Consider the following 72,089-nt stretch of genomic DNA (forward strand, 5'->3'; position numbering starts at 1 on the left):
TGAAGGTTGGGACCCAAAATGCATATGAGGTGAAGTTCACCGAACTCAACAATTACTATTTAGATTTGAATAAGGTGTAGTCGGCAATGGTAATACACTACAATATGTCTATTGAGGAATGTAATGGTAAATTGTAGTTTGTTATAAAAATAGATGAAATTGAGGTTGTCAAAGGAGTAAAGCTTGAAACAGTTAGTGTAACTCTAATGAATAGAGCTTTACAATTCGACAAGAACAACCAAAGGAACTTTAGTGTTCAATCTAAGCGCCATATGTGGTGGCTCGCTGAATTTGAAGTTCCTAAGGAAACATTTGAGGTGCTATAGCAATTCTTTATGCACACAAGCATTCCAAGCATCATCGATCATCAGTACATGGTGAGATGCTCTTGGTTGAAGGGTATGGCCAATACTTGGTTGAATGGTATCTTGTAGGAGACTTGAAAACTTTAAAATGCATGTGTGGAATCTCCAATGGTGCAAATACAAAGAATCCATGCCTATATTGCTTGACAGAGAAGGTGGAAGGAAAGGACAGAAAGAAGAACTGGCGAAAGGTGACAAGTGCTGCACCGACGTGTGTAATAGAGAAGATCCCACTTGGAAGCCCATCTTCAACATTCCCTCGGATCATATTCACATTTTTTCATTGCATGTTTTTGTCAAAATCATGGAGAAACTTGTATATGAATACATTTGCTTTGCTTATAGGATGCAACCAGAAAAAGAAGCCATTGCAACGTGTAGGAATGTGGAGCGAGTGCTATTAGAAATTGGGCTACACAAGCATCAAGTGACTATTGAAAAAGATGAGAAGAGATTAGGAAAATCTGATAACTTGCCAAAAAATCCTTGCTTTGGAGGAGCAAAGGTTAGGAAGTTTCTCTCAATACCCATCAATGAGGAAGGGAATGTCATGGTTCGTAGGCAGCAAGTTACATTTTGTAGTTCATGATCGAAGTAATGGAGGAAAAACAAGATTGGCCAAAGCTAAGGTTTGGATAAGTCTTAACAAATTGGCTCCCTTACCTTGCAAGATGGTGTTTAACAATGAATATAAGCAAGAATTTATCAATGTTGTGCATAGCTTCTATGAAAACATGGTGGAAGCATGGGGCAAAAGCTCTATCACACATTACATGGTGCGTACTAAGTTAATATTTTAAAATTATATGAATTATATAAACTATTGAGCATAGTTTTACTCATGTGTGATATGTGTCTTTGTAGCATATCCTTGAGGCACATGGGCCATCATACTTTGCAGAAAAGGGAAGCATCAAAATTTGGTCCACAAAAGGGATGGAAAATTCACATTGGATAGCGCATGGTGCATACCAAAGAAAAATTGATCATGGTGGAGGGGTGAATGGTAGCAATCCAATGATTCAATTGCTATCTTGGTGGTATCGGATTATAGTAGTGGATGAAGCTAAACTCTCACAAAAGAGAGCAAATGAAAGTACTGACGAATCGCAGACATGATGGAATCACGTCATGTCACTAAAAGAGTGCGCTATGAAGCCTCAAGTGCCAAAGAAAACCATGCCAAGTGGTTAGAAACAAGGCTTCGACAAGGTAGAAAATGGGTTCAAAGAGAGCTAAGATAGTAAGATGAACAATGTGAGTCAATGTGAATGGAATTCATAGTTTAAGAGAGAAAGAGAGAGTATGCATCTATGTGAATGAGTCTCATAGTTTAGGGTTATATAAAAGAGGGTTTCACTTTCTATCTTATTCATTGAGTTCTCACATCTCTTGTGTAGGAAAGATGGCTAGGTCTAAGGTAGTTGCAAATAAGCTTCCACTCAGAGCCCCATATCGTGTTTAGCCCCTTGGAGCATCTACTAGGTCAGATGCACCCCCTTCTCAACCTAATCCACCTTCCTCAAGCTGCCCTCACAAGTGTCTTCCTCACTATCTCCACAAGAAACGCAAGTGGAAGCCAAGTACAGTGGCCTTGAGAGAAATTAGAAGGTATCAATGCTCTTTTGATCTTATCATTCTGAAGGCGAGCTTCTCAAGACTTGTTCGCGAGATTGTGCAAGACCTCTACTGCACAGAAAGCAAGAGGTGGTTTTTGTCACAAGGTCAGGATAGACTTGATTGCTTCACAAAATAATGTCTTCATGCTCTACAGTGTGCTGCAGAGGCCTTTTTAGTTGACTTGATGATTGATGCTCAACGTTGTGCAATACCATGCGAAGCACATCACTGTAACTCCCAAGGACTTCCAACTTGTAAGAAATCTTCAAGCAGTGAAGGATGCATTCGTTCCAATGGAATGAACATAGTTTGTAATGTTATCTTTTTTGGCATAGTGTTATCCTTGTGCATTGGACATATGCTTATGTCCAAGTGTAAAACTATTGTATGCACCCTTAAAATATGAATTAAAATTTTACACTTGTCCTTCACTCTCAACTTTGACTGTGCATCTTCGCTGTATTTTCAATTCTTACTTATAGTTTTTGTTAGCAATGTCAATTTCAATAGGAGTAACATACAAAAATTTGCTATTTCTTTTTGTAGACTTTACTCCTAATGCCTCTGTATAGTCTATGTGGTGCGAAGTTTCTAAGGGCCAGTAGTCACAATGTTGATTTTTCAATTATCAATCCATCCATAATTTTGGTGTGGGATAATTTTTAAAATACTATACTATATCGGAATGCCATGAAACTTCACACGTGCACTCGTTAGGTGGCCAAGAGCCCAATTTTTTCCTTTTTTTAAAAAAGTGCCTGCAGACCCCTTGTCTGAAGTCTAGCGTCTGGGGTGGAAAGTGGCTCTAGACGCCAGACTTCGGACCAGGGGTCTGCAGGCACTTTTTTCTCTTGGCCACCTAACGAATGCGCATGTGAAGTTTCGTCGCATTTCGATAAAAGGTTATGGATTTACGATCACATGATGGACAATGCATATGAAGCTGCCTTAACCCGGTTTTGGGATTTAAATGGGTTAAAAGTTCATTCTTCTTCTTATTTTCACATCTTCATTTCTTTTCTTCCGCCATTTTCACATCCCCAACCTCTGTCTCTTCTCTGTCTTGCCCTCCTTGAGCTTGCATGGCACACACCAAGCAAGCATGTTGTCATTTTGACCCTAGGAAGACATCACACCAAGGCCCGCCACTTGGAGCACAAGGTGGGGCCTCCTCTAGTGCAGCAACAAGTGCTCCCCATAGAGCACAAGGACCACCACAAAAGAAGAGGAGATGGAAACCGGGCACTGTCACCCTTCGAGAGATAAGGAGAATCCAACACGGATACGAGCTTCTCATCCCAAAAAGTTCTTTTCATAAGGTTGTTCGAGAGGTCATGCAAGACTTGGAGCTGAAAGGGATGGGAAGATTTTGGGCACGAGTGCGGGATGGCCCACCAGCAGGAAGGTGGAATGCTATAGCTATGGAGGCCCTACAAACAGTTGTAGAGGGGTTTCTCATCGACTTGTTCGCGATGATACATAGCTTGTGGCCATCCATGCAAAGCGTTTCACAATCATAGATAAAGACATGAACTTTATCATTTGGCTTCGACATGGCAAGGGGACTCCGCCATAGTTTACTAGATTAATGATGCAAGGTTTGTAATGAGTGTTACAGTGCGATAACATCTTGGAAGGCCAAAAAGTTTTGTATACTCTGTCACATTGGAATATTTATTTATATATACATAATATCTCATGCAATGTGTACTAAATTCAAATAATTGAGTAAAGGTGTTTTATTTTGTTTCTTGAAACACATGACTCTTAATTTTTGTTTAACGTATGAACGTATCAAAAGTAATAATACACATGGATACAAATTGCGTTATTGCTTATGCACAATCACAAGTGCAGTACTACGCGTTGAATTATGTTAATATATGCGGATGCATCATTCACGTACCACACATTATCGTCACACTTGCACAATCGCAAGTGCAGTACTATGCGTTGAATTATGTTAACGTATGCGAATGCGTCATTCATGTACCACACATTATCATCACACTTATATGAACCACACATTTATTTATTAAATATTTATTTGTAGGGACAAAGTAAAGTACCTTATATTCATCAAGAAAAATACATGTGATGGCTGTTAGTGATGGTAGATACAAAAAGTCGATAGCCAACAAGAACTCTCAATTGTTCCTTGGCTTTTTCATTGGTGGAGAGGAGGGGCCAGCTTCCGATGAAAATATAAGTTATTTCTTTGCTTCAAAAATGATGCACTCCCCCTTCAGCTCTTTCTCCAAGAGAAGCGGATCTGACACTTTATGTAACATGCCTGTGCCCCCCCCTTAATTTTTTTAAAAAAATTATTGTTAGTTTAAATTGTTTTAACTCCCCCTCTCTCTCCCCACCGACAGCACGTCGGGGAGAGAGAGAGAGGGAGTGATGTGGTGTAAGTGGGGTCATGTAGCCCCCCAGGTGGGAGGGGTGGCCATGCCACCCACCTCCTTCCCCTCCTATAAAAGGAGCACTCTCCCCCTCCTCGTCGATAGAGAGAGTGCCCCCCTCCCTGCTACTTCACCCTCTCCCTTTGTCGGCTGCGCAGCCCTGGGGCTCTCATCAGTGACTCTCCCCCCTCCTCGCTCGTGCAGTAGCTGCGCCCACCTCCTTTGGGCCTTCTGTTTGATTCCTCCCCCCTAGTGACAGCAGGCAGACCCTCCTCTGCCTCGTGAATTGCGCCTTGGACGTGTCAAGGAGAAAAAGAAGGTGAGGAAGTGGAAAGAGAGAGAAGAGGGAGAGAGGGAGAGAAGAAGAGAAGAAGAAGAGAAGAAGAAGAGGAAGAAGGAGGGAGAGAGAGAAGAGTAGTAAGAGGGAGAGAATAGAAGGAGAGAAGAAGGAGAGGGAGAGAGAAGAGAAGAAGAGGGAGAGAAGGAGAAGAGGTAGAAGAGGAAGAGGAGAGGGAGAGAAGGAGAGAGAGAAGGGAGAAGAAAAAGAAGAAGAGAAGAAGGAGAAGAGGAGGAAAAGAGGTAGAAGAGGAAGAGGAGAGGGAGAGAAGAGGAGAAGGAGAGAGAGAGAGAGTAGGAGAAGAAGAGAAGAGAGAAGAAGAGAAGGAGAGTAGGAGAAGAAGAGAAAAGAAGAAGAGGAGGAAGGAGAGAGGAGGAGAAGAAGAAGAGAAGGAGAGGGAGAGAGAGTAGAAAAAGAGGAAGAGAAGAATAAGAAGATAAGCAAGAGAGAGAGTAGGAGAAGGAAAGAAGAAAAGAAGAAGAAGAGGGAGAGAGAGAGAAGGAGAAGAGAAAAAGAAGAGGGGAGAGAGAGAGAGAGAGAGAGAGAGAGAGTTGGTAAGAGGTGAAGGTTCGAGGGACCACACTCAAACCACCCGCTTAGCGAGAAGGACCCCATCTAATGATCTTTCCTACCCAAGCCTATCATCCTAAAAGCCGTTAAGGTCCAGACTGTCCAATCTTCGCATGGCAAATGGCTCCTAAGAAGAAAGCCACGGGAAGTGTAGGCACCAAAGCTACCGTTGGTACTGGCAATGTGGGAGAGGCACGCCGAGTGACCAACGTGATGAATGCCCCTACGATCATGAATCAAACCTAGGTTCTTTAAGCTTTATAATTAATTATGTATTATTTCTCGTGGAAGTAATGAAGGGGTTAGCTACATGCATGGAACAAGGACGAGTCGTAGGATTTTTCATTAACTCTAAGAGCTAGGTTGCATGTGTGAAATGGTAGAGAATGGAGGTCACATAAGTTTATATGCATGAAATGGTAGAGTATGGAGTTCGCATAAGTTTATATGCATGAAATGATAGCTTTTATACACATAAAATGATAATGTTTTTGCATTATTTCACATGAAATAATACATGTTAAACCAGTTCAGTGCATGAATAGTCATTTAGAATTCATGCTTTGCGATCATGACTAAAAGAAACACATGAAATGTTAGTTTCCATTCGTAAGATGCATTTGCACCGTTGGAAGGAAACCTAGACTTTCATATATGCAAGTCACATGTGATCCGGTGCATTAGGAATAAGTATTCGTTGCCAGAGTTAAAGGTCGTTTAGGGTGTACAAATATGCTAAGCGCACCATATGCATGATGGGTAAGGATGTTTAGAAAACTCTACATAGTACCACCCTAAGTGAGATGGAAGGGACGCATGCATCTAGACTGTATCTTGAAGGCCTAGATGAGGAATCTTGCGTTGCCAAGTGTACTAACTAAACATGGTTAGCCCTTGGTTGGGTTGCGAACAAGGCATGTCCGTTGCCTTGATTGACCATCTAATGCCAGAGTTAGGGTTAAGACACCATAAGGTAAAACCCAAGGGGAAGAGCAAGTCAAAATAAGTTAGCTTACCAAGAATATTTGCTTGCATGTTCTTGTTTGAGACTACTGGGATCTCGCCAAGTCGCAAACGATCTAGGATCGGATGTTGGGAGCATCCAGGAAAAAGACCTAGGATCGGATGCTAGGAGCATCCGGGAAAAAGGATTCACACCTTGGCAGTTTGTCGTACAAACGGCCTCCGAGATGTTTGTGATTGTACACTTAGCTACATTATTTGATCTCTTGCTCAAGGAACTAATTCAAGGAAAAACACCTAATGCTTCAGGTTGAAAGGCGGGAGGGAGAGGCAAGAACAGCTACCTCTAACTATCTGCCTAGCCCTATCCAAGGGGGTTGATACTCGTGCCAGGTATATGGACCTAACCTGCCATGAGAGGTCTCTCCGTGGGTGCTACTTGGAGTGGGAGGATGCTTGGGTACCAGGGAAGGCTCTGGCTGTAAATCCCTTGCCTCCGAATCCCACACAAGAGGCCGACGTGACTCGAGATGGGATCTCGAGGCCGGTGTACTAGTCAACGGGCAGAACTTGGAGCAGCAATCCTGTAGATTGCTGGGATAGCCTTCGGCCATGATATTGAATGTACTCGAGGATTATGATAAATAAAGAGCAGATATTGGACAAAAAGGAACTTGCTTGACATTGTTTTTGTGTTAGTGCCTAAGTTACGTGAAGGAACCTGTGATTAATTTGATTAATTAAGGAAGCTGCTTTTGCATGTCAAACGTAATGTGGTAGGTAATTAGATAACTAAAGCAAATTAAGGAAAGTGCGGTGGACGTGACTTAGGTCCGTCCTATGGAAGGGTGGTCCCGATTAGATGGGAACTTTTCTCAAATGATGAGATAACAAGACTATGAAGACCTAGTGTCAGTAGATGTAGAATCCCGATTTATTTTGTTTTAGGGGAAAGGAATGGGACTATGCAGTATGGCAAAGAGGTTGAGCTTCGCATGCCTCTCGTTTCCCATTCTCCGTGAACCAAGTGCAGCATGAATCCACTTCGACTCTGCTGTTCCTACACAAAGTGGTACATCTAGAGCTCGACGCTAGCTTCTTTCCAGAGACTTTGCTGATAGGAAAGAAACCCTGACCTCAGGTCGATCCCAAGTGGGAATGGCTAGACACTTGTGCTCGGGGCAGACTCGGGAAGACCTAGATCGCGAATCCTGTGTCATTCCTTTTGAGTGCCAGGTGGAGCCTTCTAGACCCTCCTCCAGATGGGCTGCTAAGACGTGTCCCACAAGAGAACGAGCGGACATGGTACAGTTGGTATCAAAGCGAACCAATGAGATTCAAAGATTACAAGGGAACTTAATAGAGGAAAATAAAGGGAATAAGGGGACTGCCAGGGGAAGATGAGTGGAATAGAGCAGTGTTTTCTGTTGAAAACATTTCTTTGCTCACTTATGGATGCTTGGTTGCAGAGTCACGAAGCATGGAGCAAGTTCTTGGTGTTCTAGGTCATGTTCATGATTGCAATGCGTGCTTCGGATTATCGTCAGAGGCTAGGCATGATGAATATTCTGAACCGTATCTATAATCCTTCACCCCTGTATGTGGAACGGAGATGGACGGGAGAATCAAGAATATACTACATAGCAGCCCACCAACTCGCGCGTACCTTCAGACCAACTTGAAGAGAATCAAGTGGATGGAGGATTTAAAGATCATGAAGCTGTTCATCTTTGTCAAAGCTCACGCAAACACAACTTTACATGTTGGCGGTCGGCAAGTCAAGCAGAACAAGTATGTCTATGAAGAAGTGACCCGGGTGATCTCTATCGAGGATCAAAGTGTTAGGGCACTATGAGAAGAATGGGTATCAAAGGAAGGGATACCCCAAGCTTCCTATGACTTATCATTTCCTGAAAATCCATGACCCCACTCCATATTATTACTCAGTCCCCCTAGCCGATTGTAACACAATCCTATTTTTTCCAAACTGATGTAGCAATCAGCTCGTCCTACTTACCCAAAATAAATGTACACAAAGGGTTATGCCCTCATGAATAAATAAGACTTTTTACTATTGTCTATCTTGATCGTAAATATTAGCAAAGGTGTTAAGTGATTAAGCCACTTGGCTAAAAGCTGTGCTAGTCATATTAACGTAATATGGGGAAACGTTTGATAAGATGTTAACATAAAGAATCTTATTGTCCAGACGCAACCCCAAGTGTAGGTTCCAAGTCCGACTCCTGCACTAAGTACATCTGTGATTCAAGAGAAGAAGTTCCTCCTCAAACAAATTAAGCCACTCAAGTTTGATGGCAAGGGAAGGACTGTTCAAGCTTATGCCGAGATCTGGATTGAGTCCATGGAGGACTATTTTGAGGTAGCAGGAACTGCACCTACTAACCAAGCCATGCTCACCAAACTTAAGCTTACAGGCGAAGTGAGACTTTGGTGGAAACAATAGTGCAGAGACCAAGCAATCTCGGAGGGGACAATCACTTGGGAGAAGCTTAAGGAAGCTGTGAGAGGGAGGTATTTGCCACTTGCCTACTGCACACAAAAGATGAACGAATTCTATGACTTGAAGCATCCAGGATTATCCCTTGATGCATATTATTCAAAGTTCGTTTCTCTCCTAAAGTAGGTGCCTTCAATGGATATGACACAACAGGTGTCAAAGTTCTATGCTGGGTTGAATCCACCCATAAACACCCGATTGGAATCAATGCGCCCAATGGACCTACAAGATGCACTCATTCGAGTTGCTCCAATAATATAGGAAGTGCAGACCAAACCAAGGAACAACAGGACTTGGCCTTACAAAGATCAGAACAAGGATATGTCTAGGGCTCAGACTAAGAGAGCGCATTGTTAGAATCAAGGCCAAAGGAAGAAAGCTAGGGCCAATGCTATCAAGAACTTTGTTCCTACGCAAGGTAATGACCGCAATCTACGTTGCTTCCATTACAACGAGCCCAGACACTTCAAGAGGCAGTGTCCCAAGCTTAGCAGAGGACATCACGAAGGGCAATTCCAAGGAGCCGCCCATGGCCAAGGAACCACTGTTATGGCCAGAGGAAGAGCCTCCAGTGTTTCCAACAAGGAGCTGGACGATGAAGAAGATCCATCCATGGATGCTGACATTGAGAGGGCAACGGTTCACACCGCTCTTCACAAGAAGGGTCCGAATCGCCAGTTCTCGATGATTCAAGCTCCATCAGATTATGAAGGTAAAAGCTTCAAAACCCTAATTGATTGTGGCGGTACACATTCCTTCATTTCACCGATCTGTGCAAAAAGGTTAGGGATAGCCACAATAGACGCACCTACTTTACTTGTGGAATTGGCAAATGGTCGTGAGGTCTCTTGTACTAGGCAAACTGCTAAGGTGAAATTCCTATTGGGTGGGAAGCCAACTTTGGTGAGATTCAGGGTAATGAACCTAGGTGTCCACGAATGTTTACTCGGAATGGATTGGCTAATACCCAATGATGCCCACATCCACTGTGGGAAGGGCCAAGTCTCCTTCCAAAATTCTGAAGGGGAACTAGTCACAACTCAAGGAGAGGCTAGTAAGCCAAAAATGCAACTGGCAAAAGCAACACGGATAATAAAAGGAGTTAGAAGGGGCCTACTTGTCTATTTGATTAAACTGAACAAGCCAGATCAGAATTAGGAATCTAGGGAAGAACCTTCATGGTTAAGGGAATACACATACGTATTTCCTAAAGATCTAACATAACGTCCTCCTCAAAGGGAAGTCGGCCACAAAATCAAACTAGTGCTAGGAGCTGCATCAGTCACAAAGAGGCCGTATAAGATGTCCATTCTAGAAGCTATTCAACTCAAGCAACTGCTAGACCAAGGCTACATCCGTCTTAGCAGTTCACCTTGGGGAGCTTCAGTGCCGTTCCAAAAGAAGAAAGATGGAATGCTTCATCTATGCATTGACTATAGAGGGCTAAATCAATCAACCATAAAAAATAAATACCCCATTCCAAGAATAGATGAATTACTTGATCGTCTTCAAGGAGCGAAGATCTTCTCTAATATAGATCTCAGATCTGGATATTATCAGATAAGGATCAAGGAAGAAGATATCTCGAAGACTGCATTCAACACAAGGTATGGACACTTTGAATTCCTAGTGATGTCATTCGGGCTGACGAATGCTCCTGCTACCTTCAACAGGTTGATGCAGGATATCTTTAGGCCCTATCTTGATGACTTCGTACTCGTCTTCTTTGATGATACCCTAGTCTACTCTAAACAGGAAAAATATCATGAACCCTAGCTTTGCATTGTTCTTGAAACAATGAGAGCAAACAAGCTTTATTCCAAGAAGAAGAAGTGCGGATTTTTCAAGTGACAGATTGAATATCTGGGATTCATTGTATCAGTCGGAAGGAATTTCAGCAGATCCAGCTAAGGTTAGAGACGTTCTGGAATGGCCAACACCAACTTCTTTCAAAGAAATACATAGCTTTCTTGGATTGAAAGGATGGTATAGGATTTTCATCAAAGATTATGCTTTGATTGTAGTACCTCTGAGACTGATCTACTAAAGAAGCAAGTAGCAATTGTATGGTCACCTCTGCCGAACAGATCAGCTTTGACAAACTAAAGCAAAGCTTAGTATCAACACCCATCCTGAAACTTCTTGATCTTAGTAAGGAGTTTGAAGTGGTAACTGATGCTAGCGCACTTGCTTTAGGATGTGTGCTTATGCAAGAAGGTCATCCTGTAGCATATTCTTCAAGGAAATTGAAGAGCCATGAATGGAATTATGCTACACATGATCTGGAGCTGTTGGTTGTCATCCATGCCCTCAAACTTTGGAGGCATTACTTGCTAGGTAAAAAATTTTCCTTAGTGACAGACCACAAGAGTCTTAAATGGATCTTTACCTAGAATGAGCTCAATATGAGGCAAAGTTGATGGATCGAAGTGCTGGAAGAATATGATTTTGAAATCAAATACAGGTCTGGAAAAGAGAATGTAGTTGCTGATGCACTCAATCGCAAGGTGTTTCTAAACTCTCTTATTTTGCAAGATCCATCAATAACAAGGTCATTAGCCACAAAGGTATCAATGCCAAACAATCCAATTCTTGAGCTAGCTAAAGAAGAGGCATATCATGACTTTGTCTATCAGAAATTGCTAAGGGAGATCCCCATCAAGGATCAAGACCCGAAGCTAAAGACAAAGTATCAAGAATTCTTTGTCAGTAGTGGACTTGTCTACTTTAGGACAAGATTATGTATCCTTGCAAGCCAAACTCTCAAGCAGAAGATACTTTGGGAAGCCCATGACTCCCCTTTCTCAAGACATCCTGGCTATGCCAAGACCCTTAATGCGGTCAGGAAGAGCTATTATTGGGATAGGCTGAAGGGTGACATTCTCAAATATGTCACAGAATGTTTGTCTTGTCAACGCATTAAGGTAAAACATGTCAAAATGCTGGGGAAATTGCAACCACTTGACATTCCCCAAATGAAATGGGAATTCATTAGTATGGACTTCATTATTGGCCTACCCCAAGTTCAGGGAGGATACAACTCTATTATGGTTGTGGTAGATATACTCACCAAGGTTGCACATCTCATCCTTGTCAAGACAAACTATAAAGCTTCAGACATCGCAAGATTATTCATCAAGGAAACATTCAAACTGCATGGGTTACCCAGGAGAATCATTAGTGATCGTGACTCTCTCTTCACATCACACTTCTGGAGGGCTATCTTTGAGGCCATTGGAACTCAACTCTATTTCAATACAACTTACCATCCCCAAACTGATGGTCAAACAGAACGAGTCAATCAAGTCATTGAAGATATGCTTAGGGCATACTTCTATCGCGAACCCAAAAAGTGGATTCAATATTTGCCACTGGTTGAGTTTGCCTACAATGCTTCTTACCAACAGAGTATTCAAATGACCCCTTTTCAAGCATTGTATGGGCATGATTGTCGTACCCCTTTGAGCTTCTCGGATCCAACTTTGAGGGTAGAATCTTCAAGGCAGATGCTAGAACACATGGATGATCAAATCAAGTCAATAAGACAAGACATTCAAGCTGCCAAGGATAGATAGAAGGCTTAACGCGGACTTGAAACGGCAAGACAGATCCTTCGTTGAAGGTGATATGATCTTCATCTGCGTACGCTCTAAAAAGAGCTCACTCTCCTTGGGAGAGTACAAGAAGCTAAGTTTGAGGTATTGTGGACCTTATAGGATCACTAAGTGCCTAGGACCTAATTCTTACTAACTAGAGCTGCCCGCAACCCTAAAGATTCATAATGTATTCCATGTTAGCCTATTGAAAAAGTATCTACCTAATCTGAACCATGTACTTGATGATTAGCAAATTGTAATGCCTAGCCAAGGAGTCCTTGAGCTACGGCTTGATAGATTCCTAGATCTCAGGGAGAGGCATTTGTGGTCAAGGACCTTGAGAGAATACCTCATCCAGTGGAAAGATTATCCCGAAGAGGATGCCACCTAGATGGACGAAGATACTCTCAACCAACAATACCCCTAGGTCCTCTCGAGATGAGGACATCTTGATTCCTCTAAGGGGGAGAGGGTATAACATGCCCGTGCTTTCTCCCCCCCAAAATAGGAACTCCCCCCCTTAATTTCAAAAAAAAAAATTATTGTTAGCTCAAAATTTTTTAACTCCCCCTCTCTCTCCCCGCCGATAGCACATCGGGAAGAGAGAGAAAGGGAGTGATGTGGTGTAATGGGGGGCATGCAGCCCCTAGGTGGGAGAGGTGGCCATGGCACCCACCTCCTCCCCCTCCTATAAAAGGAGCACTCTCCCCCTCCTCGTCGACAGAGAGAGCGCCCCCTCCCTGCTGCTTCACCCTCTACCTCTGTCGGTAGCTAGGCAGCCCTGGGGCTCCTGTCAGTGACTCTCCCCCCTCCTCGCACGTGCGGTAGCTATGCCCCCCTCCTCGCACGTGCGGTAGCTATGCCCCCCTCCCCCCTTGGGCCTTTCATTTGAGTCTTCCTCCCCCTTCGACGTGCTACAACAGTGCCCCCCTGGAGCTTACGACTCAAGCCACCCCCCCTTCTCTGCCCCATGATTTGCACCCTAGACGTGTCAAGGAGAAAAAGAAGGTGAGGAAGTGGGAAGAGATAGAAGAGGGAGAGAAGAGAGAAGGATAAGAAGAGAAGAAGAAGAGGAAGGAGGGAGAGAGAGAAGAGGAGTAAGAGGGAGAGAAGGAGAAGGAGAGAAGAAGAAGGAGAGGGAGAGAGAAGAGAAGAGAGAGAAGAAGAAGAGGTAGAAGAGGAAGAGGAGAGGGAGAGAAGAAGAGAAGGAGAGAGAGAAGGGAGAAGAAGAAGAAGAAGAGAAGAAGGAGAAGAGGAGGAAAAGAGGTAGAAGAGGAAGAGGAGAGGGAGAGAAGAGAAGAAGGAGAGAGAGAGAGAGTAGAAGAAGAAGAGAAGGACAGAGAGAGAGAGTGTAGGAGAAGAAGAGAAAAGAAGAAGAGGAGGAAGAAGAGAGGAGGAGAAGAAGAGAAGGAGAGGAAGAGAGAGTGGGAGAAGAGAAAGAGAAGAAGAAGAAGAATAGGAAGAGAGAGAGTAGGAGAAGGAAAGAAGAAAAAATAAAAAGAGGGAGAGGGAGAGAAGGAGAAGAGAAGAAGAAGAGGATAGAGAGAGAGAGAGAGAGAGAGAGAGAGAGAGAGAGAGAGAGAGAGAGAGAGAGAGAGAGAGAGAGGGGGGAGGGAGAGACTTGATGAGAAGTGAAGGTTCGAGGAGCCACACTCAAACCACCCCCTCGGCGAAGGACCCCCATCTAACGATCTTTCCTACCCGAGCCTATCGTCCTAAAAGTCGTTAAGGTCCAGACTGTCCAATCTTTGTGTGGCAAATGCCTCTGAAGAAGAGAGTCATGGGAAGCGTAGGTGCCAAAGCTATCGTTGGTACTGGCAATGTGGGAGAGGCAGGTGGAGCGACCAATATGACAAACGCCCCTACGATCACAAATCAAACCCAGGTTCTTTAAGATTTATAATTAATTATGTATTATTTCTCGTGGAAGAAATGAAGGGGTTAGCTATGTGCATGGAACAAGGATGAGTCGTAGGATTTTTTTTTAACTCTAAGCGCTAGGTTGCATGCGTGAAATGGTAGTATGGAGTTTGCATAAGTTTATATGCATGAAATGGTAGAGTATGGAGTTTGTATAAGTTTATATGCATGAAATGATAGCTTTTACACACATAAAATGATAAGGTTTTCGCATTATTTCACATAAAATAATACTTGTTAAACCAGTTCAGTACATGAATAGTCATTTAGAATTCATGCTTCACGATCATGACTAAAAGAAACACATGAAATGTTAGTTTCCGTTCCTAAGATGCATTTGCACCATTGGAAGGAAACCTAGACTTTCATATACGCAAGTCACATGTGATCTGGTGCATTAGGAATAAGTATTCGTTGCTAGAGTTAAGGGTCGTTTAGGATGTACAAATATGCTAAGTGCACCATGTGCATGATGGGTAAGGATGTTTAGAAAACTCTGCGTAGTACCACCCTAAGTGAGATGGAAGGGACGCATGCATCTAGACTGTATCTTGAAGGCCTAGATGAGGAATCTTGTGTTGCCAAGTGTATTAATTGAACATGGTTAGAATTGGAAGAATGAAAGACCCTTGGTTGGGTTGCGAACAAGGAATGTCCATTGCCTTGATTGACCAGCTAATGCCTAAGTTAGGGTTAAGATACCATAAGGTAAAACCCAAGGGAAAGAGCAAGTCAAAATAAGTTAGCTTACCAAGAACATTTGTTGCATGTTCTTGTTTGAGACTACTGGGATCTCGCCAAGTTGCGAATGATCCAGGATCGGATGCTGGGAGCATCCGAGAAAAAGACCCAGGATGGGATGCTGGGAGCATCCGGGAAAAAGGAGTCATACCTTGGTAGTTGGTCGTACAAATGACCTCCGAAATGTTTGTGATTATACACTTAGGTACATTATTTGATCTCTTGCTCAAGGAACTAATTCAAGGAAAAACACCTAATGCTTCAGGTTGAAAGCTTGGAGGGAGAGGTAGGAACAGTTACCTCCGACTGTCTACCTGGCCCTATCCAAGGGGGTTGATAGCCGCGCCGGGTATATGGACCTAACCCGCCGCGAGAGGTCTCTTCGTGGGTGCTGCTTGGAGCGGGAGGACATTTGGGTGCTGCTTGGAGCGGGAAGACGTTTGAGTGCCAGGGGAGGCTCTGGATGTAAATCCCTTGCCTCTAGATCCCGCACAAGAGGCCGACATGGCTCGAGATGGGATCTCAAGGCCCATGTACTAGTCAACGGGTGGAACTTGGAGCAACAATCCTGTAGATTGCTAGGATAGCCTTCGAGCATGATATTAGATGTACTCTAGGATTATAATAAATAAAGAGCAGATATTGGACAAAAAGGAACTTGATTGACATTGTTTTTATGTCAGACCTAAGTTACGTGAAGAAACCCGTGATTAATTTGATTAATTAAGGAAGCTACTTTTGCATGTCAAACGTAATGTGGTAGGTAATTAGATAACTAAAGCAAATTGAGGAAAGTGCGGTGGGACGTGACTTAGGTCCGTCCTACGAAAGGGTGGTCCCGATTAGCTGGGAACTTTTCTCAAATGATGAGATAACAAGACTATGAAGACCTAGTGTCAGTAGATGTAGAATCCTGGTTTATTCTGTTTTAGGGGAAAGGAATGGGACTATGCCGTATGGCAGAGAGGTTGAGCTTCACATGCCTCTCGTTTCCCATTCTCCATGAACCAAGTGCAACATGAATCCGCTTTGACTCTGTTGTTCCTACGCAAAGTGGTACATCTGGAGCTCGACGCTAGCTTCTTTCTAGAGACTTTGCTGATAGGAAAGGAACTCTGACCTCAGGTCGATCCCAAGTGTGAACGGCCAGACACTTTCGCTCCGGGCAGACTCGGGAAGACCTAGATCACGAACCCTGTGTCATTCCTTACGAGTGCCAGGCGGAGCCTTCTAGACCCTCCTCCTGATGGGCTGCTAAGATGTGTCCCATAAGCGGACGAGCGAACATGTTACACTTTAGCGAGGTTGCCTAATGTAGCAAGCACACACATTGCTCCACCACGCATTTGGTCAAACAAGTAAAGAATCTTTGACTACTTGATTAGCACCACATTCTCCAAACTAGATGTCACAGGTATCGCTCGAAAAGGTCCAAATTTGGTCAAAGCTCGAATTTTCATGATTTTTTCTTACCCTCCTAGTGAGCACTTCTTATGGAAGACCACCAAATCTGCAACAAGGTTACCAATATAATCCTTCAGAGCTGAATCCTTCCATTGATCCGCATGTCGAGCTCCTCCTTGCCTTGATGCAAACTAACTATATATAGTATGTCTTGAATGATAAAGTCAAATCAAACAATATATTTAGCGACTAACCTAGAGTTATCAGAAAGTGATGATACTTGACGGTAGGGTGCGTCGGGTCCCCTAGAGTCCACCAGTGAAATCTTGGCAAAAAATGATGTCTACAGTTATCATGTCCGAAGTCTGGCGTCTAAGGCCACTTTTTGTGGAGATCTTGGCAAAAAATGATGCCCACAACTGTCTGGCGTCTGAGACCACTTTCTGTAGGGGGCCAAGAATGATGCATGTGGTTGCCCTGTTCGAAGTCTGGCATCTGGGGCCACTTCCCCAGACGCCAATCGTCGGACAGGGCAGCTTTAGGCATCATTTTTTGCCAAGATTTCACTGGTGGACTCCAGAGGACCCAACACACCCTAGAGTCAAGTTTCATTGCATAAAAATATATGGTAGTTAGAAATCTTACCTTCTCCAAATCATCTTGTATCTTCATTTTCTCGTGTGTTAGGGAGGCACCTCTTTGGGTAGAGGGATCTACAAACTCCTTGGTAGGAAGCTAGGGCCTTGGTCCGAACAAATCATGCTGTAGTGCTTCAAATTTAGCATCTGGCACAAGGTAATCTTCTTCAACTAAGGTAATATTCTCCTATGTTGCTATGATCGCACTCATAGTATCTAAGCTTGTGCCATCATATCTTCCAATCTTTGCCATTGTTGGATGCACATCCATGTAATCATAATCAATCAAGTCTTCCATTGAATCCATGACTAGGATAGAAAACAACTCTTCTTCCTTCATTTCCAAGTATTGCAATACATTTGATAGAAGCAAGTATTGTACACCATCTACTTCAATGAGTGTCAAGGAGGCAAGGTTGGGTTTGTCGACTTGTGGGCTGTTCTGAAGAAGATGGCACCATGAGAGCCAACCCTTGCTCTGCCACCACTCGATGTTCCTCTTCAACATTTATGAGCTCTTCAATAGGTTCTTCTCCCATGTATGTGATAGAACCAACCTGTGGAGTTGTATCTTCATTGCTCTCCTCCTCTAGGGGTGTATCCAATGCAAGGAGGTAAATTGCCAATGCGTAATCACACTCCATGAGATCCAAAGGTGATGTACTTGCTGGTGGTGCACTTCCCATGGGAACAGTGCATACTCTATGCGAAGGATCCACATGGGCCAGACACCTATTCACCACTTTTTGGTGATTCTTCCCTGCCTGAAATACCATGAGCTGTTCTAGAGGCACCAAAGTCATGTCGGATCCCTCGATGGAGTATGTGCATGTAGCAATGGTGCTCACAAAGTCTTCCAAAACCTGAAGGGGGGGATCTAGTGATGAGAGCACGCTTTCAAGGTTGAAGTTCTTAGAGAAAACCTGGAATATCTCGTCACCCTAGTTGGCAAAGATAGTCTCGTGGATCCACTCATCAAAGTGTGCGTGAGCATCTAGCATAGCATGTGGTGGATATAAAGAGATGAAGATAGAAAGTGTGAAATGAAACAATGAAACAAGAACTAAACTAGCTCTACCTTAAAAACCTTAAGTTTTAAACCATTAAGAGTTGTTCGCATACGATATTTAGTTATGGCTTTACTTACATCTTTGTAAAGTTTACATGCATATGTAAATGTGTTGATGTGGAAAGTGTATAAAAAGTGTATGATTTTGCATAAATACCATAATTTTTAAATATTGCAAGAATGTAAGCGAAATATTCTATTGGCCAAAAAAATAAAAAAATTGATAGATGTTGGATATTACAACTTGTGGTGTTGGGATTTTTAGGGAGACTTTACAATTTCTAAAATATTTGGAGCCACACACTTTCCGCTGGTAACAATATCCTTAGCTTGACTTCGAATTTTCCTACCATCTAGTTTAAAATAGAAGCTAACAGGTGGATTCTATATCAACATTGTAATTTCCTGGCGCATTATACTCAAGGGCCAATCATCCTCCATTTGCAAGACTTTGGGCTCACGGCCCTCACAAATGACAGTAACATCCACAGTTGCACTTTCACGCATATCTTGATCAAGGCACAACCATTTTCCCTTGAGCATCCTCCATCTACGATACTTGAACACTAGGCATAAAGTTTGTCGTGCGACAAAGTACTTGTAATTGGAAAGGAAAGTTAGTTTATTCATCCCAAAGTAAGATAATAGTCAACTAAGAGAGAAAATTTTTACCTGAAAGCCATGTCCCTTGTTGTGACTCGTCGACCTACTCCAATGTGTCAAGACTGTGAGTTATTTTTTATGTCCAAGTTTTGCCTAAAATCCTTGTTATATAATTCTTTGATGTATTTTTTATGATGTATGTGCTTTTGGTATGTCTCAAACCCTTACATTCCTTGAACATGTGTGCAAAAATTGCAATCGGTATGAACTAGCTTAGATGTACATTCTTTGAGCCGATGCTTGGCTTCATAGAATTCAATATGTCTACTGAAATTTTTGTGCTACACATGTGCAAAATGTTGCTACTACACAATGGCCATTCTATGCTATTGAGATTCGATATGTACATAGACTCAAGGGTTCCATATTCTCGATTCCCCTTGGGCAATATGTACTTGGAGTCATAGAAAAAACCAAGGTCCTCTACGAACTTCTTAGCTGTACGCTCCTCAAAGAGCAATCTACCAATTTCGAGGTGGTAACACTTAAAAGAACTAGTGAAACTCTCAACATTTTGCCACTCATAGCAATCCGAAGGGTATACTTCTGTAAATATGAGACAAGTTGTTACATAGGTATCATGAAATTTCTCATTCTCAATGAGTTGCAAATACTTATCGTTTGCAATGTTTCGTTGAAAGGGCACAGTGGGTGCAATATGTATTTGTTTTTGCATGAATATATGTTGTAAAAACACCTCTCTTACAAGGTGAGAATCAACATTCCTTTGTCTGAGAGCTAAAATTTTACCCTTCCAGTGCTTTGATACATCTGCAATTGCAGGTGCTTTCATCCTGAAAGCTCCCTTCATACTTGGATGCATATGTACCCAAGACGAGCAATGATATGTATCAGTGATCCAATTCCCTTCTTCATCTTTTTTGTTACGTACTTCTATCAAGAGAATGCTTGTTCTTCTCTCAAGCATTATAACCTATGCATTAGATGTAAAGAAGTATGTATTAACCCCTAAATAATAAGCATTTTAAGTCTGTCCAGTAATCACTAATATGCCATACAAATCAACATGGCATTAAGAGATATTTACACTTTTGTAAATAGACATAAACATTGATATCGAAACGCATGTGGATATATACATCAACACAAAGTATAGATTTAATTTCAAGACATCACTTTAATCATACAATTTACATGAAATATAATGAAAAGAATAGCACAAGAATACTCAGAGAATTTTGCCAAAATAAATTTTAATATAATGAAGAGGAGTCTGATTTGACTCAATACATTGTATGAAATGTGGATAAGTAGTTGTTACAAGGATAGCAGCCATATGGCATGCAAATCTTAATAGGCACATTGGATTGACACTTGAGATATTCTAACACTCAACACATTGTGTGTTATATGGATGATATAATACAAGAGTTTCATGGATCACTGCCAATTGGCATGGAGATCCAAATGGACACATAGGACCAATAAAGCAGATGATTTTTGAACCATCGACTTCTAGCAGATCCATATCATCCAACACAAAGGAATCACTCACCACATCAAAATAGTTGATTGAGAATTATATGCTTCACCTAAACCTTGTACAATACCTACATGTACAAAAAAACACCTGCATGAATCCCTTTTAACAAAAATAATTGTATGAATCCCTTTTAGCAAAAAATATATAGATAACTGCATGAATAGAAGCAATATAAAACAAGGCCAATTTACCTATAAGCTGATTTGTTGAAGATAAGATTGAATCATTGCTAATAAAAACCCATTGCAAATGATGGACATAAGAAAACATCAATCCCATCAAACATAAAAGTCACTAATTAAATGAATAAATTTTGGCACCACAAAATATGGCAGATTCACCTGTAAATTGAGCTACAAAATCTCTGCTCTACCTTGTGTTGAGTGCTACAACAAGAATTGATCCTTAAGTTAGAACTAGCATCAAACCCTATTGTAAAGATAGTAGAAAAGGGATAATACAAAGAGGAAGAAAGAGAGAGTGTGTGAGTATGCGGGAGAGAGAAAGAAACGAGCACCTATCCAATCTTGCCCAAATTGATCTATGCAAAAGACAATTTTGCAAGAGTTAGTATTTACATGAAGGTATATTGAAAAAACAATAGAAAAGAGGAAACATAGAGAGAGAAAGAGAGAGGGAGAGAGAGATAAGCACTTATGCAATGTCACCTAAAATGATCTTTGCAATAAAACAACAACAAGGGTTAGAACTAACATTATGTTGTATTGAAAAGATATCAGCAAAAAAAAAAACCAAACAGAGAGAGATTAATACCTTTTCCTCTTGCTCCAAATAAACTTTGCAAGAAAACAATAATTAGAACCAACATCAAATTCTATTGAAAACACAACATAAAAGAGAAACAACACATAGAGAGAGGGGGGAAAGAAAGGAGAGAGAGATGAGCACCTCTGTCTCTTGCCTCAAACAACCTCTGCAATAAAACAACAACAACAATAAGAAACGACATCAAACCCTATTGAAAAAATGGCAAACAAGAGAAAATGCAAAGAGAGATGCGTACCTGTGTTTTGCCCAAAATCTAGAGTTGCGTAGAGAAGAAAGTGCAGAGGTAAGCAGAATGCTCAAAACCCTAATTACTCTTAGCAAGGAGCTTCAATGGAGATGAAAATTCACGAGTATAGAGAAGAGAGGGAACGTGGTCTGTTGCTCAACTTTTGGATCAAACTGATTTCGTAAGAGAGAAAAAAACCGAAATTGAAAATTCTCCAAAAAAGGGGGGGAAATACGAGATGAGAGAAACTCAAATTTTGTGTACTATTCATTCTCCCTTTTTTTAATCCTCCACTACCCCTTTTTTTAATAGAAAACCCAAGATTTGGAGAGAGAAGATTCACCCTTCATGGATGTCAACATGTAGCCTTCCTATTGGACAATCCAAAAGGCCCACATCTTAAACTATATTATTTTTAAGGGCCCATTTGTGAGTTCATTTTTTTCCTAATGCTAAATCCTAACAAATGCAAGATAGCAAGAGGTAAAGTGATATTCTTGGGTCATGAACTATTTGCTAATGGCATTTCACCTAAACCTAGTAAAGTTGAGGCTTTCTTCTTATGGATTCTCCAAAAACTATAAAAGAGTTAAATTATGAGCTTTGTTTAGAAATTGAGGTATATGTCAAGGTCTTTTCATATGCTAGAAAGCTGAATATGTGTATCCTTTACGTAAAGCAACTATAAAAAAAAACTCTAGTTTGGACACAAATTGAAGAGGATGCATTCCTACAGATAAAGGAGAAGTTGAGTACTTTGCCAATTCTTATGCCTCCAAATTAGGATGAACCTTTTTTTATTAGCATCAATATTGGAAATAATGCAATTAGAGCTATTTTGATGGACCTTGAAAAAAACATTCTATTTTTTAAAAAAATCAATGTGACAATTTTTTGAATTTGATTATGTTTTCTTTTTTGTCTTTGATAATTTCGATACTTGAACTTTTATTTTCATACGTTCTTTTTTATTTCTTCATATTCTTTCTCTTCTCACCATTTCTCTTTCTATCTTATTTGTCTATGCCATGGAAGAAACTCAAGGTATCATTTCTCTTTCTCTTGCTCTCATGTGTGTCGCATCTCTTTCTCTTTTTCTTTTCCTCTTCTTGTAAAATTTCTTTCTGTATTTTTATATACAATTGCAAGAAGCTTATTGTATCATTTGGATTATTGCAGGAAGTAATAACTTGGTAAGGTATTGCTTGGAATATCAAAAGTATATTTTTTCTTTATGTTTGCATTTGCAGTAGTTTTAGAAGTTCAAATAAACAAACATTTGATAATGGTTACATGTCTTTCTCTTTGTCTTCATTCTCCTAGACTCACGATTTCTCTTTTTCTTTTGTGTATTTCTATACGCCATTGGAAGAAGCTTGAGATGCCATTTGCAATATAAGAAGCAAGAAATCGATCAAGATTTTGTTTGGAATACTCGTATCAAAGTTTTTTTCTCAATATTTGTATTTGCAATAGTTATTATTATAGGCCTTTCTTTCTCTTCCCTATGAGAAGATTATCGAGCACTTGAATATACCATAACAAGATTCTTAAAGTCATGATTAGATTTGTCAATTGCATTCTTTCTTTTGGCTATTGCCTCAAGGAGTTTCTCACTTATCTTTGGATTTTCTTTTTTATTTTTGTTTGTTTTTATCATATATCTAAGAAGTTTTAAATGTTGCAAGCCTTTCTCTTTCTTCTAAGAGACATGGATTGAGCTCCATAAAAAAAGAAAGTGACATTTGTATAATGGTGGATATTTTTTAAATATACGACCATGGTATTGGAATTCTATTAAATAGGTAAATAAAATTTACAATGCCAAATACTAAACTTTGGTGGCAATTTTACTAGTAACCTTGAAAGCCAAATTAGACCCTTTAAGCACCCTAAACAAAGCCTTAACTTCAAATATACACTTGGCATAAGCATTATCTACATCATTTGCACAAAACTGGGGATCACCATGGACTCATGTATTCCTAACTACCCAAATCTTCTTGATTACTATGGCTATGATGACTGGCCGCATCTTCCATGTAGTATCAAGCAAACCAATGTGGTCCCACAAAGATAAGCATACATTTATTGTTCTGTTCACAACATTCTCTATGTGATTTTTGCAACAAGGTTTATAGTTCCATTGTTTATGGATGGTACAAACCCTCTTATGGATGATACGAGCCCTCTATTCTATATGTACTCAAATGGTATTGAGCAAATGTGATAAACTCAAGGTCAAGCTTGGGCTAGGGCTTGTAAAGGGTCCCATTATCATGGGCATTGATGAGACACATTTGTACAATGCAAAAACCACTTTGTTGTCACCAAGATGGACATTTTAATGGGATAACATGTCCACTTGATAATCAAGGGTTTCGGGCACCCCTTCTCAACAAGTGTGTAGATGTAACTATTGCTGTAGAATTCACACAAATCATTTGCATCTATACTGGAAGAAGAGCTACTTTGAATTTCTTGTTATTACAAGAGATGTTATTGAGAATTTCTTGATTAGGTAAAGTGTCCCAAAAGTTAAGTGTTCTTTAAGTGTGATGTTGCGGGAATTGAACCCAAGATCTCTTAAAACTCATGCATCATCCCTTTCAATTGGCTGCACTTGTGGGTGCAAGTCTCTTTGAGTTCTCATCCTCAGGTGTAGTAGTTTGTGCTTTTTGTGACCTTGGACACTTGTTTGAGGATGTGAGAGGAACAAGGATCATGGAGAGCAATCCTTGGAGCGCATTCAAGAACTTCTAATGGCAAGGACGTGAATGGAGAGGGATTCTCTTCTAAGCTGATCCAAGAACGGTGGCTAATAACAAAACTTTGCTCTTGCTAAGAGCTGACAACAGATGTTAGTGTGTGGCTTTGACAAGCGTGATTGGTTCTTGGGCGAGGAGGAAGTTAACGAATGTGCATAATAAATAATAAATAGAGAGACGTGACACGTGTGTTCAAGGCGGTTTTGGTGGCTCTTTCTCGTTGGCCCATCCGACGGAATTCAACGATGCCCTCACTAAAACGCTTGGTGGAGGTGTTCCTCGTAAGAGCTGCAGCCGCACTCACTATTGTGCAATCGGATTCGGAATATCTCCCAAAGCCACAAACATACATGTAATAGGTCCCCACCGTCCACAACAATCAGCATTATTCCTCTAAAATTCCAAATTTCCCTTTCGTATCTTCGATCGATGCTTTCTCTAATACGATTTCATTTTACGTTTGAGCACTCAAGAAATGCACATGTTTTCCATCCTCAACCTTCGCGTAACAACATCTTGCAAAATTCATGCTTATCTTTCTAGATATTGTGCTTTCCATTCTAGACTTTCTTCAAGTCTTGCATACTAGAGTCATCATCACATCAAACTAGGCCATGGCACTCAAGGCCAACTTTACTTACCACACCATAGGAAAGCCTAACAAATAAGCACATAGGGCAAGTGCTAGTGCACCAAGTGGGTAGAAAGAGGACACAATTGATGCTTCTACTAATGAGAAGGAATAAGGGGGATCTATCTGTGAGTAGTAGGTTGAGAGCCTTACGGTGCCTCAAAAAAGAAGAATGGAGGCTGGAATTTCCATTCCAATTTAGTTCGTTGTGCTATGTAGATATCCTTGTATCTCTTGTTCCTTTGAGAGATTTGACTATGTGATATTGATAAATTGTGGGGAGCCATCTTGTTATAAAGAGGCCATGACTCATGATGATAAGGTAGAGTGGGAGCTAGCTATGCAATCTGAAATGGATTCCATTATGAAGCATCAAACTTAGAAGTACGTTCCTTTGCCAAAGTACAGAAATGCTTTGCCATCCAAGTGTATTTGTAAGTTGAAGATTATAGGTGATGCCAAACCAAAATATAACACATGATTAGTAGCCAAATGCTTTAAGCAAGAATACGGTGTGGACTTTTATGAGATCTTTTCACTTATGGTGAAATTGACCACTCTTCAAACTGCACTTGCCTTGATAGCTAAGGATGACATGGACCTTGTATATTGGATGTCAAAACAACATTTTGGTATGCAGACATTCACAATGAGATCTACCCACTAGAGGGCTACCACTACGGAGTTGCAAGTATCACTATGGAAACAATAGGGTTGCAGATAACAAACTGCTACTTTTAATTCCAGATTTATATCCTAGTGTAAAAATACTTAAATTTCAGTATATTCTTTCCTAATGAAGCAATGCAAAGCTTCAAATTTGTAGAACTTCAAGAGCTATAGAAATTCAAACTATATGAGTATTAAACATGGCCACATGAGAAAGTCTTTTCATTCTCGAAGAAACATGCAATTGTATTGCTCACTACTATAAATTCTTCAAATTCTCTAGTGACGCGAGTAACGTATTCAACCATAAGAACAATACATAGACTTTGCAACACATTAATTGTCAGAGAGAGAACTAGGGAGAGAGAAAGAGGAGAGAGAAGACTGCATAACAGAGAGAAAGACTGCAGGAAGGGAGAGAAGAAGAGTGATGAGGAGAGACAAAGGCTAGATTTAGAGAGAGAAAGACAGGAAAGAGGGAGAAGCCATAGAAGCTGTGAGCAAAATGGGAGAGAAAGACTGTAATTGTATTAATGTGTCAAAAATATCTATAAAATTACATGTCCTCTCCTTTTATACCAATGTCAGTGTGACATGGCATAATATCAATGTTATTTACACTAATTCCTTATTCTCTGCTTCTTACAATCCATCCCCACTCAAAATGAAGTTTTTGTCCTCAAAAACAAAGATCGGACTTATTGATATGGCCAAATAGTGGGCTACAGAGTACTACTTTGTATAGCATTACAAGTGGTAAAAGGAAAGATTACCTAATATTCAAGAGCAATACTGATCTATGCAGAGGGTCAAGGTCAACCTGTAGCCACCCGGATCAAAAGGGAAAGTGGTATCGCTGCCATGCATTGAATCAACTTTCATAAGGTCAAAGTCAAGTATAGCTGGAAGCATGATCATCATGGTGGTATTCACTAGCTCTTCCATAAGCCTCTCAGGCATCACCATGCTCTGTATGACTGAAGCATATGAGGCTGAAGTCACCATTGCATGGACTGCATCAACCCCTAAGTGTTGTATATTCATGGACCCTGCATTCTTAGTGATGTCCAAGCATTTAAACAGCAGGTCTGTGGACTGACGGGGCTCCCGCATGGGGTCATGATCATCCAAATCCACATGCTGCCCATGATCTGCTTTCTTGAACTGAGGTTCTTGTTGTGGACCCATACCAAAATGGTCTTCAACAAGATCTTCTCCATCCGTTGCATCATAATATTCAAATACCAAGAGTATTTTGGCAGTCTTTGCCCTGCATGTGGCTTGATGATTACAAGATATTGGCTTAGCACATCGATAGCATAAGCCCGCAGCATGCAATTCCCGTATCGTATCACTAACGAGGTGTCTAATGCGTTTATCCTTAGATAGCAATTTACACATCTGCTCATCACCATTGGTCAGCTCAGTAATAGTTCTGACAGCTGCTCATAGTCATCTTGCTACTCATCTACAACAGATGGCTGTCCATGCTCATGACCATAATGCTTATGCCATCCATACTACATATGGTGATAATAGCCCTGCTACGCATCAGAGGGACAGTTTGGTTGAGCATATGCATTTGCTTCCACTAATGTTTGCTGCCCATGTACATAAGCATGCTGCCTTTGATCATTGATCCCACAGCATTGGTCATGCTGTCCATAATCTCTATGAGAATGCGTGTCACAAAAATGTTCATGCTGTTGTCCAAATACATCTATTTGTTGTTGCCTACTACCAAAACTTTGGTCATATTGTTTCCCATAAACATGTTGCCCAAGATTGTATGATGACTGTCCAACATGATTACAATGGTGTCCTTGCATCCTAGGCTGTCCATAAGTATGATGATTGGCAAGTCCATGAGCATAGGTATTGGCATGATGTCGGTCATAATCACTTGCTTGTTGCTGCTGATCAAAGCTAGAAGGATACTGATAAGCATAACCATTACTGTCACATCCATAAGAACTGGGCTGCTCAACTAAGAGAGCTTCACAAGTATAATCATAACTATATTGCTGAAGACGTGGATGCTCATAAGCATAAGCATGTTGTCCATAATAGCCATTCTGCTGCCAAGGTTCAATGGAATGATACTTTGCATTATGATATGGTACATCATATTTATAAGCATTAACATGCTGTCCAGATGTGCTTACATATTGCTCATATTCATTTGCATGTTGTTGCTGTTCATATTCATAAGATGCATGTAGATCATAAAGTGTACCATCAGCATATACATGTTGGCCATAAGCATAAGCATTTGATTCAGGTCTTGCTCTTTTTTCCACAACCGCCTTCATAAGAGCAATACACCGATTAGCTAAAACTCCAAGTTTGTCAATATTAGCCTGTGTTTGAAGCCAACCTTGTCCAAGTTCACTAGAGCTGGAGTTATTGTTCTCAGCTGCCATTGTAGTCTCAACTACCATTGTAGTCAAGTTGCTGTGTTTGTGAATTTTAGTACCTCTATCCACTGATTGATTTGCAATTGTATCAAGCTTGCATTTGGTAAGACCTTTTTAAGTCTGAAAGGTTTAGCTACAGATTTCAGGACATAGCTTGCAAGTATGAGAGCATCATCATCAAGTGTGGAAGAACTGTTTTTGTGTCTTCTTTAGTTATGCTGAGTTCCTTTCTTCTTCAGTTATGCTACCACTATGAACATGTGCTCCAAATCTGTAATCCTCGGTCAATTTTGTAGCTCAATTTGGCTGTCAATTTTTCCTCCACTTAACAAGTCTGGAGATTTAAACCCTGCTCACAAAGCTGTGATGAAAGTGGCCAGTTCCAAGTATAAACACCAATCCTAATGTAATGGATGTCAAAACCACTGCTGGTATTGGTGAATGTAACAAAGCTGTAGGCAATAACCCAACTATGCCCTCGCACACAGCTCATAGCCCAAAGAGATCATCTTCATGTTAAGCAGTAGGCTGTCATCTCAGGAGCCATTGTCCCTGCAACAGCTATAGTAACAGCCAAGACTTGATGCATTTAGGGCCATCATTAGAGATGGAAGCTTGGAAACAACTTGCTGCAGAAGTGTGGTGCTTCTTTATGTGGGTGCATGGGGTACTGCATTACTCAAAAGACCTTGTTGTTGTGACTGCTATGTTTGCCATGGGCGAGGAGCAGATCTGTGCTCTGAAATATATTAGGTCCCAAATGAGACTGATATGACAATATTCCCAGAACTGTCTTGTAGTGGCCCCTTGTTTTGGAATGCTTTCAAGTATTCAGTGTGTTATTTTGTAATGTGGCTGATCAGATCAAGCCAAAGCCATGGAGTCGGAAGACCTGCTGTAGGGGAATTATCACAATTGTTACTGTCTCTAGTACTTCTCAGCTAGATGAGACCTTGAGCCTTGCTACTGTTGATGGCAAGTGTTCAAAACCGGATGTCAAGCAACATAATGAGCTGCAATTTTGTCAGAGAGACAGTGAGAGAGAGACCAACAGATATTCTACACCCCATCAAGAGAGAGACCAGTAGATATTCTGCACCCCATTTCATATGGTTGCCAATGGGTCTCTCCCAGACACTCCGCCTGTGTTTGTTCCTCCAGATCTTAAACACAGGTATTATGATGGCTTCTACAACTTCAGAGATTTATCGAACACTTCCTGTCCGCAAAGAGATCCTGCGGGGCTTCTTAATGCAAATTTTGATTGGTTTCCATACCTTCAACTATGCCATACACTTCCTTTCTGAAATCTGAAGCACGAGGAGACGCTTGAGTTGAAGTCACAATTTGCAGACAAGACTCTGATTCTTAGAGCTGATGATCCTGATGTATTTCAAGGCATTAGCCTGAAACTTCTGGCAATGGAACAACTACTCATGTAGCACCCTGAGTGGAAGGGAAAGTTGGTCATGGTACCGATTGCAAATCCAACATTGCAGATTCTTGTGTTGTGACTGCAGTGAGAGATGGATTCAATTTGATCCCTTATGAATACACAGCCAACATGCTCATCGGAAACTTGGGCAATCTCTAGAATCTGAACTCTGCCCTCATAAGAAATAAGTGTCCCACCCCTAACATCTGGTAATGCATTCGTGATGCAGTCCTTGATGAGCTCAAAATGTTTCTTAATCAAGTCAGTAGTTCCCCACTGTCGATACTGTGCTTTCTCCAACTGGTTCTTATCATGGGAAAGATGGCAGATCTATGATGACAAGGAGAAATTTAGTGGATGATGATGAAAATGGAACTGAAGGCATGCTCCTAGGTGTAAGTGAACATTACAATGAAGCTGCTCTAAATGCACGGTGAGCTAGATGAGCACAAAAGGCAACTTGAATCTTTGTTGTTGCTTCCACCCTGTAAACCTTCCGTGAAGCCACTCTGAAGATCATCGAATTGGATTCCTTCTGAAATCAAGCCTATGTCCAAAAGAAAAATGATCATCAACAATCAGATTGTTGATGAGGAAAATGAAGTGCTACTGAATCTGGTTGTGAAGACGTTTAAGATGATATTGATGCAGAAGAATAGACTGTGAGATCTCAAATCCGCAGGAGAGGTTGTCGAAAGTGGAAGTTAAAGCTGCCTTAGTTAATGCTTCTTCTGCTGTTGAGGAAGCTTTAGTGGCAGGGGTGACCTTTCGTTCCTGATTGCTACAAAGTGTGGGAGCCCCTTCCTGTCACCCTCTCCCAAACATTCTAGCAAAAAAGCAAGGAAAATTGCGAGTGGCTATAGCTTCTAGTGTAGGCATATCTGGGACTATGGGGGCCTCATCTGGACACCTTTCATCAAACATTTCAAAAAGGAAGAACGGACACAGCACGCTGAAAGACGACACCTGCCTTGATTTCGATGCCAACTTTCCTGGCAAGTATGAAGCCAAGCGAGCGTAGATCCCTTCTGGAATGGTTGATCAGAGAGGTTAAAGAGGATGACACCATGGATGAGGTGCTCTCTTCATGCCAGAATGCTTCTGATCTGAAGCTTTTGACCAGTAATGGCTCTATACTCTTCTCGTGGTTAGATTACCATGCCCCTTCCAAACTCTTGTAAGTAAGATTGGGCCTCCATCAGGCACAGAAGCCCCTGGAACCGCACATGGCTATTCATTTCCATTCTGCAGAGAAGCTACACAATACTGCAGGGTACATTGGCTTTACTGCATCTACAGGGGTCGTGGTGCATAAGCATCTGATACATTCATGGGATTTCAGTCGTGGGATGCTGAACCAATGTCCACAAAGCCACAATAGAAACAGACGCACACACCATAGCTAATAGAACCACAAATGTGCCTATCGAGGCTGCACTTGCCTGCTCAGAGTGTGGCAAACATAGAGCTTATAAAGCTGGTTGCCAGGGGCCTCGACTGGGACTACTACAGAACAGCTAGCTGGCCCTCCCTCTGCGTGAACTATGCTGTTTTTGCATCTCTCATATTTAGAATTCCCCCTCTCTTGTTCGTTGTACCGGTTCTGGAACGGCTTTTCCTACCTGGAAGCAACACCCTCCTTTCATCCCTTTCTCTCCCAGTGCTACATGCCTGTGATTTCAGAATGTTGAATCCACCCTTAGATCCGTCCTCATCGGAGTACAGGCTAGAAGAGGATGCCTGTGAACTCGCCCTTGAGAGGATACAAGTGAATCTCCTGGCCTTTGAGAAGCTATGGTGTAGGGAGATCAGTATAACATCTGTAGAATCCCAAGCATCAAAAGATACAATGGCAGAAAAGAAGCTTGCGCTTTGTACAGAGCTGGCTCTAAGCGTTGAATGCCTCCTTTGTGATGCAAGAAGCTTCATATGAAGCGGAATTCATGGCTCACAGTTCACCATGACATGATTTTTCCTTAGATTTTGAGGGGGAAAAAGAGAGAGAGAGCTGGAGCTTCATCACGTACAGACATTTTAAAGGCAGCTCAAGCCTGCCAAAGGTTCTTGAGCTTGAGGCTTGATAGAAAGCCTAGGTAGGCTCCTTCAAGCCAACAAACTGATTTTATTTCCTCACCCCGTATCCTGAAGTGGTGCAATAGTGCTGAAGACAGCCCTTGTCTTGAAGTGGTGCAATGGTGCTGAAGACATCCTCCCATCCTCCAAACAGTTACATGGATGATGCAAGGTTAAATGGTGCTCAAGGTGGAGCTCTAAGCATAAGGGATCAAGTCGTGTATGCCTTAAGAGTTATGGGAGTCATGGGAGAAAGGTAGGAGCAAGAGGTCCTCCATGGGAGCTCTCAAAAGAGCTTGAGGGAGGTAGAAGAAGGCTTCTCTTTGAAAAGTAGCAGTGGTTTAACTCTCCCTTAACTTCTGTGGTAGATTTTTTCCCAAAAAAACCCTAAAATTTTACCTCAAAGTTTGAAAATGAGCTCCCATTTTGTCTCCATGCCTTTAAATTTGATCAAACCTCCTCGCATAGCTTGTGTGGAGTCCAAGAAAGCTGCCATGTCTAGTACTTCTTGACTGTTGTGGTTCTTCAATGCTGTACCTGTGCACAGTAGGGTTTCCTGAGACTTACAAGAAACTAAATGTAAAGAAGGAGAGAGAAAGGAAGGATCTAAAAACTAAGCTATGATAGCACTTGTCAGAGAGAGAACTAGGGAGAGAGAAAGAGGAGAGAGAAGACTGTAGAAGAGAGAGAAAGACTGCAGGAAGGGAGAGAAGAAGAGTGACGAGGAGAGAGAAAGACTAGATTTAGAGAGAGAAAGACAGGAAAGAGGGTGAAGCCATAGAAGCTGTGAGCAAGATGGGAGAGAAAGACTGTAATTGTATTAATGTGTCAAAAAGATCTGTAAAATTACATGTCCTCTCCTTTTATACCAATGTCAGTGTGACATGGCATAATATCAATGTTATTTACATTAATTCCTTATTCTCAGCTTCTTACATTAATCCCTCAAACATTGAAATTTTTGTTTCCCCTTTCTTGTCAATGAGAAACCTCTGAAATGTGACATAGAGTATCAACAACATAGAGTGAACTAGTCTTCTTGTTATCACTCTTGTTGATGGTAATATCTCAAACAAAAGATTGTACTCATTGTATCTTCTATAGTAGGAGAAAAGGAAAGAGAAGCTAAAAGCAAAACCTCCTTGTCATAGTTAGAGAACCACCAATTATAACACTACTTACAACATCCATATTTACATGATTTTAAAAATATATTTTTGAGATGGAACCCATTGGTCCTACTTTTATGAACCATCCCATCTAGATCTTATAATAGATAATTACCATTTCTAAACTTTTGCTTGATCATAAAGGGTCCTTTCTGTTTGTCTCAAAACTAGTAGAATCTACTATCATATCTCATGATTAACATTCCCTTACCAAGGTCCTTCCTTCGCAATTGTGTATTGAACCATTCCCTTCTTTTCAAAAGTTGTTTCTCATAACAAATTATTGCTTGTTGCCTATCTAGTTATAGCATATGCAATTTCAGTCCTCTATAAACTTCCAACCCTAATTGGTCCACCTGACAACTTCTTTAAACTCCATCATGTAAAACATGACATTCATGTGAACTATAGCCTCTTGAAAATATACTAAAGAAGTGAAACTAGTACTTGTCTTCTGAATTTTCCTACAAGCCTGTAAAGTTTGATACAGATTGTTCCAATCCTTGGGATGGTCTTCCACCATTTTAAAGAGAATCTTCCACAAAGTCACATTGAATGATTCTACTATCCCATTACATTGAGGGTAGTAAGGGATAGAAAACCTATACATTAGATCTAACTTTCTTGTCAAATCCTAAACTAGCTTATGCTTGAAAATGCAACCACGATCTGCCATTATTTCCATTGGTATCCTAAACTTGCAACATATATCCTCCATAAGAAAATGGAATTTATCCTCTTTCTTACATTTCTGAGTAGCTTTTGCTTCATGCCATTTGGTCATGTAATCAATTGTAGTAAGAACATAGTATTTTGCTATTTTATTACTAGGCAAAGGTCCATTGAAATCCAAATTTCATTTCTCAAATGGCTCATACACAATGATAGATTCAATAGATTCCAAAATCAACACTCTCTTAACATGATTTTCCTTTTGGTTACCTCAAATCCAAAGTGACTTCCACATCCTTCTTCATGACACGAAGATGAAAAAATTGAAATTTCAAAACTATCCAATACTCTTCTCAGTACATCATCATTCCTCTCATCTACAAGTAGTTGTCTATAAGCATGTATGACTTAGCCTTTCTAAAAATTGCATACCCTTTACACTTATTAGCCAAATATTTCAACTTGCCATTTTTTAGGAACTTTTCAATCAAATGAAGGCTTTACTTGCCTTCATACCTAGGATTGTCTACCCTCATGGCACCAAGATAATTTGAAATAGTAGTTTTAGACAACTCATAAGCTCTAGTATTAATTTCCCTAAAAATGTACCAAATTTTAAATTTTTGCTTAACTAGCCCCTTTATCTTGAACAACTAATTCCTTAAAACTTTTTTGTTACCTTTTTAGGCATTTTGAACCTACATGACAACTAACACAACATCCACTTTTGCCACACTACCTTTCTATATCCCAACTTAATACACTGTTTTAAACTAGCATGCATGCTTGCATATTTAATCTCATTATTGATTTATATTTCCTTGCTTTCATGACTTCTTGACCTTCACCATTCAAAATGGAAAATCCCAAACCTCTCTTTTTCAACGTCCTTCTGTAGCTCCATCAAAAAACATGAGTTATAGACATAACTAGGTCTAGGCTTGAATTAATGTTAGTTATAAAGCCACATCACATCTACTTAACTAATCATCCAATCTCTATCCTTTGTTAAGATAAAAGAATTACATTCTTAGAAAATGGTGAGAAACATTAGAGTAATTTTTAGGACTACTAAAGACATTGAATTCACAAGGCATGCTACAAAGAACATCAAATATCTTTGGAAGTGAGAAAATGCATACAAACTAAATGGTCCATAAAATCTAATGAACAAAAGAAATATATAACTTAGCCATGCAAAATTATTAAATGATGAATCTCCAACCTAGAAGCGAGGGGTAAAAAGGTAAGCCTCAACATTCCTAGTAGGAAGAAGAATAATAATATTAGTAAATCTAAAATAAAGGAAATAAGTCCCTATAGTCTCAACTTAGGAGACTCACAAACCTGAAAAATCTATGGAAGGCCACCAATTAAGAACTATGAGCCCTTAAAATGCATGATAAAGAACTCCGTCCATCTTCCTTAGGTGAGCCACTTTGCTGAAACTATAGACCATTCAAAAGGGTAAATTAAGGTGAGCCACTTTGCTGAAACTATAGACCATTCAAAAGGGTAAATTAAGGTTAATGACTAAGTGTATAGATAAGGTTAAAGCCCTAATGTTGTGTTTGGGAATGAATTCTTGCGAGCAAGCATTGTGATGTAACAACTAGGACCATGTGGTTACTTTATTATGATGTGAAATGAATGCTTTTGTATTAGATGGCTACGTGTATAGATGTTAAAGCCCCAATTTTGTTTTTTGGGAATGAATTCTTATGAGCATGCATTGTGATGTAACAATTAGGAGCATGAGGTTACTTTATCATGATGTGAAATGAATGCTTCAAAATGGTAGGTTTTGTATCTTGGATTGGTTGTTCCTGGTTGATACTCATGATGATGAAAGTAACTCCTTAAAGAGAAGGTTTCTCACTCAATCCAAAGAGTGTGAATGGATAGAGAATTGATATCACATAATTGTGGATTTGTCTCAAAGGTCCTTTGTCATATTGGTGATAGCCCATCTCACGAACATCACCATAACCAAGAAACTTGCATTTTTGACAGACTTTGGATCTAGCTTGTTGCGTTTGTCTTTGGGAATATGGTAGAATACCTCATATACAAAGACTCGTAAATGGGCATATGAGGGAGGTTTTCTAGACCATACCTCCTCTACAACTCTATTACCATAAGCATTACATGGAGATCTATTAATCAAATGTCCTATGCTCCTGAGGGAGGGAGGTGTTTTTGGAAAAACTTACCTGCGGGTAGGGGTCCTATGCTCCTGAGGGAGATAGGTGTTTTTGATATTTGATCACTCGAGCACTTGAGAGGGCAAAGGGCCGAGTGATAAGTGCCCTTGTTATGTAGGATGACTCCGGAGGCTCAGGGAAGCTTAGAGGGGCTCTAAGCTAGTAAATTCCCCGTTGACCGCTGATGGAGTGCGATCACATACAGCCCAATCCCAAGGGATTGGAAGGTCTTATCCTAGGCTGGACGGTGTCTTTCTGTGGAAAGACGGTTTTGTACCACTCTGCGGAGTGATGGTAAAGTAAAGTATCTGATTTTTGAATTGTTTGTTATGTGCTAAAGATTGAGTTTAATGAACCTAATTTAACAAAGTAATAAAAGGAAGCTAATTTTATATGTCCAAACAGTGTGGTAGCATGCTTTGCTAATTAGAAAACTAAGCAAACCCATTGAGGAAAGTGGGAGGTTTCGATCTCGACGATTGGACACCTATGGCTAGGTGGACCTGATAAGTCTGGTAACTTTCCAACACTAGATAAAGCTGATTAAATCGTGACCCTCCCAATACCGGTAGGATTAGCTACCAGGTTTAACACCGTTTTAGGGGGTAGGAGCTGAGATTTTACCTTATGGGTAGGGGGATCGAGTCACACTCTCCCTCGTCTCTCACTCTCTTTGAACCAAGTGCGGTGTTAACCTCACTCCTGCCTTTAATTGATTACAAAGTGATCTTTCTTAGGTGGGCATTAGTTTGCTGTTAGGGGTGACTTGTCCACGCTTCCCCTGTGAAGTAGAATTGAGATTCCCATGTTCAACTAAGTCCAAGGTTTCCCATAGGGAGATGGGATGGTGATGTGCGTGGATATGAATTTTAGTCGACTACTAAGAGGACTCCTCCAGGTCTGTTTTGGAGGAGGCACCTCACACTATCATCCCTCAAACTAAAGTGGGCCTTTGTCGCACTTAGTTCAAAGAGAGTGAAAAACAAGGGGGATAGGTTACATGTTGACCTCTCTACCCATAAGGTAAAGTGCCTCTAAAATGGAAAATGGTCAGCATCTAGGACAATACACTAAGATAGATAGCTTTCGATCCTTCCTCACTTGTCCTAATCTAGTATTTTTATTTTTTTTAAAAGCCCCTTAGTTAACTAAGATCACTTTTCCGTAGGAAAGATTTTTCGGGAATCTTACCACCTGGTTACCTCAAGGAGTAGCATTAATGTCTTATTAATCTAACATATTTTATTTTGACATATATAAAACACCTTCATTAATTAACCAATTGGTATTCCTTCATCTAAGTTAAGCACAAATACAAATATAAGAAAAAAAGTCATTTGAAAAATAAAATATTTATTCAAATTTATTTTTAAATTCTTATGACAATAAATTTTCTATTCCATATTAGGACTATGTCCAAAGGCAAAAAAAAATCCTTCAACTCTACCCTAATATTGGGGTCTTCTAGGAGATCCATCTCAAGCTCATAGGGGTAAAGCTAGTCCTAGCATACCCAAGGAATTATAGCCAAAGCCCCTTATCTCCTTGCCACTCCTAGCTAAATGACAAATTTATACGAAGAGACCTCTCACACTCCGTGTTGGTCCTAGCATTTGGAGTAATGATCTAGATCCTTGGTAAAGAGCTAGCATAACTAACATTGGGGAGGTCTAGTGTGCACATCTGAGAGTTAACATATATTGGATAAATTATTTCTTAGGATCCACAACTATTTCAAAAAGTGCTTCTAATGAGATAAGTAGTATGGCAAACACACTTGTGCATAAGTGTTCTTCTAAGTTTTTGAGCCTACAAGGATAAGTTCTGCTTAACTTAAGCCATAATTTTGATATTGGGTCTTAGATTTTGCTAATGAGATGCCTTTTATTGGTTTATATTAATTCTCAACCTAAGTAATAAGAATGAGATGTTCCTTCTATTTCAAGCATAAAAAGGCTTCCTTCTTTCAAAGGTTTAACTAAGTTATATTTTTGTTTCAATTTCAAGGTCTTTAATCAAAAATTTCTATTCAAGAGTGAAAATATCATCAAGATATTTTATTAGCAATTTCCTAGCAAAGATCAATGTTTTTCTAACCCTTGCTAGCTTGAAATATCAATCTCTCCCTATCATATGATTTTATGAGATAATTAGGATATTATCTAACCATCATCTCTAGTTATCTTACTTCCTTTGATTTCAATTCAAAAAAATGAGTTAACAATGATTAGACAAATGATACATTTCATTATTACAATATAAACATTGAGTTATTTAGAAATTTCTAAGCATCCACACTAGGTAGACTATGTATCATCATGGGAGGAGTTATTCCTCTTGGGATTTCCCTCTGAAGCACCTATACTTTTTTCCATCTACTTGCATCTCAAGGTATCCACAAGAATCCTAGTTCTCAAGTATTTGTATTTATGTTATTATCATTATTCAACTAACGTTTCTATTATTGTTGCATTGAAAACACTTTTTAAAAGCAAAAGGAGGACATTTGCACTTGAGTTGGCATGATGGAAATATCCTTTGTACATACCCCAATATTCCTACATTTTGGAGCTATCTTATGGACACCAATTTTCCTAGCATGTTCCTCCTTGTCTCACCTTTTCTTTGGGTCTTTATCAACTTTCTAGGGCTTGTGCATCCTCAAGTGAAGGCTTATCAAAGCAAGAAGATAAGCTCAAAGAAGGTGTACAAATTGGTTGAGTCAGAAGAAAGAGTGAGCTTGATAGTAAATAAAGGAGGAGATATAGTGCTTCTAAATGCTAGATTGGAGATTTTCTTGATGTATTCTTGGGTGGGTTTAGGCTCGAGATTAGGAGATACAGTAAGGGTAAAGGTGATAATTGGGAAAAATAGTGATACCAAATGGAGAGGTGGTTGGTATTGATTTGGACGTAGATGGATGGAGTAAGGAGAGTTGTATGTAGAGGCAAGGACATTCACAAGGAGGAGGACGAGATGAAGCGGCTTGATTCTCTAAGTCTTGGACATGATCATCTTCTCTTTCAATATCTCTCTTTCATGTCTCCCTACTCTCTCTATCTCTCTCACTCTCCCTCTTTATGTCTCTCTTTCCCTTTGATTTCTCTCTCTCTCTCTCTCCCCCTTTTACTCTCCCTTCGCTTTCTTACTTTCTATCTCTCTTCTCTCTCTCTCCCTCTCTATCTTTCTTCTCTCTCTTTATCTTTCCCACTATCTCTCTCTATATCACACACACACACACACACACACACACACACACACACACACACACACACACACACACACACACACACACACACACACACACACACACACACACACACACACACACACACACACACACACACACACACACACACACACACACACACACACACACACACACACACACACACACACACACACACACACACACATGCAATTTCATGTGGCCTCAAGCCTCAGTGTTTAAGGCTTTATACAGCCTTAGTTAGTCTTGCTAACATCTCTCTTTCTTCCTCCTTCATTGACATGCTCTAAATTGCCATATCCTTGCTTTCCTTAGTCTTGATTGATCATGATCCTCAACTCCTTCCTTTTTGCTATGAGGATAATGATTCTGATGATGATGAGGTCTTTCATGATGGCAACGAGATGATAGATAACATTGGTACTCATTTTCATCAAAATAAAATAATAGTTCATTTATTTTAAAATCTTTATTTTAAATATTTAGCTTTAAACGATTTGGCTCCACTTTATGTGTGGTAACCTTGGCTATTGGTTTGATACAAAACATTACATCCTATCCCCCTTAGAGGAATCAAGATATCCTCATCTCAAAAGAAACTAGGGTTATTGTTTACGTAGAGCTTCCTCATCAATCCAAGTGGCATCCTCTTTAGGGTAGTGCTTCCACTAGATGAGATATTCCCTTAAAGTTCTACTTTTAAGGATTCTCTCCTTTATATCAAGTATTTTCTCGGGCTAGTTCTCAAGGACTCCTTTGCTTGCATTATAATCTATTGATCGTCAAGTACATGATTGGGATTTGGAAAAAACATTGTGGATATTTAGGTGTTCTAGAAGTTGCAACTTGTCTATAGTATTCATCCCTAGGCACTTGATGATCTTGTAAGGTCCATAATATCTTGAGCTTAGTTTGCTTAATTCACCCATGGTTATCTTTTCTTTGGGTAGACAAAGAGAAACATATCCTGTCTTGAAGTCTTAACTTGTTCACTCATCTCATCTAGCATATTCTTAAAAGCTTCTATCTTTAGTGTGGATCAAAGAAGTTGAGTGAGGTGAGTAATCTTACCTATACAAGGCCTAGAATCGATTCCTCTGATACTTTGGTGGTCAAAGGTATTGTAAAAAAAATCCACTAGGGGTAGAAATAAAGCATCCATCACTTAGGTCCTTTGAAATAGTATGCCCTTAGGATATCTTCAATTACCTAATTAACTCGCTCTGTTTGGCCATTGGTTTGTGGATGGTATGCTATACTAAATCATAGTTGCATCCCAATAACTTTATAAGCTCTCCTAGAATTGAGAAATGAAGAGATAATCTTGATCACATTGATTATTCTTTTTGGTAATCCATGAAGCTGAAAGATTTATTTGACAAATAATCTTGCAAATTTTGAAGTCTTATAGTTTGTCTTGATAGGAATGAGATGAGGAACCTTTGTTACCATATCCACAATCATCATGATAAAGTTGCATCCTTCCTATATTGAAAAAAGCCCTATTACAAAATCTATGCTAATGAATCCTCACTTCACTGGAGAAATGTTAATGAATTGAAATTTGCATGGCATTTTAAAAGGCTCTACTTTCACCCATTGGCAACTTAGGCATTTAGTGATATACTTAAGCACATAATCTCTAAGTTCCTCCTAATGATATCTTGCATTTAGTGTCTTGGTATAGCTAGGATATCCTGAAAATGGAGAGTTGTGAGCTTCCTAGAGTATCTTCTTCCTTAATTTATGACTAGAAGTATTTTTAAAATATTTTCTTAAAGTACACTGCTCCTCCTTAATGGAGAAGTCTTGATACTTAAGTTATAACTTAGAATCTTGATTCTTGAGTTGAAGATCCCTTCTTAGTTGTTGATATTTGAGGCGATTTGTAGTTTCTTTTTTTATTATTTGGATGATGGGTTACTTGGTATTGATACTATGGTAGCTAGCGATTCTTCCCTTTAGGATTCTTTTGCAATTAGAGCATTGAAGAATGCCCTATGACTTAGCACGAGTCTTGTAATTTTCCATAAAAATGGCTACAATCCACTTTAGTAACTCAAGTCCTATTTCACTACATTCAAAATAATATATATATATATATATATAGGATATAAAAATTAGAAGGGACTTTACCAATATTATAAGATAGTAGAATAAAAGGTTTTGAATAAATTTTAAGTGAAAATATTTTAAAAAGAAAAGTGGATTTTCAAGTGTATAAAAGTTGGCCAAAACAACACTCAACAATGCTATTTGGAACTTTTAAAAAAGTTGATAGTTTTTATCCAATAGAAAATATGGTAATGGGAATTGATGCTATACATATCAAAATATTTTTCATGAAAGTTTTAGCCTAATAGAAATTTTTTTGAGATGGCTTTGATTAGAAGAACTAAAATTTTTTGATTTTCTACGAAAATGGTCTTAAAGGAGGACATAGAAATATACACTTCCTAGCTTGTTTTTACCCTTTTTATTTTTTTTCAAGTACTATCTTTTATTGATCATGTTTTCCTAAAATCATTTCTTCTTAATTAGTTGTTGGCTCCTATGACTCTCCTATACTCCAGGGATTGGCCCCAGGATGTGCCATCTTAACATAAAAATACAAGCATAATAGAGTTCTCTCATAATATAAATATAACAATCTAGAATATTGTATGTGTTCCTTACTTAATCTGTTTCCCAAGATAACATACTATTCTACAACAAAGGGGAATCTTACACTCCCAATGTTAGTCATCATCTAGACATAGAATTGTAATGCATCTAGAAATTTATCTTCTAATACCATATTTAGATTGCATATGCAAAGTGTATGACATTTTGTGTTCAAACAACTTAATTAAAAACCAACCAATGTGAACTGCACAAATAATCTTTTCATGATTTCTTTCTACCAATGTCGTGTCGCATTGTTAGGGAAAATCTCAAGCTAATGCATGCTATTGAACCCCTTAAAACTTATATAAACCATAGTCTATATGCTAATATATGAAAAAAATCGACAATTAATCAAATATCTTTTCATTCCAATCCCACAACCTCTATCATTTATGTTTTACTTACTTGCACAAAAATATAGGGAGATTTTGTGATAATTTTTAATGAAAATAAGCCCTAAACATGCACTTTAACATATAAATAAAGAAAATTTGATACACACCCTCATGCTTTACCTTGATTGCACAATCATAAACATTCTCCTAATTTTTTGTAATTTTAAACACTCAAAAAACTATGTTTTCATAAAATTCTCTCTTTACTTAACTAATTTTCATGAAATTTTCCATTTATTTCAACATAAATTATTGATTTTTTCAAGTAATTGTATTTTTATGACTTATGTGAAGTGTGATTCCTCAATATACTCAATTTCATGCCATGCAAACATCATTTGATCCACAAAACCCAAAACAACACTATTTTTCACTAAATCCTGTGTTTTATGATTTGTAATTTTACTATTTTTAATATGTTTGAAGAAAAATGAATGAATTTCTAAAATTATAGACATCAGCAAACATATTTCAACCATTTCTAACCATCTTTCCATCATATACACAAAAGACTTGTCATAAAATTTAAATAGGAGTTACTTACTCTAAAATTCGAATATGTGCACCTCATATTTTGTGAGAGTGGAGCTATTGACACTATTTTTTAGCTGCTACTACTGATGCATCCAAATGGGGATTTTATTTTTGTGGGCTTTCATTTTCGTTCTTTTCTAATCAATCTCTTTTTTTCGAGCTTTTTCGTGCAACATATCCATTCTGCATATAAATAGTCTTACTTAAGGAGTACGACACGTTGCATTTACATGAATACACATCAAGAAAACAAAACCAACGAAAAACTAGTAAAATATATTCGTGTCAAATAGTCGCAAGGTACACTCTTCCTAAAAACAAATCAAAGATCCCAATGCATGTAATCTCTTAGACAAAATCGAGCATAGTCACATGACGAAGTGTATAATAAACATATATATAAAAGTAGTAACAAAATGAAATGTCTAGAGTCTCTCGAAAAAAAAACACACTCTCTCTCAGCATGGTACCGGTCCACACACTATGGTGGACAAACACTCCCCATAGAGCACATCATCTATTTCTAGACACATGCAATGTCTCATCTCCTCTGCAGTGGCCCGCGCCAAACCACCACACCCCGCAAACACATCCAAAACATAGTCGCAGCATTTCGTAAATGTAGCTAGTAACCACCTAACCATATCACCAATCAAGATATAGAATCTTTGCGGCCATGCAAGTAGAAACAATGAAAATACCATACAAGGTAACCTGAGAGCAAAAACATGCAAGACTACTTACCGAAAGAAAAGATGAGACCTCTCTGCTCCGCCTCTGACAATGACACCATCAACGTCCATGGGAAAGACACAATCATCCATCATGTAGCTACAATACACTGGAAACTATCTCTCTGAAATCTTCTCCCCAGCCTCTCTGTTGTAGCAAGGCACAACATGACCACAACATGACCAGCACGATGCCAAAGACACACAGTAAGATCAAGTACCTATTCACGAGTGGAAATAGAATAAGTGATCCATGTTTTTATTTAAAGCATGTAACACAAACTTTATTTAGAACATACAACCATACGTTCAACATATCCAACTTTGTTATCTTACCGCCTCTCTAGTAACGGGATGTCGATAAGCCTTGGAGTCACACATGAGTGTCCAAGTGCAGTGAAGCACAAACCCCACTCTTGCCGCATTCGTAATAAACTCACCTATATGCTCTGCTAAGCACATAGTGACTAAGAATCCTTGGTCGGCCAAATACTCGCGAGCAAGGTCCATACAACCCATAACTAGACCCTTTGAGAACGTGTTCCACTTGGGAATAGTCATGCCCTCTACAAACAACATTGGCATTATGATATATGAGAAGTGAGTTTGATGTAAACCTTGTGTGATAGAAAGCATAACTTACCCAATGGGATGGGACCTAGAGCATCCACAAGCAAGCTCGTAGGAAAATCCGCAAATATCAATCGAGCCACCTCTTGACATGGAACTCCATCTTTGCTATAAAGATGCATCTTTTGTGTTGCAAAAAACTTGTTGATGCTATAAACAAAACAACATAGTCATTAATGCAAAGTAAACGATGATGCAATGCTATATGCAACATGTAAATTGATGTTCTTGCAATATGTAGTTGTCATGTCTACCTATCAAGGGCAAATCTATCAATTTGGGTCACATCCGCTAATAGAGCATCGACATATGTTTGATACTGGAACCCTGCAACAATTATTTCAAAGTAATTTATTTTTAATAATCATACACGAATTTCAAGGTAATATAAGACTTCTCACCTACTAAACGGGTCATAGGTCGCCTCTCCCAATTCTCTCAACCAAGAGATGAATCTGCAACAAAGGAGGTGGTGGGCGCCATAGAATACTCTGGCACATTTTTTCTCCCTGGATTACCTTGAGTACCTTGGGTGGCACCTTTGGTAGCCTTGGTTGCTTGCTCCTCTACAGTGGTGGGTGCGGTAAGCGGTTCATGAGTATCAACTCCCTCCTTGAATCCTACATAGTATCATTCACCCTTAGACTCCCATGCATGAGCAAAAAAACTATTGCTACAAAAGCGATGAGATGTTTACATAGATTGAAGTACTTACTGTCATGCAGATCTTTCTCTTGCTTAGGGATAACCCCCACAGGGTAATCCAGCCACCAAGGGCAAACACTTGCCTCCCATGCCGTCAATTTTCTCTCACGTAATGATGGAGAATACATAGTGTTCTCGTCACGAACATCAATCCACTCTCTTGTGAATTGCGGAGCTGCATCCAGCCTCTTCTCTTCTACACATTGTAGTATCCACCTACAACATTCTTGCCAATTACGCAAGCAAATGCATGCAATCTAATATGAAAATCAGACACACAATCTAATATGAAAATGCATGCTAACCTATAAATCACACGTTTGGCTGAAAACGTAAGCTCTGGCATCTTCTCTGCAACATCTGAAGATTTCACTCCATCCAAGAGGTGTACAAAAGCCTACACAAGTTTCACAAGCGCTTAACATTAGCACATATACATTTTAAGAAAGAACTTAAGAAAGCAATATGAATGCACTGCATTGAGTCAACCTGCATGACATGATTCTTCATGTTAAGCTTAAAGAACTCCTCAAATGAATCTGGTAGCTGTGGACCTTCTACTTGTATCCTATCAATCTGAAGTAGTGCCTCCGAATGCAAGTGAGCCCAATATGTCTCTTTCTTCATGTAAACTCGAAAGAACTTATAATCACCAAAATGCGGGTATTGGGGGTCTTTGGCCTTTGTGAGACTCATAAGATGCAACAATATTTTTTTCCTATGATGCACAACAATATACACAAATAGAAAGCATTGAAGAAAAAAGCATCACATACACACACCTTCCGTTATATATACAAATTACCTTTTCGCAGGGATTTTTGAGCTTGTGAGACAATACAGCTTGTCTCTTGTGATCTTGAGCATGCTTGCATCATCCCATTTTAGCCCAAATAACAACTTAAAGAACTCATCACCATTTTGGGGATTAGCAATGGATAGGTATTTGTAACCCCTATCCTTAAGGCGCTCCTCTTCCACCCTTGTAGCCTTCTCCAAACGTTTCTTCCTCTCTACCTCATCTAGACCAAGAGCCTCAAGCTTAACAGTTTCTTTTGAGATGAAGACATGAAATTCATCCTATCATTCCAAAAAAAAAACTAAATTAGAGATAGAAAAGCACATCTCATACAAGTGAGCCATAGAAAGAAAATCACCTTCCATACAAGCTGAGATATTAAACCGCAAGGAGAGTTATACCATGGAGCAACACCATGATAATACCTTGCCTCTATACTCATCTCAACCTCAGCCCACTTCCTCATGGCCAAACTCAATCTATCTAGAATGGAGTCTTTGTTTGCAATACCAAACTTTTGAAACATATACACCTCATGCGCACTATTTGGAGTAACATGAGCTCTGGCAATACTATTGAAAACAAACAAAAGCATAATATGAGAATGTAAGTGTAACATATTACAAAGAGGAGCATAGTTAAAGGAAGAAGGCTTATGCGTTGGTGGTGTCTAGTGCGAGTAGTAGCTCTGCTTCCTTTGCCTTTGGCACCTCAATGAATTGGCACCGTACACTAACATGGTAGTGAGCACAGTCGGAGTACTCTGTAATTGAAAACCAACAAACACAAGAATGGGATACGAACATTCAATACTTGCATGTATAGTGGACAACTTACTTTCTTTGATGCGTTTCCACCACGTTTTAAGCCTGTGGTTTTCATCCCAAACCAAGAACTTTTTACCCTTAAGGTCTTGCCACTCTCTTCCAAGAGCCCTCTCAAAATCCTCATTTCTTTGATGCCATATTGGACCCCATTCATTTAGATTGCTGGCTGTCAATGGTCTCCCCTCTCGGACCTTCAACTGACACAAGGAAGTGTCCCATAGTCTCAAGATAACCAGTGGAATCAAAAGAAGGAATCAACCACTGGGCATCATCCGTAACAAATCTGACTGCCTCATGAGCCACTAATCTGCAAAGAGGTACAAGAGGAGGCAGCGTCCTTTTTATTATATAAAATTGACTCAGCACATCCTTCATCAGTCCTAGAGAGACTTGCTTGCCTAAGTTCCTTGAGTGCTTCTTTTCTTTTTCATCATCATTCTCCCCTTGATCACTATCACCACTCACCTCTTCTTTGTCATCTAGACTATCATGCTGCACATTAGTCTCTGTAGGAGTAGATATTAATAAGTAACAATAAAAAAGTAGCATTAAACCAATCATATTTAATACATAACATTGAACAAAGTGCCATATGTAAATGAAATGGACACATAAGTGACTACCTGTGTGCTCCGCAACCCCGTTAATTGTATTGGAGTCCCCATCCACTTGTGCTTCGTCATCAATGTAGACACATCTTTTTGGACCACATCCTTTCTTTGTTGAAGGAGTGTCCACTGATCTCAAACGCGATGATGCTTCTTGCTCTAAGATCCGCCCAGGAACACATCCTAAACGTAGCTTCATACAGACTTCACGACTACTATGAGGTGACACACATTTCTTTCTCTTTCTAAGCACTCTTTTAGGTGCCATAACTTTCTCTACACACTTACAAATAGATACACAATCAACCTCTTTAAGATTAACAACACAATTAATCTCTTTAAGATTAGCAACACAATCAATCTCTTTAAGGTCACGGGACGAAGCCACGGACGAAGCCACACGCTTGTGCATAAGCCCACGGATCGTCCGCGCGGACGCGGAAGATTGGGGGTTTCAATCTCTTACCTTGTTCTCACGAAGCATATGGGATGAAGCCACACGCTTGTAGCCATGGGACGAAGCATAAGCCCACCCAACGGTTGCGCGGACGCGACCATAAGTCCACCCAACGGTTGTGCGGATGCGACCATAAGCTTCAATCTCTTACCTTGAAGGCCCGTCGGACGGCATACGGGACGGCATACAGGACGGTTGCCACGGGGCATAAGCCCACCCATCGTCCGCGTGGACGCGGACGATTGGGGGGCTTCAAGGTGTTATCTTGGAGGCCCACACGACGGCGCATAACCAAATGATGGGACGGCATACGGGGCGGTTGCCATGAGGCATAAGCCCGCCCATCGTCCGCGTGGACGCGGACGATTGGGGGGCTTCAAGGTGTTACCTTGGAGGCCCGCACAGCGACGCATAACCAAATGGGACATCATATGGGACGGTTGCCACGGGGCATAAGCCCACCCATCGTCCGCGTGGACGCAGACGATTGGGGGGATTCAAGGTGTTACCTTGGAGGCCCACACGACAGCGCATAACCAAATGACGAAGCGTAGCCCACACGACGGCGCATAACCAAATGACGAAGCTTGACGAAGAGTAGCCCACACGAAGCGTGACCAAATGACGAAGCTTAAGCAAATGATGAAGCTTAAGCCCACCCATCGTCCGCGTGGATGCAGACGATTGGGGGGCTCAAGGTATTACCTGGGAGGCCACAGGAGATGAACGAAGCCGTTGACGAAGCCACGGACCATCGCGAGAGCTGCAGGAGCTGCCGCACGAGGAGTTGTAGGAGCTGCCGCACGAGGAGTTGGCACCGTCGCACGAGGAGTTGTAGGAGCTGTCGCGCAAGAGTTGTGGGGCACCATCGCGAAAGTTGTAGGAGCTGCCGCACGAGGAGTTGTAGGAGTTGTCGCGCAAGAGTTGTGGCGAGAGAGAGACGGAGAGAGGGAGAGAAGGGAGAAGGGAGAAATAGAGAAGGGAGAAAGAGAAGGGAGAAGGGAGAAAGAACGGAGAAAGAGAAAGAGAAGGGAGAAAGAGAAGGGAGAACGGAGAACGGAGAAAGAGAGAAGGGAGAGAAGGGAGAGAGAGAGAAAGAGAAGGGAGAAAGAGAGAAGGGAGAGAAGGGAGAGAGAGAGAGGGAGAGGAGAGAGAGAGAGAGAGCAAAGAGAGGAGAGAGTTGAGAAAGAGAGGAGAGAGTTGAGGAGAGACTTAATAACCCTAATAAAGAAGTTAGCCATTGATTACGTAATTAGGTAACTAGTTAGTCGTTAAATAATTAAATAATTAATACAACATAAATAAATTATGAGTGCATAAAGGTGAAGGATGGTGGGTGGTTGAGTCGTAAATTTTTCTATTGATTTCTCTCCGCTTGTAGTGATGGTGAACTGTTGCCTTCTCTTCATCAAATACACACTGTGAGCTATATTCAGAGTTTTCTTCTCTTCATCAAATACTAACCCACCAGAGGGCACAACATGTCGAGTTTTGCTATTTTGACATGGAGACTAGCCAGTGATTGCTTAGAGCACAGGGTTTCATTAAGAAATGGGGAGATTCTTTTGAGTGAGTACTACCTACAGAATCTATTGCCTCCAACACAAAAATTCTAGGGGTTGCAAGCCGTCATAGAGAATGATGGTGGAGCAAACAAGTCACTGTGTCTCCAAGATGGGATCATCAAGGGCATGGGCACTATCTGATTGATAGTACATTATCAGCCACCTACTCTATCATGCACTCAAGTAACTATGTGTGCATCTCTAACAGTATTGAGTCAATAGAAGATGAGATTGACAACTACATTGATTGTACTCCTAGTTGTAGCAAATCAACTCCAGTGTGTCTTGACGTACCCTCAGATAACAAGAAGGATGTTGATGACACAAATGTCGGGGAGGACCTATGTGTGGGCAGCCAAAGCGAGGACTTATCTTCCTATGATAACTTGATTGCAGCCTTCATTGAGGAGAAAGCTAGAACGGGTAGATTGAAAAAATTACTAGCGCTCTGTGGACCTCTACGAAGGGTGGATGAGCTCCCAATCGAGTATAATGGCACAATTGCTTTTGAGCTTCCAGCCACAGATAGCAAGAAACAAATGATGGGTATGGAACAAAAATATGATGGTCACCTGTGGTCGCGGCCCTCACAGACAAATATGGCAATTGAGTGCACTGTGCGCTTGAGCTATTGTCTTGGAAGTCTTCAATGTCTTAGGATCACTTGTCCTTACTACATAACAGAGGGAAAATACAATGATGTTTTTTTCCATGGTCACTTGGATAGAACCGTGAGCATGGGTTATCCTGCAAGTGAGGGAAACTCCAAGCAACATGTCACTATTGTCTTAATGTTGCTACTTGTGCAGCCATTTGCAAATGCATGATCTATTATGTGTTGCCACTCGATCCTACAATGACACGTTTGGTGATCCATGTTGGGGAGCATGCTCACAGTGTTCAACATGGCACTAAGAGGGCAACCCTTGACAAGGTGTGGAGGCTTGTGAGCACGGTCCTAAAGATCGAAAAGGGAGGCCCATGAAAAATACAGATGCTAGTCGCTCAACAGATGTTGTTTGAATCTTTAACAAAAGAAGACGAGTCGGAGGTGACAGAGGTGGATCTTAATCATTTTCTAGAAGAAATGATGCCACTTGTGCAGAATAAAGGGTAGGCTTGTGCATTATTATTTTCTGCTTACAATTTATGTCCTGCATTTGAAATAACCCTCTAATAAACACATAGGTTCAAAGGCATTGTTTCACAAGAGAGAGCCAAACAAGGTCAGGTGGTTGGTGATGGGTATGACAACATACTTCTTTTGCAAAAACGTTGTGTCTTCCCATTTTTCCATGGAAGTAGATTTCCAGGACAAGGTGATGCCAAGCAGAAGTGCTACTTGTTTAAAATGTCCACCAAGGGACCAGCATCAGGGGTGGACTTAGTGAATCGTATGAGGCGAATTGGGACTGGAGATTTACGACGTGCATGGGTGCACTTTGATCATACCCATAGGATTGATGGGTGGGCAACTATGTCTTGTTCAGTTTATGATCACGGGTATGTGGCAACATAATGAAAGCTTTTATTGAAATTAAATTGTTGTTGATGAACACTATACTAATGTATCAATCATGAACTAGCATGAGAGCATTGCAGGTAATTGCAATATGTGAATTTAAAGAGGAGGACGAAGAGTCTCAAATCCTGTTTTGGAGAAATTTGAATTCTGTCATGGTTCAATGTGGCCATGATCCACCTGACTTTGCTGGATTTATGTCCGATGAGGCAAGTGCGAATTGGATGGCAATAAGGGCTATGTACAATGGAGGGCCTCATAACATAATGGAAGGGAGGGAGCATTCTTGTCTTTTTCATTGGGAGCAAAGTTTGCAAAAGCATACCAAGAAATTAGTCACTGTGGATAAACAAATGCACCACATTGAATTGTGTGAAGCATGGAGGCTAGCAACGACAACTCAACTAGCCTCACTTCAGGCCTCTGCTATCCGAGATTGGTGGGCACGAAATGTCAACAAGGAACACATCAAGGCTTTGGATAGGTGGTTGAAATGGTGGGAGCAAAGAATTGCCCACTGGGGAGGAATTGAATCTCATGTAAATGTGACATTTTTTCTAGCTCATTAAGATTTGTTGCACAATGTAGCAATGGGGAGAGCTGCTGATTCTATTTTTGGATTTGACTCCGCAGGCTAACAAAAGTCCTTGGGAACATGCTCAAATTCCAAGCATAAACTTATCAAAAAGTGTCCATGCTAGTTGGTTAGCAGGTGAGGGTGGAAAACGAAAGATATCACTTTATGATGCATGTGTTAGTGATGTTTTGAATGCATATATTCAATGTGCAAAGAGGTTGGGCTATACCACAGGGAGGTTTATTGGATCTGGGCCTTCTATGGAGTCTTTGTTGGCTAGTGCCAGCAAAAGGGAATCCCCAAATCCCTCCTTTGTTGCACGTGCGTTGCAAGGTGTTGTAGCTGGAAGTCCTTTGTACGAGGAGCCTATAATGCAAGGTGATAGGGAGACTGTGCAAAGAAAAAAGAAGGGAGGTGGAGCAACTGTAAGTTCTCATAGACCGGGATATGTGATGGAGTCAAGGCAAAGGAAAATCAGGGGCAGGCCGCGGAGTATACAGTTTGATGATGGAAAGATGGAAGAGATATGTATCCAAGAGGATGAGGAGATACCAATCAAGCCCTTTGCAGGTGGAGTAAGTGCACCAAATGCGGAAACATCAACACACGTAGAAGAGGTAGAAGTGGCACAGGAGGAGTGGGCTTTACGAAGGACACCACCTAACTGTGTGAGAAAGTGTTTTGGTATGGAGGGTAGAAAGAATTGCAGCAGCAAATTACAGAGTCGGCAAGTGGGGTTAGTCACACCATGCTTTTGGTTTGAGAGAGCCTATAAGAACAAGGCCATTGCACAATGGATATGGTTCTGTAATCATGATGTCAAGCATACAAACGCTGTGCAGAAACAAGTGATAGCATCACCAATTGTTCCATCTTTGTGGCCAGTTGATATAGGAACAAATATATCGAAGGAAGAGTGTAGCAGCCTAAGACACGCTGGTTTCAAGTTTTCATGCTTTACAGCACCACCAAGGAACGAGAAGAGCAAACCTCCTATTTCTACAGAATGTGGTTCAAGCAGGAGAAGACACAAGTGGAGACATGGAATTTCCAAAGATGCACAAAAGAGAATAGAGGCAGCTGGTTGCATGGTTGTGACATTCTTGGAGGAGGTAGTGCAACTTGAGAGACAACATTCAGTATTTCGAGTCTTGACAGAGAGTTGTTATGATGTGCACATCAAAGAAGAGCCTAGGTGCACTTGTCCTGATTTTCAAAAAAGAGAATCTACCCAAAAGGCATTTCTTGCTTGCAAACATATGTATTATGTGTACATGCACATACTTGGCCTTCAACCCAAGGAGCACATGGTCATACATCAGCCTGCACTAACCCCCACTGACCTTGCCTTTGTGTTAGGGCAAACACATAAGATACGCCCTGTTATGTAGGAAGCCCGACGTAAGCATGGCTCATTCATTGTTCTCGAGGACTCATCATCATGCACTTCATTAGGGTGTGACATGTCCTTTTTGTTACATGAAGATCTTGGAACCTTTCTAGATATTGTACTCCTTTTGGGTAATGCAAAACTTTGGAATGTTATTATTTGTTGTGATTATTCAACACCATTGCTCCCTTTATTGTGAATGGGTTAGTAGTGCATGATGCGCAATATATTTTTGACATGTCATTTGTAGAAAGCACCCAAGGTTGTTTCAAAAAGCTCTAAAAATCAATTTCAATTGCAAAAGCACGAAATCAAAAGCTCACAAAAATAACACACCCCATCCAAATCACCCCATTTACATTCCATTATGCTTCCAAATCATCATTCATCCATAGTTCGTCAAATCAGCCCTCCCTCTTTCACACACACACACACACACACACACACATGCAACCATATGAACAAGGAACAAAGAGGAGAGAGAAATACTCAAAATGGATCTTTTTGTTTACTGCATCATTTTGCACAAGAATTGAGGCAATGGAGAGCGAAGAATTGATGGATTTGATGCCCTAGAGGAGGAAGAAGATCACAATAGGCACCAAAAATGAGTTTTTTAATGGGAGGAAGGGGCAAAAAAAAAAAGCCCTCCCTCCCCTCTTGTGTGTGATTTTGATGAAGTTTGGCATTCTAACCATGATCAAAGCATAAACCCCCAACTAACTAGTTCAAATTTGGCATTTTTATACTTGACTATAAGTGGTTTTGTCCTCCTGGATAGAGGGAAAAATGGTCTTGGAATTGTGATTTGACTAGATGGACAGCTTTCTAGCATCGAAATCTATGAGTTTGCTAGCCTTCGTCACATGCTTTTGGCTTTCGGATAGAGTAACTGTGTCATAACACCAAACCTTGTGGCCATTAAATAGGGCGTCAAATGGATTATGATTGATGAATAAACACTTGCATTGGATTCCTAGTGTTGAAATGCATCTAGGAAAACTCCAACTCGTTGATCCATGATTGTTTCATTTGTCACCAAATATGCATTTTTACGAGTCTCAGGTCACTTTTACACTTAAAGTTGGGCTTTAAAATCAACTCTCATTGGCAACTACGGGATAGGGAAACTTAGTCCGTCGAACTCACGAATTGATCTGCATAAACAAAAACCTTTAAGAGCATCAAGCTGCTACAAATAAAAATATACAACAGAGCACAAACATAGCTCACACCCTACCTCATGACTATATCAAAGCATGAAGTCCATGAGGGATAGGCTAAGTATAGTTTGACAAAGATATGGAGCTAGTCACTAACCAATTGCTCCAACACAGACTGACTAAAAAGAACTATTAAAGGAGTCATCCTAAGTGGTGGTCTGATCCACCTACTTGATGTAAGACAACTAGATTAGGAACTCCTACTAGGTGATGACTCCTATAGCCTGGTCTATAAAAAATCACATATTTCTTTTGATTTTATCACATTTTCTTCAATGTTTTATACTGGGGCATGTAAAAAGGAGGGAGCTTGGCATATTGTGACCCAAGGAGAATAGGGCATCGGCCTTAGGTCCTGTCTTGGTACCAAAGAACCTACTAAGCTCTCGCAAGATGATACTAAATTTTTCTTCTTTCTCTCACTTTTATTTTTACTCCTACTATCCTTATTTTTTTATTTGGCTAGATGCCACCCCCAGGAAGACAAGGCATTAGCCTCGGGTCTCTAACTCATCCCTAGGAACCTACCAAGCCTTTGCAAGGAAATGATAATCTACTCTTGGATTTTTTCTTTCTTTATTTTCTTAGTTTAGGATTAGAACCCCTTTTTATACGCCTTAATATTTATATATTTCAAATATAGTCATTGTGTTTTCTTCTTTTATTTGGTAGGCATTCCTATCTACCTCACAACTAGCAGGGGATTCCTAGAAACACCTACCTAGCAGGCTAGCCAAACACAGTCACTAGGACTTCCCTCTAAAATAGCTCTTAGAGCGCTCGACAATGTCCTAATAGGAGACACACAATTGCTCAAACTTCCCTAGATACAAACTAACCTAACCCTTGGACTTCATGCCTTGAATGTTGGTCCCCAAAAAAAGAAAAATACCTCACATATATATGCACATAAAGCATAGAGGGAAATAACTTGTAAAGGAAGGACATCACTTGGATTTGGCCATAAGAAGCTTCTACATAGCAAGAGGCTCCCTCTTGGTGCTCCATTGAATCTATTTAGTGCAGCACTAAAACAAAAATGCATTAATTGTGCCCACACCAAACAAAAAAATGGCCCTCTTGGCCTAATGAAATAAATCCACTTTACCTCAAAATAAACAACCCTCTTGGCCTAATGAAATGTAACATTAAATCCAATAGGAATGTCCCTCTTGGCTTAATAGAATAAACCATAAAACACACTAGGCAGCATTCTACTGCTAAAAACAAACTGTTAGTCCCCACATAAACCATACTGAAGCTCAAAACTAGATCAAGGGGATGTGTTGCTCAGGCCCTATACATCACATGATGTAATAGCTTTTGGGAAGGGATGCATGTTTGATGCATTTAAGTATATTGTATTGATATAGCATTTACTTGTGGGTTTTCTAACAAACATTTATAAAGGAAGATGGATCTTTACCTTTGTTATAATACTTTATGGGTTCCCATGTGTTGAGGTTATTTCATGGCAATTCTTTAATGATGAGTGGACTCCAATCTTGGTGTTTCCATATTAAATTAGCAATCTCCCATTATGGAGTTAGATGAATATCTATCCAAAAATGTTTATAGTGTTTCCATAGTCATTAGAAGATAAGTTTGCCTTGTAAGAGGTCCACACTAGATACATGTTCCCTACTTGTAAAGAGCCTTTGCAAATGCAATCTCAATAGTCACATGAAATATATAAATATGTTTTATAAAAAAAACCTTCTGAAGAAAGTTATTGGGTGCCAACTCTAAATTGTACACTTTGGGTTGTTGGTTGGGTCTTAGTTTTTGCCAGAAGTATTAATGCATAGAAGGGAAAGTAGTAATAGAGGATTAAATTGAAGTGCTATGTTGATTCCCATCATGGGTTGGTGCTCCCCATTGAAGAGTTGGCTCAATACTTTTAGTTAGAATAATTAGTAAGTTGTGTGTGGTAAAGACTATCAAAATGGCTCAAGATTGTCTTGTGTTTCATGTGACCCCTAATGAAGTTGGATAAGTTTATTGAACATTGGAAAATTACTTATTATATAAATAATAGGCAAGATCCCAATTTTATGCTTAGAATCTTTTCATATTTTGTTCATGATGAAGCTAGGAAATGGTTAGAAGGCCATTTGGCTACCTAATAGGGGTAGGTGCCACATCAAGAGGTAACATATGAAGGGGCAAAATAACATTTTATGGAGCACTATAAGAAGGTGGAAGATCTAGAAAAGTTGTGGGATGAGATTTTGAATCTCAGGCAACAAAAGTCCTTGCAAAATTATATTCATATTTTTAATCAAACCTAGAATCTTTGGTGCCAAGATCTATGAAGAGAACAACCTTCCCAAATGCTAGACAGAGAAAGATCGATTTGAGGACTCCAAGAGCATATGCGAAGCTAGTTTCTAATTATGAAGAACCAATCAATCGAGCAAGGGAAAAAGACTTGAAGATTACTCACTTGGGGTAGCTAATGAGGGAGGTACATCAAGGAAATCAAGAGAAGGAGGAAGGGGTGACTATTCATCCTACCTATGCCAACTTGGCAACAAGCTCATCTAAGGACTAGTTGAGATAAAAAATGCAGGAGTTTTTGATATGTTTAAGAATTCAAGTCTTAATAATCCACATTCTATAGGTTGAGGAAGGGACAAAGGGCGGCAACAAGCTTTTACCCAAATAAGCTCAAGAGCAAGGGAAGCCAAGAGGTGATAAAAGCTAAGCACAAGATATTGAGAGATGAAGTTACATATAGTGATATGAGCATATCAATGTTTCAATTGTGGAGAGTGGGACCATACACAACCCAAATTGTGACAAAACTTTTACAAAGATATGGTGACATGTTTCCTCTTCTAAACAATCATATAGATTATGCAAATGACTACAACATTGAAATCAAGGATAGACCTAGCGTAAGTGCTTTAAAGCTTGACGAAAGGGGAAAGTAGAGAATGGATGAAACCCATCTAGCTATCTCACATATTCATTGAGAAACAAAAACTAATGCCAATTAAAAGAGTTAGGGAGAAAAGCAACTAAAATGCACCAAGTCTATCAAAGAAAGGGAAATAATAGGAGGACCCATCTACTAGAAAAAAGAATGTAAGAAGCTAGAAAGAAGATATATTACAATGTGGAATTATAAACAATACCTTGTCACACTAACATAGGTATAAAAGGGGTGAGACGTGTAAATTTTAACATCTTTTGGACATTAATACATTTATTGTCTCTTACCTCATCTCCTTGCTCACATATTCTATGGCTTCTCTCTCTTCTTTTGTAACTTTCTAGTCTTTCTCTCTTCTCGTCACTCCTTCTCTCTTCTATGCTCTTCTTCCTCTCACCTCTCACTTCTCTCCTTGACAAGTGGTATCAGAGCATAGGCTTTTGACCCATTTGATTTTCTCATTTTTAGACATATTTTCTCCAATTTTCCACTATTAAATCTTGGACAATAGGTATAGGACCTAAATGGCAAGTACTTGGATGTGCTCTACCTGGAGTAGAGACTAATCTTAAAGATTTGACAAATATATTGGAGATATTTAGCCAAACTCTAGCTAAAATGGTAGGTCATGTATCCATTACAAGCTATTTTGAAGGTACCTTGGTAAAATAGGGTTTAACCTGACTTAAGAGAAGGAGAAAATATGGTTACTTTCTAAAGATAGGGTTCTCTTTCCCCTTTCTTGAAGCTTCCTTGTAGGTTTCATGGAGTTCTCAGCCAAGATCCTCTTTCTATCTCTCAAGCCTTGGTCTATTATAGCCATTACACACTTGAATCTTCTTTTACTCTTCATTCTTAGTAGGAAGAATACCGGATTTGCCAAGTGTTGAGCAATAGGGAATAACAAACAACCTCAAAAATTATGGTGTAATTTTTGGATTGATCAAGGAACGATCACTCCTATTAATATTCATCATCAATCTTGTGGCTTCACTCTTGGTCTTTGGCAAGCAAAAGCTCCAATAAATTACTAAGATTGTTGACATTCTCTTCTTCTCCAAGTTGTGGAAAACCCTAGCCATGGTAGCCATGAAAGCTTCAGTCCAATTTCAATTTCTCTCAAATTTCTTGAAGATTCTTCATCATTTCAACCTCAGGATTCATTCTAGTGAAGATTCCTTGAAAAACTTACAAGGATTGAGCAAGATTCAACCTCAAGAGCTTCCATGGAGTTAAGATTTGGGGGAAATGGATTCAATGTTTCAATCTCGAGCTTCTGAGATTTCAAGATTGCTTCCAAGAGTCCAAGGAACAAGGAAGATTCTAAGGATTCATTCTAGTGAAGATTCCTTGAAGAAATTGCAAGGATTGAGCAAACTTGGCAAAGTTTCACCTCAAGAGCTTCCATGGAGTTAAGATTTGGGGGAAATGGATTCAATGCTTCAATCTCAAGCTTTTTAGGTTTCAAGATTGCTTCCAAGCATCCAAGGAACAAGGAGGATTGAAGGTTAGTTAACCAACATTGAGCAACCAAAGGCTTAATCAAGCATATGGGGATTATTAAAGCCTTCATCAAGCTGTGCAAGAGGTACTTCTCTTCAATTCTTGATCTCTCTCATTTGTAATTGTTGAGATTCATCTTTTTGATTGAGAGATTAAAGAACTGAAAATTTTCCATCAAATTTTAGTTCATCATTGGTTAAATCATCCCATTCATGGAGTGCATTGCTTAGTTGATTCAAACAGTGAATTAGAAGCTCTTCCTTGAGTTTTTGGCATTATGTTCAATTCTATTTATTAAAGACCAAATAATTGGTTAAAGTACTCTCTCTAATTCAATGATTTGCTAAAGATTGTTTGATTCACAACAAAATATATCATAATCCATTGTAAAGGGTAGGTCAATAGTGAGTTGCTGCATGGTAAGAACCTCTTCCTATTCATTTTGCCAATTCCAATTCTATTGCATCTCATGGAATGAGTTGAATGGAAATTTCAGTAATGCATATCATATTGATTGATTAGAGTAGCATATCATTACCATGTTGATATTCCCATCGAGGAAAAATGTGGATGCCGGGGGAGATAATGGGACAATAGAGAGGTGACCCTCCCCCACTATTGAAGATCCTGAAGGGGTGCAACCAATTGACCCAATGGGAACTTTGCCCACCTCCCCATGATTCATAGCCCATATAGGGAGCATGTCCTACTGTTTTATCCCTCACATAAGTACTGTGAGTAGAGAATTGAATATTCAAGTACTCTCAAAGATTCAAGTATATTGAAGATCAAAATAGGATAAAATAGAGATTTCACAAGACAATGCAGGGTATAAATAGGTTACTATAGGTACCATTTGAATTATTGGAATATAGATGTAAATACTATAGGTTGTCCACAGGTCTTATCTAGCTCCCCATAGGGTTTGGAAGTCCTTAGGTACAACCATTGTGTTTTCATAGGTGGAAACATGGTACTTACAAGTTAAAATAGGGTGCATGCCTGGACAATTTAGCTTCAAAGATTGCGTTACATAATTTTTTATTCTAAACTTGTTATAAGATGATATAGATAATCTCAAAGAGAATATAATTGGCTCCATTTTGAATCAAAATTTTTGAAAATTAGAGTTTTCTAGCTCAACTTATAGCCAATTTACTGATAGGGGATCCTACAAGATTGCACTACTACAGCAAGTCATAAAGGAAAGAGTAAAGCCGATGATGAATATGCCCAACAAATCAGAGATATTCTATTGTAAAATACGCCTCCAGAGAGCCATGAAGAGCTTCAAATGCAAGAACTTAGTGCTCTTTAGCATACCATGTGTGAATATGAGAATAGACACGCTCAAAGGCATATAGAGCTACTATCCAAAGTTGAACAAATGATATTGTGTAGTCATCAAACGAAGTCTTCTATTGAGAAGCTGGTGGATTTCACTACCTAAACAAATAAGTTCAATAAAAAAATTGGCTAAATCCAATGCACAAATCATGGCTCGGTTCTTTCAATGGATGCAAATGCAAATGGAAACCAAGGTTGCTAGGGATAAAACACAATCAAACAATGACCCATCAATCCCACTTTAGCCACCTAATCAAAATGGTCAAAGTTAAGGAATTATTAGATGAAGAGGCATTCCTAATATTCAATATAAGTAAGAGAGACTTTGCAAAGGCATGAAGACTATTTGGGCAATGTGAACGGTGCTAATCCCCAAGCTTACGCGATGAATTCTCAAGTTTCTAGAGGTCCTCTACCATCGGGAAGGTTCCTTACTAACTCTCGGCCACCTTTTGGAAGAGTACCATCTCATTTTGGTGGTTCAATGCCTGCTAATCATGATTAGTCTATTTTGGGATAGCAAACTTTTTATAAAAGAGAATTGAAGGGAAAAATCATTTTGGCAAAGTACAATGGACAGTCATATTCACCATCCGACCAAGAGGAATGTATTTCAAAATTAGAGTCATATTTTGATATATTCCCTAGACCTAATGATGTAAAGATTCAATTTAACTCATAACATTTGGAAGGGTTTGTATATACTTGCTGGAGATATATTAAGAAAGAGAAAATATACTAGTAGAAAGTTGGGATGCATTGAAGACACTTATGGCAGCTAAGGTCTTTGTCTCTCCACTTGAAAAAGAGAAATTTGTATAAATATGATATGAATCAGAGAAAAGAGGGCCAAGTGTATGGGACTATATAAACCAAATCCTCAACCTCACCATGTATATAGAGAGTATAAGTGATGAAACTAAACTCCACAAGTATATGTATGGTTTAGAACCTTCTTTGTCGTTTGATGTTATGGTGCAAAACCCCACTACTCTTTTCAAATCCATTGAGCTTACAGAATGCTATGGAAGGAAGTATAAATAGAGTCCTCATTTCAACCTAATTTTGGACAACCAAGGACTATTTTAAAATAGGAATAAGTTGGCAACGTTTATGGTAGTGATCCGGGTTTTTTACAACCCGGATTATTACCACAAAATTTAGCCAAAGCCCCTATCAAGAGCTTACCATATCACTTTGGGTTTACTCTTCAAGCACTAGGTATGCTACATTGCTTCTCGATTATGATAACTCTAGCAAATGGGGGGAACAAGTTCTTAGAAGGCATGTCAATGTAAAGGGTAAAAGGGATGGTTATCTTAGTGAAGATGGAAATGGATTACATCTAGGAGTTGAGTGAGTGCATAGATTTTTTCAAAGGACTAGCCTCCAACTACACATGGGCCCCGTCTGCATCACTAAGATTTGGAATCTATCACCATCATTAGAGGACACCTCACCCTAGCACACAAGTCAATATCCACATCATGGTGTCATTTGGATCTTGCACAAAAGCTTACAAGCATGGACCCCTTTTGTCACATACTTATATGTATTTATATACATATAGGGGACTAAAGTCAAATCAGCTTTTAGAAGCTATTTTTTATAATCTCAATAACTCCCAAGAAAAAGCGAATTTCAAGAAAATTCCCAAGATACCCGATCGGTTTCGACCTGGTCTATAAAGTTGCAGAATAAAAAAATTTCAAATTCCTCACGGATTTGAAGTTACGAAGGCGCAAACTGCTGGCTACATGCAATTTTCTTCTCTCTTTCACCACACCAACTTTCCACTCTATCCTTCTTGTAAATATATTATAATAATGTGCTTTGGGCACCCACCTCTTGTAATCTAGCTCCATTTCTCTATTTTGTCTACCACCACCCTTGGCTTCTTGCATGATGACCAAGGTGGGGACTTGTCCCATCCACTACTCTCCATATTTTTAAAGATGCCATACATCATCTAGGATTATGTTAATCAAGAAGATTAGATTAATTTAATCCCTCATGGAGGCTATATAAAGAGCCCATGGAGAATGAAGAAGGGAGGGAGGACAATGACAAGCCCATGAGAGCACTCTAGAATACCCTCATCTCTTTGAGATGAGCTATGAGTGAGTTCTTTTATTATGTAGCATAATGGCAAGCTTCTTCTACCTCCTCTCCTCTTGTCTCCCTCTCCTCTCATCTCTCTCTCTCTTATATTCCAATATGGTGTCTAGTACATATATTCTCTCTTGTAAATTTGTGTCTTGGTTCTCTTGATTCTCTTTGAGAAAAGGGATGTCCTAGCCCATCCTCCCTTTGGCTAGGTGGTGCCCCTCTTTAGTTCTCTTAGTGAGGATTGGAGGTTGGATGGGTAAGAGGCAACCCGTTCATCATTTCAGCCCTCATTTTTTGTGCCCTTGCTGAGGACATTCTCAACCACAATTCTCTACCTCCTTATGTGGAATGATACAACACATGGTGGTGCATCCTCTACAACAAGTTCCCCAAGTGGCTCTTCCTCAACGCCTTCACCAACTATTTTTGAAGCTGGTTGAAGTCCACGACTCCCAGAATTGTCTCCTAAAGAAGCTCAAGAAAGAAAGTATGCCTATCGAATGACGGCACGCATGCGGGTAAAAGGTGTTCACTTTAGAAATTCCATTATCTCACAACGGAAAAAATTATGTTGCCATCAATTGCTAGGTTCTCATAATTGTGGTGAGTGTTTTGCAAACAAAGTGAAGGCCCTTCCGAGAGGTCCTCGTCTCCAAATCATCAAATCCCTCTCTCTCTCTGGCCTAATCCACATCAAAGGAGGACAACTATGCATGAATGGTGTGGAGTTTTGTAGAAGTGCAAAGTATGGAGACTACCTTCAACTGTTGTTAGCTCGAAGGTTGGGTGTGGTTGAAAAGGTGGCCATCACACCTTATGAAATATATGTCACCGAGGATGGACACACCAAGGTAAGAACAATCACTGGTGAGAAAATTCTCTGTATAGCAAAGTTGGTGGGTTCCAAAAAGAAATACTCTGGGAAAAATCCTTCATAATTCAAGAAAGTGCATTCCCTCTACTCCCTTAAGTAGTCTCCACTCATGAATAATAACAATGGCCCGAATTTCTACACCTTCCACTCTATACAAAACATCCGAGTTAATGTATGCATCAGTAGGAAGATTTTCTTCCAGCAGCGTCTTGTCATGTACTTTGGGGCTGAAAGATTAAGGGAGATTCTTGTATCACCAGAACCTATAATCTTCCCAATGCTAGACTGCAATGCATCCTTCAATGTACATGTCTTTATCCTATTATAATAGTTTCTCATGAATCAGAATGAGTTGTATGGACCTATCCGTCCACTTGCTATGCAAACTGTGCATATTGTAGCTAGCACAAAGCTTATATTCCAAGGCATTATTAGAAGCATACTGGGGCCTAGACGTCTTGCTGAAATCAATGCATCTATGAACCCATTCATCCTTCCCCTTATAAATTACAACTTAAGTCTAGACGTTTTCATCTTCATACTCTACTAAGGCAACATGGCATTTCCAAGTTTTTTGGGCACAAAGGAGAGAAAGCTCTAGACTTTTTGGATGACTTAGAAATGGCCTTCCTAGTCACAGGCCGGAATGATGAAGCAACCAACGTACGGGCCTTCTCTTTAGTTCTAAAAGGTGATGCTCAAGTGTGGTATCAAGCTCTCCCGGAGGCTACAAGGGGTAATTGGGAGGATCTCAAGACCGCATTCATGCACAAGTACCAAGATACAGAGCCACCTGAAGATATTTGGAGACAACTCTTAGATCTTCGTCAAACCTTACCAGGGGAGTACCAAGCATATGAAGGCATGTTTATAAAATTGTGGGATAAATGGACAGCCTCTTTAGCCGAGGGAGAAAGAGTACCTAATTGCCTTAAGAAAGATTGTTTTCTAGCTGGACTCCATCCTCTACTAAGGGAGAAGGTCAAAGTAAAGTTTCCCACATCCTATGAAGAATCAGTCACTTATGCGAGGGAGAAAGATAGAAAATTGAAGTATCAAGCCCAGTTGAAGGGGGGAGTTGAGCCCATGCAGGTTTTACCAACCATGCCAAGGCCTAGAGAAATAGCAGAGGCCCCACCTGAACCGGAGATACCACAGCAAGAGCTCCTACAATGCATTACTAATCAACTTGAAAGCCTTTCATTAAATTTGGTGCAAGGAGTACGACCCCCTCCCCTCATAAATGAAGTCAATCGAGGTCCAAGGAGGCAAGAAAGAGAGTATGTTTGCTATAATTGTGGGGAGACTGGCCATGGTATGTACTTTTGCCCTCATCCTAGGCGTTTTCCAGGAAATGGGTTCCAACCAAGAAGGAGGGGACAACAAGTGACACCACCTAGGGAAAGGTTTGTTCCACCGAATCCAGGGCCTCCACCACCTGTTCAAGTTCTCCAGCATCCTCGACCACTTGCAGAGGTGCCGCCCTTGCCTGTCCAACTGCTAGAGAATCATGATGTTAGGATAATTAGTTTAGATGAGAGTGATGTCAAAGGGAAGGCCAAAGTAGTAGAGGTTGAAGCAATGCCGGTGAAGAAAGCCCGGAGAATTGAGAGAATGGAGCCTACACCACCAAAGGAGGTTGAAAATATGGAAGAGGAGGAAGAGTCATCAATGGCTGCAGAGACATGCAACAGTAAAAAGAGGAGGGCTTGCTCACGCCGACACATTGAGCCAGATGATTTTTCCCTGGGTAAAGGTACTAGAGCTTATGATTTTCTTGCTGATGTGAGGAATCAAGGGCCAAAAATTTCATGGCCCCAATTACTACATCTATCTCTGACAGTGCGGCGACAATGGTCAAAGATGGTAAGCATTAGACCCATGAAGAATAGACATGTGAATGCAATCCAGGCTAGAAAAGATGAAAGATATTGTGCCTCTAGTGGAAGCCGAAATCAATGGGCAGAGAGTGTCAAAGACATATGTGGATAGAGGTGCAAAGATTTGTGTCATGATGGAAAAGTTGATGCATCGTTTGGGATTAGAGGTAAATGAAACTACTAAATTTGGGGCCAAAATGGCTAACAATGTAGTAGTAAATTGTTTGGGAGTTATAAAGAAAGTCAAGGTAAAGGTGTGTGGAGTGCGATTGGAGCTTGACATGTATGTGATGCAGTGAAGAGGGACGGCTATCCGCTCATTCTTGGGCGACCATGGCTAATGGGAATGAAAGCCAGACAAGATTGGGAGACAGGGGCTTTAGAGCTAAGACCACAAAAGGGGCTACATAAAAAATGAAAGAGCACTATCTACAACATGAAGGAAGGCCGACAGGAGGATCTTGTGTTAGAGACCACCGGTGATGAATGGAGTTCCAGCGAGGGTTGGTCATCTATGACAGAGGGAGAGTCTTCTAATGAGGAGGAAGAAAGCTCTCTAGAAGTGATGGGGATTACATTAAAAGGGCCTTCTAGTAGTGAAATTCCGCAGCAGCTTCCAAAGGTCGAGAAGGAGGGGTTAGAAAAAATGTTGGCTAAGGATCTATCAGTTGAGGAGAAGGCAGCCAACATGGAAGTAGTGATAAAACACTCTGCACTTTTTATTTCTTATTATGAACACATCACATGTGTGACTACAGTACAATATCACATTAATCTAAAAGAGGGAGCACGGCCAGTAGTGTAGCAACTACGACGATTGGGAGTAGTTCAACAAAATGCTCTACTCACTGAGGTGCAACGACTTTTAAAGGCATGCTTCATCTATCCAATAGGGGATTCAGAGTGGGTTTCACCTGTGGTGGTGATACCCAAGAAGAATGGAAAATGGAGGATTTGTGTGGACTACAAGCCGCTAAATGCTGCAACTAAGAGAGATCACTTTCCTCTTCCCTTTTAGGATGAAATACTCAACGAGGTGGCCGGGCATGAGAGATACACTTTTTGTGATGGGTATTCAGGTTATTTCCAGATCCGAATAGCTGAGGAGGATTAACAGAAGACCACCTTCATTACACCTTGAGGTTGTTTTGCTTACAAAGTAATGCCATTTGGATTAACAAATGCCCCAGCTACCTTCCAGTGATTCATGAATTATGTCTTCTAGCCATATTTTGGGAAATCCATCAGGGTTTTTATTAATGATTTTTGTATTTATAGTTCTAAGGCTTTACATCTAGGAAAGGTGGATGAAGCTTTCAACCGCCTTGCACAAATGGGGGGTAGTTAAACCATGAGAAGTGTCGCATTGGCGAAAGCAGTGTAACTTTGTTAGGGCATGTCGTAAGTGAGAGGGGCATTGAAGCAGATCCAAACAAAGGCCCTATTGGCGGTGCCATCACCATCTTCTGTGAAGCAACTAACCTCTTTCATCCAGAAGGTGCGATATATGGGGCGGTTCATTCATCTCCTCTCCCAATTAATAGGTCCATTGCAACAGTTAACCCACTCTGCGGAGCTCCTGTGGAGTAACGACAGCGAAAGGTGCTTTCACGAGGTGAAGAAGGCTCTTAGCACCCTTCCTATAATTTTACAGCCGTGTTGGGATCAAGAGTTTTTTGTCAATCCGAGTTTTGGGGAAGATGCTCTAGGGGCAGCACTAATACAAAAGGATGCTAAAACTGGCCTAATGAGACCGGTTTACTTTTCTAGTAGAGTAATGACAGCATCAGAACGAGGGTACAAGATGGTCGAGGTGATGGTTTTGTCTCTAATGTTTGCTGTAAGAAAGTTTCGTCCTTATCTTCTCCCTAGGCCATTCACAGTGATCACGATAGAAGAGCATTTTCCCTATGCCTTACAGCACATGGATGTTTCAGTTAGAATCTCTAAGTGGGTGATACAACTCCAAGAGTTTGACTACACCTTCAAGGTGGAGGATTCTACTCGAGCTTGCCTAGCTGATTTGTTGACCCATAGATGCCATCAAAAGAAGGAAAAGGAGAAGGGAAAGGTAAAAGAGGAGACACCTCCTTTTGAGGAGCCGCCGTGGGTGGAGAATGCCCATGCCCTCTACTTTGATGGAGCCTACAAGCGTATTAAAGACAAAGCGGCAGCAGGAATAGTGGTGTTCAGTCCCGAAGGTGACAAACTTTATGGAGAAGGTATTAGCTTGGAGGATGTCCATTCTAATAATGAGGCAGAATATCAAGACTTGCTTTTAGGTTTGAGGTGGTGTCTTTCACATGGTGTCACTCGACTTAATGTTTTGGGGGATTCTATGCTAATTGTTAAGCAAATGAAAGGAATCTGGGCTTGTAAAAATGATAACTTGGCAGTGAAAATGAGGGAAGCTAAAACTCTCATGAGAAAGCTATAGAAAGCCCAAATCTATTTTGTACCAAGGCGCACAAATGGCGATGCAGATGCTCTAGCAGCTGAAAAACTGAAAGAGGTAATGGTGGGCATCATTACAGTAAAGCTTCCCTTGTTTCAAGGTAAGTTTCAACTACAAGATGTGCTTTATTTTCTTGAGCATGGTGAGGTACCTACACATATGAGTAAAAGTGAGAAAAGGTGGCTAGCTACTAAGGCCACTAAATACCGCTTGATAAATGATGTGTTGTATTGCAAAGGAAAGGATGCAATGCTTAGAAGGGTGCCAACAGCAAAGGAGATTATGGATGTGATTAAGAGCTTCCATGAGGGGGTTTATGGCAGACATTTTGCTCAAGAAATAACCAGTAGGAAGATTCTCCAAGCTGGTTTTGTGTGGCCTAGTCTACATCGAGATGTGCAACATCGGTGCCGCACTTGCGACGATTGCCAAAAGGCTGGACCAAGGAAGCTAGTGCATGAGGAACAAAATCCCATAACTACATATGGTCCATTTGAGAAATGGGGGATTGATGCAATAGGGCCACTCCCACGAACTCAATCTGGCAAGGAATACATCATAATGGGAGTGGACTACATGACGAGGTGGGCAGAGGCTTCAGCAACTAGTAGGATCACAGCCCAAGAAGTGGAAAAATTTGTGTTTGAAAATATTTGTTGTAGGTTTGGTACACCTTTGGAAATTATCTTTGATCGAGGTCCTGGTTTTAGGGCAAACCTAGTAGGGGAGCTAATGGAAAGGCTAAAAATCAAGCACAGGCATTCTACTCCCTACTATCCACAGTGTAACGGTTTGGTCGAAAAAGTGAATGGGTTGATTTGTAAGATAATTACCAAGAAGGTACACATGCACCCCAAGCACTGGGATAAAAAATTGAATGCAGCTCTTTGGGCCTACAGGACTTCATTCAGAACCTCACTTGGCTATACTCCATTTCACCTCGTTTATGGCCAAGAGGCTTTGCTTCCTATAGAGGTAGAACTGGCCAGTTTGCGTGTTTTAGTAGCCAGTCAAGAGAAGAATCGAGATAAGAAGTTAGAGGAAAGGATCTTGGATCTAGAGAGGCTAGAGTTAGACAGAGAAGCATCAGTCCAACACTATTCCATGCAAGCTGAAGAGAGAAGGAAGACATTTAATAAGAAGTTGACTAGCGAACACATAAGAGAAGGATCACTTGTGCTACGTTATGATAATCACTTTGATAATAGAAAGGATGCTAAACTTGTGTTCAAGTGGGAAGGGCCATTCATGGTCATAAGGAGATATCCAAATGGAAGCTATAAGCTAGGTGACATGGATGGGAAGGTTCACAAGACAAGGGTAAATGGATGGCGTCTGAAGCCTTATTTTCAAAGAAATATGAACACTTTGGAGCAATCATTCAATGAAGAGCCACCAATGAGGGGGTGCAGTCCTCCTTGCTCTATTGGACCATCATTATCAAGCTAGAGGCATGAATACCTCTAGCCTAAGGGGAGGGCTAATGATCCGGGTTTTTTACAACCCGGATTATTACCACAAAATTTGGCCAAAGCCCCTATCAAGAGCTTACCATATCACTTTGGGTTTACTCTTCAAGCACTAGGTATGCTACATTGCTTCTCGATTACGATAACTCTAGCAAATGGGGGGAACAAGTTCTTAGAAGGCATGTCAATGTAAAGGATAAAAGGGGTGGTTATCTTAGTGAAGATGGAAATGGATTACATCTAGGAGTTGAGTGAGTGCATAGAGTTTTTCAAAGGACTAGCCTCCAACTACACATGGGCCCCGTTTGCATCACTAAGATTTGGAATCTATCACCATCATTAGAGGACACCTCACCCTAGCACACAAGTCAATATCCACATCATGGTGTCATTTGGATCTTGTACAAAAGCTTACAAGCATGGATCCCTTTTGTCACATACTTATATGTATTTATATACATATGGGAGACTAAAGTCAAAGCAGCTTTTAGAAGCCGTTTTTTATAATCTCAATAACTCCCAAGAAAAAGCGAATTTCAAGAAAATTCCTGCGATGCCCAATCGGTTTCAATCTGGTCTACAAAGTTGCAGAAGAAACTTTTTTCAAATTCCTCACAGATATGAAGTTACGAAGGCGCAGACTGCTGGCTACATGCAATTTTCTTCTCTCTTTCACCACACCAACTTTCCACTCTATCCTTCTTGTAAATATATTATAATAATGTGCTTTGGGCACCCAGCTCTTGTAATCTAGCTCCATTTCTCTATTTTGTCTACCACTACCCTTGGCTTCTTGCATGATGACCAAGGTGGGGACTTGTCCCATCCACTACTCTCCATATTTTCAAAGATGCCATACATCATCTAGGATTATATTAATCAAGAAGATTAGATTAATCTAATCCCTCATGGAGGCTATATAAAGAGCCCATGGAGAATGAAGAAGGGAGGGAGGACAATGACAAGCCCATGAGAGCACTCTAGAATACCCTCATCTCTTTGAGGTGAGCTATGAGTGAGTTCTTTTATTATGTAACATAATGACAAGCTTCTTCTACCTCTTCTCCTCTTGTCTCCCTCTCCTCTCATCTCTCTCTCTCTTATATTCCAATATGGTGTCTAGTACATATATTCTCTCTTGTAAATTTGTGTCTTGGTTCTCTTGATTCTCTTTGGGAAAAGGGATGTCCTAGCCCATCCTCCCTTTGGCTAGGTGGTGCCCCTCTTTAGTTCTCTTAGTGAGGATTGGAGGTTGGATGGGTCTAAGAGGCAACCCGTTCATCATTTCAGCCCTCAGTAGCAATCATGCACCAAGTGGGAGCTTTAGAGTGCCAACTTATCCATCATTCAATGCTTCAAGATCTTAAGGAAATTTCAAGATAAAAAATAGTCCAAGAGTGGATTTTAAACAAGGGGAGAACAAGTTTAGAACTACTTCATCCAATGTTAATCCAAAGTCTATTCATGTGGGCCTATACAAAGAAAGGAAAGAAAAAGGCTTATATTTCAAATGTGGAGAGAAGTATACAATTGACCATGCAATAAAGTGTGTATACAAGAATGCAAAAGCTAAGGTCCATAGTATGTTAGTCTTTGAAGACTCAAAGAATGATAATGATGAGGAAAATGTATTTGTGACTACCACTAAAAATGAGGATATTAAAGAGGAAGTTGGGCAAGAACAGTTTTATGATCATGTTGATACTTTTTCTTTTGATTTGGGTGGTAGTATTCCTTTTGATCTGGGAGGAATTCTTGATGAGACACATGCTGCCACTAATTATTCCATCTCTATGGATGCTTGGATATGTTCTAAGGCCCTAATACACTCCGTATGAAGGGTACCATTCATGGAAAGGATGTGTTTATCCTAACAAACAGTGACAGTACACACAATTTTGTGAATAAGTCAATTGTAGAAAAAGTGAATTGTTTTTCCACCGATTTGTAGTAGCACATAAGAGTTCAAGTAGAAAATGATGAAGAAGATATCAACACCCAAATATGCCCACATGTTTCCTCCTAGTTAGCTAAAAATTATGAAGCAAATGTCAACTTGATTACCTTAGAAATGAGACCCATAAATGTTGTACTCGGATGTGATTGACTGATGAACTTAAGAAATATTACTATGGATTTCTTGGAGTTGTATGTGGAGTTTGTCTTTGATGGATAGCCTATCCATTTACAGGGAATCTCTAGTAAATCTGATTTTCAGCGTACCACCATTTCGACAACTCAAGGAGTATAAGAGGCACTTATAGATTTTTGTCTTACTTTGAATAAAGAGGTTGAAGATCAGTCTAAAAATTCAGCAAATCATCTATCATTGAAAGCTCTTCTTCAAGATTACAAGGGTTTGTTTGAATTACCTACTTCATTACCTCCTAAGAGTGCATTGGATCACCCTATCGATTTGGAGCCAAACTCAAAGCCAGTCAAAAAGCCACTCTATAGATTGTCTAAATATGAGCGTGAGGAAGTGACCAAGAAAATGTAAGAGCTTCCAGAGATGTGATTCATTGAACTTAGCACTTCACATTATGCATCTTTGGTCTTGTTTAGTGAAGAAGAAAGATGGATCCTTCATGATGTGTATTGAATATAAAGATCTAAACAAGACCACAATGAAGACCATGTATCGAATACCTAGAGTTAATGATTTGCTTGATGAACTTAAGAGGGCTAGATTCTTTACCAAGGTTGATTTGAGGTTAGGATATCATTATAACTATATGCGAGAGGGTGATGAGGTTTAAAGCTACCTTTAGGATTGATCATGGGTGGGTCATGGGCTATACAATTTCCTAGTGATGCCATTTGGGCTTATTAATGCTCTAACTATCTTTTAGAGTAATGAAAATATATGTAGATATGAAGAGACAACCTTCAAAGTTTCAAGAAGGAGAATTAGTTTTGTAGTTCCCAAGTCTCATTACTCTACCTTGAAAGATGGATCCGATAACAAGCCTCCTCACAAGTTTTATAGACCTTATAAGATCCTGAAGTGCACTGGAGACTTAGCATATAGATTGGAACTATCCTCTTCTACTAATATTCATAATGTATTCCATGTTAGTCAGCTCAAGCCCTTCTATTGTACTCTTGTGGATACAATTGATGAGTTGCCACCTATAGATTAAAAATGTTTTATTTAGTACATCATTTAGGTAATCATAGGTCAGTGTGAGAATAAGCTTTACTCTCATTCTATCATTGAATATTTGATTAAATGGAGAGGTTTGCCATGTGAAGAAGCTTCTTGGAGGTGTGAATCTATATTAGATGAGTTTCCTTACCTAAGGGATGCATTGGTGGCTAAAGCATAACTATAGTGGAGCCAATTATGGAGTAGATAGGGTCCTCACAGCACTCAACTTTAGAACAATTTATTTTGCTGACGCATTTAAGTTTATCTTTTTCAGCATATTGCTCTTCATGAAAATAGTCGTCAAACTGACTAATGAAAGCAAGAACAATTTTACCAAGAGAATGATGAAGTGGGTGATTGAACTACAAGAATTTGAGTTTTATTTTTTGATTGAAACCTCAACAAGAGCTCATTTGGCCATGATGTACTCCCTTATAGGGGTGGTCCAAAACATATGAAGTAGATAAAGTCACAAAGGGAAGTTCAAGAGGAGAAAATAGACCATCACAAGAATGCATATGCATTTTTTTTTTATGGATCTTATCAAATGAATCATAATAAGACTTGAGAATGGATTATTCTCAATGATTTAGTTGGAAAGAAAGTTACCAAATGGTATGTCTCTCTACATGCCAAAAGCCACAATGAGCATAGCATATGGCTCTTTCAAAAGGGTTGTCTTTTGTTCTTCATATAGGGGTCAAGAAGATTCAAATATTTGGTGATGCTTTACTTCTTGAAAGACAAGTACTTATGCTTGACATAATAAAAGCATATATTTTTAAATGATTATGTGGAAGGGTAAAAGGGCTTCCAAATGAAATTGAAAAATGATCCATAAAACACACAATCATGCACAAAATAAAGAGGCATATGTTGTAGCTATTGAGGGTTGATATGACTATGTTTCTTGCTATTTTTGTTGGATTTTTGTATGGTTTGAATATGATTTATTTATTGGAAGTATTTAAGAGAGTTTTGGATAAGGTTGAATAGGTTTGAGAAGGTCATGATGTTTTTCAATGGGGGTATGATGTGTTGAAAGGTGTTGAGTGCCTGATAGATTCTGATTGGTCATCTTTTGCTTCTGTTTATTTTGATTTCTTTTTTAATGAGATTTTGGAATGATGATTGATGG

Source organism: Lygodium microphyllum, chromosome 14 (assembly GCF_053477565.2).
Source record: "Lygodium microphyllum isolate KBCC chromosome 14, Lygodium_microphyllum_v1.1.10, whole genome shotgun sequence".
Classification (NCBI taxonomy): Eukaryota; Viridiplantae; Streptophyta; class Polypodiopsida; order Schizaeales; family Lygodiaceae; genus Lygodium; species Lygodium microphyllum.